General features: G+C 41.7%; 1 long non-coding RNA gene and 1 pseudogene across 1 annotated transcript; one reads left to right on the top strand and one right to left on the bottom strand.

Annotated features, from left to right (window-relative positions):
- Positions 1-16,759: 16,759 nt before the first annotated feature.
- Pafah1b3-ps1 (platelet-activating factor acetylhydrolase 1b, catalytic subunit 3, pseudogene 1) lies at positions 16,760-17,534 on the bottom strand (annotated as a pseudogene).
- A 2,355-nt stretch (positions 17,535-19,889) lies between these two features.
- On the top strand, positions 19,890-34,603 carry LOC148001746 (uncharacterized). The gene is made up of 3 exons (XR_015636365.1): positions 19,890-20,210; positions 20,293-20,417; positions 32,937-34,603. It is a non-coding gene; the product is annotated as an uncharacterized LOC148001746 (long non-coding RNA).
- Positions 34,604-72,089: the final 37,486 nt, after the last annotated feature.

Raw genomic sequence — 72,089 nt, forward strand, 5'->3', positions numbered from 1 at the left:
GATCTCTGATTTTGGGGACACTGTCCATGTGCACAGAAAGACATCTCATTACTCTGGCTTAATCATGTTTATGCTTGCCTCCCCACCCCCCAACATGGAGTCCTGAGGTGTGAGCTTAGGTCTTATGTCAGCGTTCAAGTCTCTTCAGTCCTGTTGTTCTGTTACCCTCAGCTCATTCCCCATCCCCTCTCTTTCCTGATTGGTACTTCAAGCTTGCTCTCTTCCCAGATCTGCATCCTAGGAATTGTGAAGGAACAAGAGAGAAGCACAAAGGACCACACAACCCCTGAGGTATCTGCAGCCCCCACAGTCTATAGAATAAGGAATCACTGGGGTAGCAGGAGAAGAGAGCATGGGAAGACAGAAACACCATCCCAAGCACCTGCTGAAATGGCTGCCCCGGGTGCTCTAGGTGAGTGAAAAACCGACAAGCACACATCAAAGTTGAAGTCAACCGGTCTTGAGCCAGACTTAAAGTGGTGCCCCATTTCTGGTCCCTCAATGTTGTGAAACAGAGCAGGTCTGGAGGACGAGTAAGAAGACCCGGCTCCTGCATAGTTGTTCTGTAACCCGCTCTGCATTGCTGCTCAGAAATTCCAGCATCCTTTCATTTGTTCGTTTGCTCGCTTGGCTCTTTTTGCCCTCCTAAGAGACCCAGTGGTCTCAATCTCAGTTGAACTCTATCATTCCCTGGAGAGATTTTGCAACGTTTAACACCGAGATCACCCAAAGGACCCACTAAATCAATACCTTCAGAGAAGGGGCTCGGGTCTCTGTAGTTTTCTTCTCTCTCTTAGGAACTGCCCCGTGCGGCCAGCTGAGGTTGTGCGCCTGCGCACTTGAGTGATCAGGCCAGGTCCTGGGCATATTTCAAACCTTCTAGGAGCTTTCTGAAAACTCACACCACATTCCTCTTCTAGAGAGTCTGGCTTCGTTGTGTCGTGGTTGGGGGTCGGGGGATAGTTCTTTAGGCTGTCCAGGTATTTCTAAAGTGCAACAAGATTTTATGCACTGACCAAAGCAGGAAGGAAGGGCTTCCTTGCCTCCTCTCCCCAAGCAGTAGCATTTCTAGAGAGCTGTCAGCGGGTTGGTACGTCCAATGCACACCTAGAAGCATGGGTGTCCAGACACCTGGCACTTTAAAGTCTCCTGAGGGAGTTTTGAAGATGTCCATTTGCTGAACCAGGCTCCTGAGGTCGCACTACCATTGTCCAAACTTGGGGCATTGCGGCATTTGCTCCGAAAGCAACTCCAGGGTTCTGATACAAAGCCAAGGCAAAAGCCACCATGCGATAGCAATCGCGGTGGTGACAATGGTTTATAAAAGTCATACCCGTTCCACTTTCAGACTATGTCCTTCCAGGGACAAGGGGAAGGGCTGTTATTTAGTATTCGAAATCACTATTTGAAACCTTTCATTGTGTTATCCCTGGCATCTTCTACCTCCATGGAGGATGCTCATTTAAGAATAAGGCCTGTTCCCCCATCTCCTGCTCTTCAGGCCGTGTCCGGGTTCTCTATTTAAATGAGGCCAGACTTTTCTGCTTGTGATTGTGTGCATACTCTCACCAAACTGCGAGTTTGGGGTTATGTAAACAAAGAAATTACGGCAGTGACAGATGTATGAGGATACAGGTATGCCCTGTGCCACAGGAAATGGAGTTGCCACTCAGCTCGGTTCACCTCACCCTCCTCCAAAGCATCGGCTATCTCTGTCTTCCTCTGCACTAGCCAATCAACATGGGAGGTGTCCCAGTGGAAGGCAAACTGTAAACACCGCCCAGTACGCTCCTGACCCAGGCTGCACAGACTTAAATAGTCCAGTAGTTGCCTCTTGGGTGCCCTAAGCCCATCCCAGCTCATTCCTTCCATCTCATTCAGGCACGGTGGAGCTGCGTAGTACTGCCCCCAAGTGGCTGTGAGCAGAATTACACCCACTCTGTCACGCTCGTCATGGGCTGCTCAACTCTGTGGCCCTTCAAGGCGACAACCTCACATCCATTCCCCATCAGGTGTCTGTCTTCCGTCTTCCACCACCTTTCCTTGTAATTCCAGAAGTATTAATTCATCAAACATTTTAATTAATCAATTAAGAGCGTGTCTCTGTGTGTGTGTGTGTGGGGGGGGAGAATATAAACCATGTTATATTGCATGTGTGGAACTTGCAGGAACAGGTCCTCTCTTCTTACCAGGAGGGACATGGAGATTAGTCAACCCACTGCGACTTTTCTAGCTGAGGCATTTCAGAGTTCTTGGGCCTCTTCCTTACATAGGTTCAGAGTAGTCACACGCTTTTCTGGACAATCCCTTCGCCCCAGAGAGCATCTAGTTAGAGGCCCAGCAGCTGCCCATTTGATATGCCCTACAAGTTCTGGCATAAAAGGAAATGGTTTCCAGGGAAGCAAAGACATGGAAACCATGCCTGTCATCTGCTGTCATAGAACTTCCGCCAGGCCACACACTGAGGAAATCAACAAGACAAAACCAAAACCAAAACATTTCAGGGCTAGAGGAGAATGATGTCTCTTGCACAGTCTTGGGGATAACAGAGTCCCGTTTTGGGTGGAGCTCTTCTAAGGGGCCTTCTTGCCAATATCCCTTGAAGCAGAGACCCTCTGCAGGAAATGTCCCAGAGGAGGAGCTAATCTAATATAACGTGTGTTCAATTTCAGGTACTTCAAAGAAACCTTGATCCCTCAGAATGGTGTGCACAGTCTGCAGCCTAGAGGATCCTGGATGTTCTCATGCCTCCTCATGGTGTAGGAAGAGTGGTCAGGAATGTCTGCTTCGGGGAAGGCCATGGATAAGTGGCCAAGAAAGGCCTGGAAAATCCAAAGGGTGAAAGACGTGGAGGGCAGGAGTCTGCAATCTGATGGCAGAAGCGAACGAACAGAAAGTACACACTCTAGCAGCCGTGATACCACCACAGGCAGAACCTGGAGGCCTGGCACCACCTTCCCACAGGAGCTCAAGGACAAAGGCTTCACAGCGAGAAGACACTGGTGGAGGGAAATCATGAGTGGGGGATACACTGGCAGCTGGAGGAGGCAGCGTGGAGGGGAACCGTGAGTGGGGTACACTGGGCAGAGCATACCTTACATCAGTCCTAGTTGTATTTTTTTTTTTCCAGAACACCAGCTAGGATGAGGTAGACGTGCAGAATTCAGTCGGGGAGGATGGCGTACACTTGTGGCACCCTTATGGCTGTAGCACTGTGTTCCGCTCAGCCTTTCTGACTCTGGGCAACAAAGGACATAATCTCCTCGCGGGTAACTATCTATGGTTTGCCTCTCAAATGAATGCCCTCGTTAAACAATTTCCAGGAGGTAGACTTCCAGTGTGGAAACTATTTGCTGCACCATCCACATGGCACAGCTGGTCCCGAATCACCCTGCTTACTTTTTTTAATAGCACGTTGTCTCAATTGAGTGTTGTTTTGTTTTTATTGGACACAGCGTTCAGAACTGAGAACCAGGGCTTGTGCTTCAGAGAACTACAGGGGAAAAAAATCCCTAAGACTTCTATCCCCCAAGTACCTCTTGCAACTGAAGACACCACAGCCCAGAGAACCCAAAGCGAGGAGCTAAAGGCATCAGCTCTGTGGTCATCATCCCTGGCTTTAAGGTCTATTATCCCTCTTGTGTTGCTGGTGTAAAAACTAAGCCACTGTCCAGAGCTTCATCTCGTACCTCGCCTACCCTACCCTTCTCAAGCTCTGAGAATCCCCCTTTTCCTTTGGCTACCTTTGTTTCTCTGAGACGCCTAATCTGCCACTGTTTCAAGATGTACTACTGTCCTTTGGAAATGACACAATCATTACTGTCTCGAAACCAAAGCAGCTTTGATTAGCTAAACTAGCCTTGGGCCTACCAGCCTTGCCCTGTGAAGGAGAGAAGAGACTACTCACAAGGGGAGAAGTGCTCACTTGACATTCCTCTCTCTGCCTGAAATATGTAAGTGGTTAACAGTCTGTGGCCAATGGGGACATTTCTAGGTAGAGTAGCTGCCCATAAATTTCCCATGATCCTGTAGGTAACTCTAAGAAAATTATTACCACCAAATTGAACTTGGATGAAACGATTTCTTTGGTCTGGCATCGGTGTCCTACATGGAGTGAATGCTTATGTGTTCACATATCCCAGGGAGAGTCACACACTGTCCATGCAGGAGGACAAGAAGTCGCTTCAAGTCGCAGAGTACACCTTGTTAAGAGACTCTTCTATGCTTCCAAGAGGGCCTAGGTCACTGGGATTTACGCCAAGTTCTGTCCTCTGGGCTCTTCGGGAACTTGTGACAACATTTTGTTCTCTGTTAGCTTCTGTGGCTGGGCATCAGGGCTGGCAAGATGTCCTGAGACAAAGAGAAGAGCCCAGGAGACTCAGTTCTGTCTTCCCCCGCCCCTCAGCCACAACTTAGTTCACAGATGCCTTTTTGGGAACCTTCAGCGTTCAAAGAACCTAGAAACAATTCTTTGTTTTACCAGATACTTTTTACTTTTTTCATATTAAAAACATCAGCGTCGTCCCCGTCTTCGTGATTATTATTGTGTGCTGAGCCTGCAGAAGTCGGAGGACGACTCTGTGGAATCAGTTTGGTTTTTAACTTCCGTCTTTGTTTACGTGGATTATAGGGCACACACTCAGATTGGCGGGTTTATGCAGCATGCACCTTTCCCCACTGAGCAGCCTTGCCAGGGTTTACTCATAACAACAAGAACAACAAGAACAACAACAAACGCAGCAGCAGCAGCAGCAGCAGCAGCAGCAGCAGCAGCAAGAAGTGCCCTACAGCAGCAGCAGCAGCAGCAGCAGCAGCAGCAGCAGCAGCAGCAGCAAGAAGTGCCCTACAGCAGCAGCAGCAGCAGCAGCAGCAGCAGCAAGAAGTGCCCTACAGCAGCAGCAGCAGCAGCAGCAGCAGCAGCAGCAGCAAGAAGTGCCCTACAGCAGCAGCAGCAGCAGCAGCAGCAGCAGCAGCAAGAAGTGCCCTACAGCAGCAGCAGCAGCAGCAGCAGCAGCAGCAAGAAGTGCCCTACAGCAGCAGCAGCAGCAGCAGCAGCAGCAGCAGCAGCAGCAAGAAGTGCCCTACAGCAGCAGCAGCAGCAGCAGCAGCAAGAAGTGCCCTACAGCAGCAGCAGCAGCAGCAGCAGCAGCAGCAGCAGCAGCAGCAAGAAGTGCCCTACAGCAGCAGCAGCAGCAGCAGCAGCAGCAGCAGCAGCAGCAAGAAGTGCCCTACAGCAGCAGCAGCAGCAGCAGCAGCAGCAGCAGCAAGAAGTGCCCTACAGCAGCAGCAGCAGCAGCAGCAGCAGCAGCAGCAGCAGCAGCAGCAGCAGCAGCAAGAAGTGCCCTACAGCAGCAGCAGCCAGTACCAGAGCAGTACGGATGATCCTTGACTTATGATGCCTTGATGTAGGAGGATGGAACTTTACAGCATCGTGAAAGTGATGTGCATTCAGCCAAAAACATGCTTCCTTCACATTTCAAAGTTTTGATCTTTTCCTGGGCTAGTGACAGGCGTCATGACCCTGTCTCCAGGTTGGAAAGTGTCAGCCAGCCGCAGCTCCCAGTCAACCAGAGCATCAGTAGCATCGGGAGGAAAAAACAACTGGCAACATTCGCTAAGCTGCGACATTTGGCAGTTAGGGTTAAATGCACTTTGACTTCCTGCGTTCCCATTATGATATATCTATGGGCATGGCCCAACATCAGCCAGCATCTTTGAGTGGTACCAGCCCATCTGGTGCATCAAGTCCTGTCCTATTTCTAGTGTATCTGCCATTAGGGTCAAGGAACTTTATCTTCTGGAATATTCGGAAGATAATTCTATTAATATTCACATACTTACGTACAGATCACCTTGCTTTATCTAATTTATTAATTTACATTTTATTTGGTTTTAAAAATCAGTGCCTTTGTATTTTTGTAATAAGCGCTTTTGTTGATTATTTCATGATTACACGAATAGATACAACATGTTTAATGCAAATAGGACAAAAGAGCAGAATGTAAACAATACAAGGTGGTTGAGAGACAAAATTTAAGGCACAAGCAATTGCTGCAATTCCACAAGATATCCACTGGATGGCGCAAGAATCTCACGCAAATACGTCAGGGATGGCTACCGGAGAATTCCATTTCTCCCACGTTAAATCAAAAGTGATGCGAATTGCTGTAAAAGGTGTGCATCTCCTCGGCATCCTCACAAGGGATTGTATTGTTCTCCTTCTTTACCTGTGTGTTGGCAAGGCACTCGTCTCCTGTATTCACGCTCAGAGCCGGCCTCTGTGTCTGTCTTCCCTGAGATTCAATTTCAAGCCTGCAAACACCGCCAGTTGCATGGGGGGTGGGGTGGGGGGGAACGACTGCTTTAGCTTTGGTAAAAATCTGAGAAGAATTTTGAAGAATCAGAATTAGACCATGTACTCCACACTGTGTTGAAGTTTCCCATACCAGTGTTGCCAGCGCTGGGACAAATAGCACTGTCTTCTACCCAGTGTAAAAGGCAGCATTCATAGTAACATGGAGGAAGGGCCACGCCAGAGAAACTGCCCTGATACTTTTATATGTATTTGTCTATCGGAGCAAAACTGTTTTGTATATGTGTATATTGTTTGGTCATGTATATATGTGTTCGTGTGTGTGTGTGTGTGTGTGTGTGTGTTTGTGTCTGTGTGTGTCTTTGTGTCTGTGTGTGTGTCTGTGTGTGTCTGTGTGTGTGTCTGTGTGTCTTTGTGTCTGTGTGTGTGCGCGCCTGTGTGTGTGCGCCTGTATGTGTGTCTCTGTGTGTGTTTGTGTGTGTATGTGGAGGCCAGGGGTTAATGTCCAGTATCTTCCTCAGTTACTCTTTTTTATGGTTAATATTGTGTACTTAGAATTAATAGCTGTTTGGAGTGTTGCTCAGTCCTGGGTTCAATTCCTAGCACCTCTAACTGCAAGTCTATCGTTGGGGCTGGAAAGAAAGTTCAGTGGTTAAGATTGTATCCTGCTCTTTCAGAGGACCCAAGTCCAGTTCCCAGCAGCTCACTGGGTGGCTAGTTAACAACCACCCGTGACCCTAGCTCCGGGAATCCAGTGCCCTCTTCTGGCCCCTGTGAGCACCTGCGCTAATGTAGACATACTGGCACACATAATTAAACTAATTTTTTTTTTTAAAGAAGGAATTATCAGCAGGATTTCAATGGGGCTGGATTCCATTTAAGTGCGCCCAGATTTGTTGGCAACATCCAAAGGCTCACAATCCGGAGTCAGATGGACCTGTGCCGCCTTCTCCTCCCGGCCTGATTGATTTTGGTCATTCCGTCACAGAATTTCTTCTCAGCTTGTTTGCCCTGGGGCTTCTTGGCCTTGGCTTCTCCGATGAACAGAGTCATTGTTTCTGTCTTCCTCATGGCTGACTTGGTGGTCAGGGGAAACTGGATGATGGCACAGAGGTCGTGTTTGTTTTTCCTGGATGTACTCTTGCCAAGGGCATTTGGACCACATCCAGAGTGGCCCTGCCTTGGGCTGCCCTTCTCTTTTTTTGTGTGGCTGTGGATGTCTCTCTGCACCGCTCTTTTGGCTGGGAAAGACTTTGTGCTTGGGAGCTTTTTGTCTTCACCTTCATTGTTCTATTGGCTTCTACCTCGGTTTTTGAGGCAGGGTCTCCCACTAAGCTTGCCAATTCACCTACACTGGCGAGCTAGCAAGCCCCAGGGCCTCCATGTCTGATGCCTCTGCTTTGCCATGCCTAACTTTGTAAGGTTCTGAGGATCGAACTCTGGTCTTTATGCCTTTATGGAAAGCACTTTAGCAACTGAACCATCTCCCAGCCCGGAAAAGTTTTATTTTATTTTATTTCATTTTATTTGACTTAATTATCCAGGGCATCTTCCAGATCCTAACATGCTGTAAAGACCTCAGCCTCCAGAGGCCCAGCAAGGAGCGGTCTTCAACAGTAGTTGAAATCTGTTTTCTTTGTGTCTCACGCAGCTCCTTGCCTAGGTTTCTACCCGTGTTGATGTGTGAAATGAGTGTGAAGTGTAGTCTCTGAGGTTTATCAGAAGAAACGAAGGCTGCGTAAAAAGCAGAGAGTCAGAGCATGAGGCGAAGTGGGAAGATGAAGCTATGGTCCGAGACCCTGGATTCCTCCAGACTGGGGAGGCAGAGAGGCACAGGGCAGAGACACAATTCTTGGGAGCCTTGGGGTTCTCTATTCAAGACCACGTGGACTACTCATTTTGGCGGAGGCTGTAATATTTTCAGTACAAACACCCAGATTTGCTTCTAACTTATTTTTAAATTTTGTCTGTTGAGAAGCTTCACACTGCACACCTCGCTCAAAGCTGGCGAAGTGCAGTTACAGGTAAATGCAGGAGCGGTGTATTATATATGGCTCAAGCCTCCTTTGTTCAAGGAAGCTGATTTCATAGTCTAAAACCATCAGCTCTCGCTGTTCCCCAACAACTGTACCTGTCTCATTCCAAAGGTTTGCCTGATTTAGGTAAAGAAAGCAGACAAACAGCCCTCACCCACAGAAGCTGGAGGGCAGAGGGTATCAGCAGCTTACACAGACATAGACCACCATCGTCTAATCCCTTTTTCTAGGCTAGGATTGACCCAACCAGCTCATTGTTGAAAGCAGCTTGAAATTGATGAGCTTTTTACCCTTTCTGCACTTTGTCGTAGCTTCAATGTCTTTATCTCTGAGGAGCATTTGACAATGTCTGGGGAAATGCTGCCACACATTTGTTAATAACGGAATGGGTGGGGCACTATTGGCAGTGAGTGGGTCAAGTCATGGGTGTTGCTTTGGAGGCCATATGCAAAACAGCCCTGAAACAGGAAAATATTAAGGGGCTGGAGAGATGGCTCAGCGGTCAAGAGCACTGGCTGCTCTTCCAAAGGTCCTGAGTTCTGTTCCCAGCAGCCACATGGTGGCTCACAACCATCTGTAATGAGATCTGATCCCCAATTCTGGCATGTAGGTGTACATGCAGATAGAGCACTCACACATAAAATGAATAAATACATCACTCTTTAGAAAGGGGTGGGGTGACTGGAGAGATGATGGCTCAGCGGTTAAGAGCACTGACTGCTCTTCCAGAGGTCCCGAGTTTGATTTCCATCAACCACATGGTGGCTCACAACCATCTGTCATGGGATCCAACACCCTCTTCTAGTGTGTCTGAAGACAGTGACAATGTACTGATCAACATAAAATAAATTAAGTCCTTTGAAAAACAAAGAAAAGAAAAACTAGACAGAGATATCAACCGTAAGGAACGTTAAAAGCCCTGGTTTGACTGGAACACGGTCAGGTTTGTTTCTGCACTGTCTCTGGCGTCTACAATATGCCAGGACCATGGTATTAAGCAGCTAAGACCAAAATACTCTGGTTCCCAAATCCTGACACATTTCCTGCCTGCCTCTATCTGACAGAAGTGCTATCTATGGTCCCCGAGTCCTAAAACATTTCTGGCTATGACAGGAAAGTGTTTCTGATTCAAATCTAGAGAATCCTTTAAGAGCTTCACGCAAACAAAGAGACAAACAAACAAAAAAGGGATTATTCTGAAAATGTGTCTCGCTATATCAAATATCGCTCAGCAATTCTTTGTTTTGACCGAGTCTGGTGTGGTATTTTAATTCCACATCTTTCTCATTCCCCCTTCATCATATCTTTTTTATTATAAAGCCTCTTCCAGGCACCGAGCTAAGCCTGCTGCCATTAAAAGGCTGTGTGTCTCCTGCTCCTTGGAGGGCCTGGAACCCAGAGGGGGAGGCGGATATTAATTAAACCATCACCCTAATGAATGTATGATGACAAACCGTGATCAGAACTCAGAGGCGGGGGGCAGCTCTGCTGACAGTTGACTGGGGCTCGGGGCATATGGAAGTTAAGTAGACTAAGACTGTGTGAATCTGTGTGTGTGTGTGTGTGGGGGGTGTGAGCTTAGGGAAGGGGTGGCTCTGTGGGTCTGACAACCCGAAGGAGAGTGGAACACTGGTGGATGGAGGATCCAGCAATGTGCTAGTGGGAAGTTGGTGAGGACCCAACAAAGCCATGTAGGCCAGACGGTGCTCTGAGTCTTATCCTAAGAACTTCAGAGCAGTGAGAAGCCACTGAAGGGTCTGGGAGGAGACTTGATCAGATTTGCATAGGAAGCTCCTACATTGTCAGACGAGGGAGAAAAAGTTGAGCTCATTAAAAACTTGAGCTACTTTTGAAAACAACTAGCTGATTGATTAACTTTTAAGAACCCAGTGAAGCTTCTGAGTCATCGTCCCCCCACCTTTATACCTGACAGAGTCTGTGAAGGGGCTGCATTCAAATACGATCGCCTTCCTTTTCAAAGAAGCAGGCTTCTGAGTGGAGGTGCAGCTGGAATTTACCCTACTGTGATTTCTAAGGTCATATTTCTTTTGAAGATCAGTTGAATATTTATGTGTGTGTGTAGAGGGGATGGTTTTTGATGTTGTAACATTTCCAGTTCTCGCAGTGAGTTCAAACTTCTCTGAGACTTCTAAGATATGCTCACCAAAGAATCGGAATCGATCGCTCACCAAATAAATTCTCTGTGATGTCGAGCATATTTTTCCTGTGCAGATTGTGGGTTTCTTAAAACCAATTTTAATTTTCCTTTTTCTCTCCTCTACATGGCTGATCATAGCTACTGCATTATGTTTTATTACTGTCTGGAACTTGTCTATTATTTATCAGTAAGGGCTTTAGAGATTCAAGCCCCACACCTTTGTGAATAAACTCAACCGAATAGCCCACTATGTGGGTTGTTAATTGGTGTTTGTGGCTTTGAGTTTGTGACCTTCCTTTCTCAAATGAGTATTTCTACCCTAGATCTGGCGTTTTTGAAGCCCAGTGCAAACTGACAACCTGGGTTGTACACAGTGTTGCAGTGGTCCTCAACCTTCCTAGTGCTGTGACCCCCCTTAATGCAGTCAGTCGTGCTGTGGTGGTCACCAACCAAAAAATTATTTTCATTGCTACCTCATAACTGTAATGTTGCTACTTTTATGAATCGCAATGCAAATATCTGATATGCAATGGTTTTAGGCCACCACCCCTGTGAAAGAGTCATTTAATCTCCAGAGGGGTCCTGGCCCGAAGGTTGAGAACTGTTGTTTTAAGGGAACATAGTAATACTTACTTGTGTATATAGTGTCATGATTGTGTCCATACTACAGCGAGGAAAGTGGTCAGTTGCCACAGTGACCAGATAGGTACAAGCCTAAAATATTTACCATACAGCTCTTTATGGGGGAAAACTTGTAAGCCCCATTCTAAAGAAAGTTTGCAAAGTTATTCTCTTATTCCTGCTATGCATCTAGTAGCAGATTTAGCGGTCACTAAGCACAGAGTGAGCGCCCTTGTCTTGCTCCTGAAGAGTCTGCATTTTCCTGCAGGTTAGAGAAGAGTGAGTGGAGGAAGGACCCGCTCTCCTCAGCCACACCCCACTAAGCATTTCAGTCCTCATTGTCTCCCAGAATCCTTATCACAGCCCTGTAAATTAGATCTTATTATCATCACTCTGCAAATGGATACATTTACAAGCTAAATAACTCACAGAACTTACTTGTAGGCAGCAGAAATGCGAGTTCTATCTTTGTCTCTGGGCTCTGAGTGGCACAATAGTGGTGAATTGGTTAACGAAGGGGAAGAAGGGAGGGGGCTTGAGAGGGAGAGAGGGAGAGAGAGAGAGAGAGAGAGAGAGAGAGAGAGAGAGAGAGAGAGAGAGAGAGAGAGAGAGAAAGAGAGAGAGAGACCCTTGTTTCCTGTAATGGATAGAAGGCCATTAGCAGTACAGATGGAGATATGAAATGGGCGCAGAGACTGTTCAGAAGCTACTGATGGCTTCTATAGTAGCAGACCATACATGAGATCATTTTCTGGAGAGGTTTTAGTTGTATCCCGAAGGACACCTAAGACAGAACTGAGTCTAGCAAATCTTTTGACCTGAGTGGAGTTCTAACTTGTGCCATATGCAAGTCCCTTCTTCGCTCGCTGCCACAACATTCCCCAGGAATGCAGAATTATTAAAGAAACACTCCTTCCCAGCCCCATCTGTCAACACCGGAATATTTGCATTTCACAAGCAGCCCGTGAGGACACTGCTGCTGACATCACAGGGCTGCCAGCACAACCACCCAGCCCTGAGATGCTGGGGACTTCTTCCCTGACATTCCATGGCATTGCCTGCAGCAAAGCTAAAGCCTTGATCAGTTAGTCAAGCTGACTTGACTGCTGTAGAACTCGTTGGATGGACCTTTCTGAACCCAAGTTCCACTCGTTCCCAGGTGCACAAACTGATGTGCGCAGACAAATTCATGTCAGCTCTCAGTTGCCCGACTCCAACAGGTTCTTTTCAAAAGAATCTGGTATTTGATGCAATTGAAATTCTTTCTTTTCCCTTGGAGCAATTTGTTTGAAAAAATAATATATTTTTTAAGGCTGTTCAAAAATGGAATAAAATTATTTTTTACTCTGGGGTTTTCTTTGCTCTACGATAAATGAAGTATTAACTGAGATAGCTATTAACATCCCTGGCCTACAGACAGGTCACTACAGTTGACTAAGTTAAAAAAAATAGAAAATTTAGAGTCCCCAACTATAAAACGAATTGCCCAACAGATGCAGCAGGCTCCGAAGGAATCATTGAGAGCTATTTAGCTAAATAATATCCGTGCTAACAAGTCCCACAAAACAGATTTCTGTGACAATGTTCATTCTACAATGGCCCTAAACACACATCACACCATAAGGATTCTATCAGCTAATTAATACAGGGTGAGAGCTTTAAACAGAGAAATTAACTCAACAGGAACCTCATAACTGATAGCACAATACAGCACAGGGAGAGGCCTCAAGTCCCCACTTCGTTTGGTCTCTGAGCACAGGAGCACAGGAAACTCTCTCTCTCTCTCTCTCTCTCTCTCTCTCTCTCTCTCTCTCTCTCTCTCTCTCTTTCTCTGTCTCTGTCTCTCTCTCTCTTTCTCTGTCTCTCTCTGTCTCTCTCTCTGTCTCTCTCTGTGTGTCTCTGTCTATGTCTGTCTCTCTCTCACTCTGTCTCTCTCTCAGTCTCTCTTGGTCTCTCTCTGTCTCTCTCTCTCTGTCTCTCTGTCTCTCTGTCTGTGTCTCTGTGTCTGTCTCTCTCTCTCTGTCCATCTCTGTGTGTCTCTGTCTATGTCTGTCTCTCTCTCAGTCTCTCTCGGTCTCTCTCTGTCTCTCTCTCTGTCTCTCTCTCTCTGTCTCTCTGTCTCTCTGTCTGTGTCTCTGTGTCTGTCTGTCTCTCTCTCTCTGTCTCTCTCTCGGTCTCTCTGTCTCTTGGTCTCTCTCGGTTTCTCTCTGTCTCTCTCTGTCTGTCTCTGTCTCTGTCTCTCTCTCTCCTTTCTCTGCAAATTATGCTCCTGCCTCAGCATGAGCAATGAGGACTACTGACTTCTCAGTCCTAATCTCCTGAGAGGTGCTCCTTTTTGCAACATGTTTTGAATCTCCATTGTGTACCAAGCCATGTGACACACGAAACCCATAGCTCCACTGTCCTCACTCCTTGTGGTGTTGTTCTTAGACATGTTAGGCAGCACTCAGCGGTTAGTACAGATCTGCAGCCCAGATGTCCAACAGTGGATGGACAGACACTGAAAATGTGCTTTGGAAAGCTCTTGAAATGAGCCTTGGGTGCTCATTAACTTTCAATTGCCATCCCGTGGCCAATGAATTCCAAGCTCACAGTGGCCTTTTGCAGCTAAAGGTAAGCAAGGCCAAACTCCCTAGGTCTCGGGAAGTCTAATCAGATGAGATCTGATGAGCGTGTACGTGGACAAGTCCCAATCCATTCTTGCAAACCAGAAACACTCTGCAACAGTCTGGCCTGATTATAAAAGTCTTGCTACGTAAGTTTAAGTTAAAATGATTTTTCTCCTTTTAGCCTTGTGAGGAAGCTGAGTATGTAAGGTGCTTGTAAGCATGAGGGGCTGGCTTCATTCACAAGAACCCGCAGCACCCACATAAACAAGGCAGGAGTCCTGGAACGTACAATCTCAGCACTGGGAAGGTGGGACAGTTGGATCTCTAAGTCAGCCTAGCTTAGTGGGGAAGTTTAACACCAGTCAAAAGACCTTGTTCAACAAATAAGGTGGTAGGATCCTGCCAAGGAAATGACACTTGAGGCTGACCTTTGGCCTCTACATGTGCTCATGTACAACTCCAAGTTGTTGTTCTTAGTGTATGTTCATGATCTCCAAGTACACATACATGATCATGCACACACAGGTACTTAAATATACGTATGCACACACATACATACACATATACACATATATACACATAAAGACCTACACACATACATATATGTGCACACACAGAAATATTTTCCTTTATTTTTAAATCAGTTTTACACACTTGTTCCACAATGTGAAGCAAGTTTCTTCCTTTGTCTTGTCAGCTGAGGAATGCATAATGGATATGTTTGTGGCTGTTGGGAGTTTGGTCTTTATGTACAAACTCAGCATCCAACTGTTTCAGCTATACCTATGGTCCTTACATTTGCTCACAATTTATTGACTCAAATTGCCAGTAAGTAACCGCAATCTAGTCTTTATTGAACTAAGTAAAAAGTCAACTATTTGTACTGTGCATCTGTGTGCCAGCTAGAGGATGGATGTAACTCCCCAGGGAAAGAAATGGAATACTGAGCCCTAAAAAAGCACGTTCACTTGGAGACCAGGTTGAGGATCAAGAGATAGAAGAGTGTGGCATGAGAATGACTGTTTCAGACAGAGGAACCAGCATGGGAAATGTTCCAATGAACCAAGATGCTAAAATCAGATTGTGTTGGCTATTCGTACCACTTGAACATCTGATTAAAGATTAAGATTCCCAGAAGTGGAGTCCAAGGGGGCATGCTGGGACCATGTAGCAAAGAGGAAATCCAGTGTTATCATTTTCAATAAGCTGGTCTCTGAAAGTCAAATTTTGTTCATTAATGTACTACCCATAGCATCAAAGACATACTTGTTCTTATTAGATGAACATTACTTTCCTATTTATCTGTCGAGTGCTGAAAAACCTTTTGCAAACATTTATTGACTTCCTTCTTCTGTCTAGTTGGCTGACTCATCAGTATGGTAAGTGGACTCTGAACATAACGCTGTTCTTCGTGTAGGGGAGCAAGATGCCTTTGAGCAAGATGATGCTCGAAATGAGTTGCCAGCCATTGACTTGTAGGATAACAGATAGAATAGGACAGAATTAGGATGCCGACAGGAGAACTGCATGCTGGGTATTGTAGTATCATTGTTTCCTAAGGAGTAGAAGGCTACAATATAAGAAGGGGATGCGGTGTTTGACTAACTCTTACACCATGGCCGTCCGATGGAAATATGATGCCAGCAATTTACGTAATGTAATAAAGTAGCTGCACAGGAAGTGATGGAGATAATTATATCAACATTCCACTGGGTCCTTTGTAACAATGTTTTTTAAATCTGATGGTTTTTGGAGTCTGATGGATTCATGACCTGACAATTCCATTGTAAGTTAAAAAGCCTTTAATTACCAGCTGTGATAGACACCATAGCTCTTTGACGCAGCACATGGTAGAATATCAGCGCTTTTCCTGTACGATCACTTGGTTGAATATGAAGAGCCATTGTCTGTCAATGTGCAGTTCTGGGAGAGACTGTGTGTAGCACATCACTGGTTTGGGATGGTCTCTCTAAGAAATTCACTCAACGTATTGTTCACTTACTATATGTTATGAATTATTGTGGATTATTGCATTTAATTCCCATAATAACTGTACATCATATATGCTCTTAGTAGTCCCTTTGCTTCTTGTCCTCCATCTTGTTTTCCTCTTTCTCTTCTTCCTCCTCCTTCCGCACCCATGCTTATCACTTTTTTCCTCCTTCCTTTCTCTATTAAAGTAGCCAGATTTTCAAAGGTAAAGAATTGCCTCAATTTATGTGACTGTGAGTGGAAGCAGGGACATGATACAAGTCCAGCCCATGACTGTCTTACATCCTTCCAAGTACAAGAGTTTTCTGTCAGCAGACCGCATCTCTATCGTACATGACATTGGTTCTGCTTCTTCGAATTTAATTCTGGAGACCGTCCCACAAACAAAACATAAGACAAATTCAAACGACAAATATTGAGTGTTCTAGTATGTGATAACAATGGCAGAAACAGTAACGACAGAAACAGACCTGATGAGTTGGGAAACTACTCAATACATCCATGAACAGTGGGGCTGAAGGTCCACCGGAAAGAGAATGTATGGTTATTTCAACCTGAGGAGACCGAGGAAGGCTTGGTAATGAAGGTACCTGGAGTTGCATCTGGAAGATGATTCCCCACCTCCATTAGATGCCAGTGGGTGTCTTCATGCAACTGAACGACGCCTCTACCCAACAGATACACGTGAAGAAATGGAACCTATGAGGCCATCTGTCTTTCTTCATGTAAGTGTCTTCATTCTCTGGTATAGCATTTTGTTTATGTGCAGAAAATTAAATGAATCAAGGCAGAGTTTTTTTTTTTGGTTATTTTTTTCCATTGTTCAGATAAAATGCTCCAACGAAAGCACCTTAAGGGAGAAGGGATTCCCTCTGGCTCAGTTTGAAGCTATAGTCTGTCATGACCAGGAAGCCACTGCAGCAGGAACTTGAGACATCTGATCACGTTTGTTTGTTTGTTTGTTTGTTTGTTTGTTTTTGCTTTGTTAGGAGGAGGAGAATTTAAAGTGAAGGGAAGGAAGGAAAGATGCTTAGGGTGCTGTCCCTGGCAGAGAGATGCCTTGACCCTGATCTCGGGCCAGAAGATGAAGCAGCAAGGAGTGCAAGGCTGGCAGACAGGTGTGTACCCAAAGTGGCTCAGGTGCAGGTAATCATACATGTCATGGTGACTTATGGTACCGTCGGAGTGCACAAAGCCAGGGTCTGCATCTAAGAAGTGGGGATAGCCAGCTAGTGCTGCCCAAACCAGCTTGTTTACCTGTCGATTTTTCTCGCAAAGTGGGTTGGGATGCTGGCCTTTGGCAAGCAGTCCCAGCACAACCACCGGTGCCTGGGGCTGCCACTTATACCATGGCTTTGATGCCACCCTTCACTTCTTCTGCTGTGTGGCTGTGGTTATTGGTGCCCACCAAGACCACCACAATCTTGGGCTGGATGTGTTGCAGCTCCCCATTTTCAAGCTCCCAGAGTGCATGCTATGTGCTGTCACCACCAGTGCCAAAGTTAAGTGCATGCAGAGGTGAGAAGAGCTCCCACGAGATCTCACACTGGTGAATTAGCTGAACCAAGGAGTCCCAGATAAGGATGACTTCGGGTCCCTTGTCTTTGCTGTCCACCACAAATTGATGGTGCAGAGACATCTAGAGCCCCTTGCTCTGCATATCCTGCACAGGTGTGGTCTTGCTGGCCGGGTTCTCCTCTTCCCTGCTCATCCTCAGTGCCGCAGCCCCCTGAAAAGCCGACAGGGAGTAGGGACAATCTAGCGCCCTCCCTCCAGAGGAAATCATTTGCTGCAGGGCCAGAAAACTCTGGAAAGAGCTGGTCACATTGTACCCACAAACAACAAGCATAGAGCAATTAATTATTGTGAGTATCTTGTTTTCTTATGTGGTTTATAATTTCGGCTTAGGGAATGGTGCTGCTCATAGTGGATAAGTCTTCTCACTATAATTAACCTAATCAAAATAATATTCTAATATGCTCCAAAGGCCCATCTCCTGGGTGATTCTAGATCTCATCAAGTTGGCAATTAAGATTACCTAGTCCAGACAGCATTTACTTTAATAAAATAAATAGAAGAAGTAAATACTTTATGTAGGTATCATCTATCTCTGGTCTGAAGGTTCGTGTATTCCTGATTGCCGTTTGTTTGTTTGTTTTTAAGTGCAGTAATACGCAAGTTGTCCAATCTTGATTCTGTATATATTGTACCAAATAAAAATAAGTGCTATTTTACAATATTTTCACTTTGATGTGCATGTGTGATATAAAATGTCTTGAATTCTGTGGGCCTGGTCTTGAAAGTCTGAAGACCGCCTGTGTTTCCTCACGTGTGTGAGGGCTGGAGAGGGGCGTTTGCATCCTACCTGACCCTGGTTGTTATGTCTCTCCTTTCTTGGCACTATCTTAGTTGCTGTGATTAAAAAAATACCCAACACAAACAACTTAATGGGGAAAAGTCTGTTTGGCTTATGGTTCAAAAGTGACAGTCCATGATTTAGATGAAGTCAAAGTGGCAGGGACTTGTAATCACCAACCCCCTCACATCCAGTCAACAGCAGAGAGAAAGGACTTTATGTACGTGTGCCATACATAAAGTTCTAGAGAACTCCTCATTGAGACCTCCTCCCTAAGTTTATACGTGTGCATCACCTAGGGTCAATGGTGCTCAGCTGTAATCCCAGAATTTAGGAGGCAGAGTTCAAGACCAGCCTGGTCTACATAGTGAATTCTAGGGTAGTCAGAGTTATATATGTATTGAGACCTTCTCTCAAAACCAAAACCAAACCAAACCAAACCAAACCAAACCAAACCAAACCAAACCAAACCAAACCAAACCAAACCAAACCAAACCTAATGTAAACAAACAAAACTTCCTGGGCATCATTTTATCAATACCAAACATGTGAAGGCTGTTAGGAACCTGGGAGTGGGGGCGGGGTGGGCATGCTTCCTTCACTGGCCCACCCAGTCTCCCCAGCTCTTTCTCTTAAGACAAGAAAATCCATACCCCTCCCCCCACCCCAGTACTAAGAATTGAGTTTTGCATTATGGCAAGTACTCCACGACCCAGTACATCCCCAACCCTCTTTTGACTTTTTGAGATAGGGTGTCACTAGTTTTTATCAGACTGGCCTTAAACTCACTCATCAAGCCCAAGCAGGCCTTGAACTTCCCATCTTCCTGATTCATCCTCCCAAGAAGCCGGGATTGCATGTTCCGTGAGGGCCAGCTACATTTATCATTGTTGACTGAAGAGTTGAGTACCTTAAAGCTACTTAAAACCTTGACTTTCCCTAGTCCATAAGGAAAGCAGATATTAAAACCTTCACCCTGGTCTCATTTGCTAACTGCTGGTTTCCTTAGTCTTGTTCTACTCTTCTCACACAGACACGTCCTTCTCTAACAGACCCTTAGTCCTGTTCTACTCTTCTCATACAGACACGTCCTTCTCTAACACACTCCACCGCAACTACCATGCCATGTTTCAGGGGCCCCAGGGGAACATACTTGTCTGGAATTCATAGACTTTTCACAGCTGGACCTATTTTGCAAGTCCAAATATCCATCATGGAATCCTACCCAAGATATTAGGCAGGGTAGGCCACCCAGGCACACTCTGTGTGTGTGTGTGTGTGTGTGTGTGTGTGTGTGTGTGTGTGTGTCCCCACACATCATTTGCTTCTGATTTTGACATTCCATACCGTGTGGAGAAACTCAACAGTAACATGCAGAATCAATCCTTTCCATTTTCGGTTGTGAGTTGACCATCTGCCTCTGCACTATTTCCATGAGAAAAGTTACTATTGGAGTTCACAGTGTTATACACACAACACTGAAACACACACACACACACACACATACACACACACACACACACACACCACTTCCCAGAAAATAACATTAACCACCTACATATTATTTATACTGGTGTTTTTTCAAATGATTCATGTAGTAGAAGCATTTCTGGACCTTGGTAAAATTTAAATTCTTGGGCCTTAGTCCAGGGAATTTGATTCTGGAAGCTTGAGCAGGGCCTAGAAATGTGAACTATAATAAACATCCAAGCAATCTCAGAATCCTGTTGCAATCTTACGACTATCCTTTGCAAAACATTGCTGTATTTAACATTGCTTAAGGTATTTTCACAATACCTACCATGACACTTGCAAGGCCATCTCTCCACAGTGGAGACGGAACTTTGTTTTTATGCAGCGTCATCTGCTCTCTCTCTCTCTCTCTCTCTCTCTCTCTCTCTCTCTCTCTCTCTCTCTCTCTCTCCTTCCCTCCCTCCCTCCCTCCCTCCCTTCCTCTTTATCCCTTCCTCTCTTTGTAGCCCATAGTCCTCCCATCACCACAAAGCCCATCTAGAGGAAATCAAATCGATGTCCAAGGACCTATTGCTGAGGCAGTAGGTCCCCAGAAAGTATTTTTATGTGTTCTTGAAGTTGCCACCACTTTGCCTGGGGATGGCAATAAGATGTGTGTATGGGGTGTGTGTTTCTCATTTCTCACCTGTTGTTGTATGTCTTCTTTAACTGACTGGAGCATTTCGTTCTTACAGAGAGATCTCCCATCTTGTGAAGACTCCCAGGATGAGCCTCAGAAAAGTGTGACCAGCATCAGACCTCGTCTGTGTCCAGAGAGGACAATGGATGTCACTAACTCCTGACATATAGTAAGGAACAGGCAAGTACTAGTCTGAAGGGAGATATTAAACTATGGCTGTTCTCCTGCCAGGTGCCTGGCTAGCCTTCTGCTCATTGGAGGATCATTAGCAGTTGATCAGTTTCAGATAAATTAGACTTGAAAATGGTAACGTTCTATCAACTTCTGTTGGGCTGTATTTGTAGGTAGATGTTATCTAAATTTGACTTTATTGTGGAATATCTTATTTTCTCCATTTATTGTGATTGAAAGTTTTACCGGGTATAGTAATCTGGGATGGCATCTGTGGTCTCTTATGGTTTGCAGCCCATCTTTTCAAGCACTTTTGGTCAGGTGTAACTCTAATATGTCTGCCTTTATATGCTACTTGGCCTTTTATCTTTGTAACTTTTAATATTTTTTCTTGGCTCTCTGTGTTTACTGTTTTGATTATTATGTGATTAGGGGATTTTCTTTTCTAGTCCAATTGATTTGGTGTTCTGTTTGCTTCTTGTACCTTTATAGGTATAATTTTCTTTAGGTTAAGGGCATTTTCCTCTACGATCTTGTTGAAAATAATTTCTGTGCCTTTGATCTGGGTTTTCTCCTCTTTCCTCTATTCCTATTATTCATACATTTGGTCTTTTCGACTGTCCCAGATTTCCTGGATGTTTCATGTCAGAAATCATTTAGATTTATTTTTTTTAACCAAATGTATCCATTTCTTCTAGTGTATCTTCAATGCCTGAGATTCTGTCTTCCATCTCTTGTATTCTGTTGGTGAAGCTTACCTTTGAAGTTCCTGCTCAAATTCCTAAACATTTTATTTCCAGAATTCCCTCAGTTTGTGTTTTTCTTTTATTTAAAAGACTTATTGTATTTATATGACTACACTGTAGCTGTCTTCAGACACACCAAAAGAGGAAATAGGATCGCATTACAGAGGGTTGTGAGCCACCATGTGGTTGCTGGGAATTGAACTCAGGACCTCTGGAAGAGCAGTCAGTGCTCTTAACCACTAAGCCATCTCTCCAGCCCTCAGTTTGTGTTTTTCTTGTTGCTTCTATTTCCATTTTCAGGGCTTGAGTGATTTTTATCCGTTTCCTTCCACTGTTTTTTTTTTTTTTTCCTGGCTTTCTTTAAAGGATTTATTCCCTTTCTTCAATTGTTTATTTGTGCTTCCCTGGATTTTGGTAAGAGGTTTATTTATTTCCTCTTTAAGGACCTCTATCATCTTCATATAAGCATTTTTTAAGATCTTTTTCTTAGGCTTCAGCTATGTTGGGATATTCAGGAGCTGCTGTAGTAGGATAACTAGGCTCTTGTGGAGACGCACAACCCTTTGTATTGATTGCTATTGATTGTGTTTCTGTGCTGGCATCTAGGCATCTGGGTTTGATGCGATCATAGGGTCTAGGTCCTGGTTTCTGGGAGGTCAGTAGGGGATGGTCAGTGGGATCCTTAGAAGGCAGGGGGTGGGGTTGGGGGCCTACAGCTGGTGTTCTGTTGCAGCAATAGGGACTAGCATGAGGGGTTGGGTCGGCCAGGAACACAGAGCAGAGAATTCTTTACAGACATAGGAAGGACAATTCTCAACTTCATATGGAAAAACAAAAAGACTAGGGTAGCTAAAACAATCCTGAAGAATAAAAGAACTGTTGCACTATCACCATGCCTGATTTCAAGTTGTACTACAGAGCTGTAGTAGTAAAAACCTCACAGAATTGGCATAAAAACAGATAAACTGGTCAATGGAATAAAATTGAAGACCCAGACATAAATCCACATATTTATGGACATCTGATTTTTCATAAAGAGGCTAAAAATACACACCAAACAAAAGGCAGCATCTTCAACAAAGGGCGCTGGTCAAACTGGATGTCGGAATGTAGGAGAATGCAAATGGACCCACACTTGTCATCCTGAACAAAGCTCAACTCCAAGTGGAGCAAAGACCTCAACATAAAGCCAGAAACACTGAACCTGATAAAAGAGAAGGTGGGGAATAGCCTTGAACACAGGAGGCAACTTTCTCAATAGAACAACTTTTTAATAGCACGTTCTAGCTTTTAAGGTTGCATGGTTGCTCTTTTTTGAGGTTGATTCTAGACTGAATGATTAAACATCATTTTTCTGTAAATGATAACAGGACCTGAAACAGTCACCATGGTTCTATTACATGGGCTTTCCTCTTGTTCCTTGAACATCCTTTGGATACTCTTTCTTCAAGACGTTTGCATGGGCTGGGGCTGGGTGATCCCTTTTCTCTAACAGGTGACCTACCTCACTTCTTAGGATGTCCATCTTCCCCCCCGCCCCCGGTACATCCTTTAAAAGCTTCAATCCCAACCACATATCTATCCCTCTAAGCCACTCACTCAAATTTTATACTCATTACTTTTCAAGATTCCATTTACTGGTCTCCTCCTTGGATAGAATGTAAATTCTTGGGGGGTACAGGGAGTTTGTTCTTCTTTGAACACTAAAGTGTTTTTGGTGAACACATCCCAGCACTTAAAAATAGTTTGTGAATTAATAAAAATGTCCTTGAGGATAAAAATCTCTGTTTACCCAATCTCTGTATCTACTCCAGCATTAAGAGAACACACACGAGGACTTAATAAATTTTCATTAAGCTCTAATTGTATTTTATTACTAGTTTCATAATGACCTACGGTTGTGAGGCAGTATAAATTCATGTTCGTTTTCACACCAAGAGACAGCCTTGCAGGAGGCAGCGCCATAAACCCATGAGCACATGCTGACCGTGGCTTGTCCTCCCCTCAGTTCTGGCTGCGTCGTCTGCCAGCCTTTGCATCTTATCACGAGTCCACGCACTCGTTATTCTGCAGGTGCTTCCTGTTGAGTTAGTGAAGTAAATTGGTAGGATCTCTCTCCTCACTCTCAAAGCTGAGAAGGCTATGCTGTTGTTGTACAACGCAAGAACTGCCTCGATTGAGTTGATCTATACAGAATGCTCCTTGTTCTTCCAGTCGAAGACCTCACTAGTCTGACACAGTTGTGAGGAGAACACAAATGGACAGCATCAGTGTGTTGATCTAGGATCTTGCTTTCTCTCCAGTTGAACCAGAGTGCAGTCAGACCATATGGTATAAGCTTGGAGACACATAGTCTCCCCGGTGTCAGAAAACACTCTTCATTCAGCTGCTGGAGGCTGGACCTCCCTGTAGGCCAGGGTGGGTATCTTGGCAGCCTCTTAGACCATTGATATTAACCATATGACTTAACCCAATGCTGAGTATCATAACTCACATTAAGAGCCTATAAGGAATGGATCATTTTAGCCATGCCCAGGACCTATGGAAATAGATGAATCCTTCCCATCTCTATCCCATGCATCAGTGCAAGAACACAATCCAGACAATGTAGAGTAAAAGATACACAAGGATGCGGCCACTCTCGAATAAGGTACTATGAGACAATGTCTGGGTTTCATAAAACATTAATACAAGGCAGAACATAAATGTTGTGTTCTTGTCACATGAATGGCACATGGCTTGAAGATCCATTTTGAGATATACTGGAAGACAATCAGTGGTCAATGTCTGCCTGGAATTCCATGTGTGTGCCTCATATTCTTTTATTCAAAAAAAGATTTGATGAGAGGGAGCACAGAGTCCCGATTTAGGGTACACACTTTCAAAGCAGGCTGGAGAGACTCCATCTCTGCTGCTTTGTTGGCTAAAACACAGTAGCAGAGTGACTAAAACATCTCTGTGCCTCAGTTTCCTTCTCTGTTAACTGGATGCAGGATCTCGCCTCATAGGTGAGGTATGAGGACTCACTCAATGAACAACAATATTTCTGAAGTGATTCACGTAGAGCTTTACAGATGTTAGCATTGGAGTGCTGGCTGAAAGGGTGGATGTAATGGCTGCAATATGTCTACATCTGCAGATCTCTCAAAGTGCCTGGAACAACTTGATCTAAGGAAATGGCAGGGGCTCCCTGAGTGACATTCTGAATGAGAAAATGATGCGGCCGCATCATCATAACTGCACGGAGAGACTAAATGTACCTCTGTCTGTATCTACAGTTCTCCAGAAAAAAACAGATCATGCAGTGGGGGTGGGCGCAGGCATTACACTGGATGCTTGGTACTGTGCAGCTATGTCCCCCAAAGTGTTACTTAGGCTTAATAGTAAACGCAGTTTAATTAATTGTGACAGCAGGGACATATTCCAAGTCACCCTCATGCAAACAATTACAATAGCTAATTCCCAGCTCTCTAGAAAGGAAGAGGAATTCCTAGCAGAGTAAGTAGTCTGGTTCAAAATAGAGTCCTACCTGTGTACCTATTACCCAAACAGACCCCATTCCACAGAGCAGTGGGGAATATTCCTAAATTAATACTGCCCTTGGCAATAGACATGAAGTGATTTTTGCATTGAGGGTTTCTTCTGCTCTTATTTAAGCATTGGTTAGGAAATAGCATCTTGATCTCAGCAAGCTTTGATGATGTAGGAATTCACAGCTATAAGCAGAGAAAGCTCCATTTTCTCTGACAAATTTGGTAGAGGCAGAAAAACACACAGTAAATTAAACCTGATTTGCATGACATTCAGCATGCGTGCAGTCCTTCCTGTGAGGCAGGGACCATTCTTTGATTGAATTTTTCTATTTCTCTACGTTGTGTGGTATTCTGGGAACAATTGAGGAGCCCTCTGTTGGCTAATTAACACCTGTAAATTCACATCGCCTAGTGTCTTCCTTATATTGCAGAGGTAATGAGTCCAAGTCCTGGTAGGGTTGTATTTTTATTAAAATTTCTTCCTATCTTTTTCTTTTCATGTCAAACAGATTGCTACACATTTAACCCTTTTGTGCTTTTTTGTGATCTGTCTTTATCCTGGGAAATAAAGCAGAAGCAAGAGAGCTACTATTGAGCTGCTAAAAGGAAGAAATCGCATACCCAGGAAGGAGGTGGATGGTGAAATATAGGTTCTAAACCTATACGTTGTGACATACTAATTGGGGACTGAAATCCCAACTAATTTGTCTGTTGTTCAGTCTATATGCTACAGAGGATGATTCATTAACACCCATTTGTTGGTGAGGACTGAGTGGTTTGCAAGAGAAAGGACAGAGCCACCATCCTCTAGGCATGACCTGGTGACAAAGGTAACAGAAAATAAAGGCAAAACTGACTAATACGTGGAAATATGATTGTGGAAGCATGGAAAACAAGAAAGAAGCTAACCCATTGTTAAGGGTCCTAGACTTCTCATAGTAGATGAAACTTGACCTGAGTACTAGAAGGCACAAAGCATCAGTATTCTGGGGAGGGGCATGAACATGCACAAGTGCCCTGTTAATGGATACTACAGGCACTCTAGGGTGACTTTGAAATTCTTGTATGAACTAACCAGCTAGTTTGGTTAATGGGGCTGAAAAGTCCCACTGACTTAGTCATCCCTACCCCACAGGGGAATGGCTTCCATCCATGATGACTTAGTAAACTTTCTATCCACATCCCTTCAGCTCGAACTTACCTTACAGGCATACCTAATTGTGAGGGTGGTATTAACTCAGAAAGAAGAGAAAAGAGTGGATTTTACCTGGCAGCTAGCTGTCTTCACAATCCTCTTCTACCATGCCACCCGCTGGCAATATATATCGCACTTGGATCACTTGGAAATTTTTATGAATATGATTCAGTAGTTGCCCTGAACATTGGGTCCTAAGCTCATCACTACAGTTGCGTGCCAGCCATATGGCCACATGCTCCACACTTAACTGCTGTTAGGGAGAAGTGTTGACCCATGAATGAAGGCCAAGACCATAAAAGTGGAAGTTGGAGAAGCTTTCTCTGTGATCTCATGCCTGGAGGTCCGTGTTGTTTTAAGATGATGGAATCTGAAGTTCTCGTCTGTTCTATTTGTCCATAATTCTGAAGAACATTATAATCAAACAGAGAGTTCTGAATAAACACACGGTTTTGAAAACAGTTGAGCTGGATTTCCAAATTAATGACCTTAGAATTTATTAGGAATTGTTAGCCAGTCATGAAAGATATTTGGAATTCCATCTCAAAGGATAAGAAGTAGATGAATAGAAGCCACAGTTCTAACTGGCTTGAAGCTCTTCAGACTTCCTGGAAATTCTATTTGTGTATTTAAAATTTTTATTTATTTTTCTGGCAATTTCACACAGTGTATTGGTTGGCTTTATGTCAACATGATACAAGTTTGATGGAGACATTTGGGAAGAGGGAACCTCAGTTGAGAAAATGTCCTCACCAGATTAGCCTATGGGCAAGCTACTGGTACATTTTCTTGATTATGATTGGTGTAGGAGAGTTAGCTCTGTGTGGGTGGTGCCACCCCTAGGTTGATGATCTTGGGTGCTATAAGAAAGCAGGCTGAGCAAGCCATGAGGAGAAATTCAGTAGCAGTACTTCTCCATGGTTTCTGCCCTAGTTCCTGCCTCTAGGTTCCTGCTCTGACTTCCCTGGAAGAAGAACATTTAAGTTCTAAACTGAAATACATTCTTTCCTTCCCAAGTTGCTTTTGGTCATTGTGCTTTATCACACTAATAAATGAAGGCATATGGACAAAATTTATTTTGCATATATACTCCCCAGTCTCTACTCCAATTCTTTTTAGACCCTGTTTCTCCTCCCAACTTCATGGTACCCTTCCCATCCACTTCCCACCGCTCCCTTTTTATAAATCTCCAGGGAGTGCTCCTCATATGCACATGGGTGTCGGGCCACCCACTGGAAGTGAGTGGTCTGGGACTTCGTACAGCCCACGGTGATGTCATTTGGCTTCCGCTCAGTGTGAATGCGTCAGCTGCTATTGCCTTCGGTTCTACTCTTCTCTCATTAGTAGGCGCCATTAAAGTAGTGCTGTTTGGTGACCACAAAATTGCTAACAAAGCAAGTGCACTGACTTCTCATGGCATTGCTTAGATATAAAGGAGCCATTTTGATCCGGGGCTATTCCTGTAATAAGGCTTTCATATAGTCAAGAGGTGAAATTGAATTTAAAACTGTGAAAGGTCATTGACTTTCATAGACTTCTTCAGGATGTGTGTAATATGGTGGAAAGAACTTGAGCTTCAAAGAAGGACTATCAGGCTCACATGCTAGCTTTCCCTTTCATGTTTCTCTTCTTAATTTTCGAAGCAAGAATAGCAGTACCAGTCAAACAGAACTTAGATCAGAGATGACATGCACAGATTTTTGAGTGAATGAATAACAATGGTAACAAATGAAGCTGTGTTGTACCATTGTGAGAAATGAGCTCTCTCTTTCTCTCTCTCTCTCTTTCTCTCTCTCTCTCTGTGTGTGTGTGTAACAGAGAGAGTAAGATATCTGTATGTGTGAGAGAGTAAGTTATCTGAATGTGTATGTGTCAGTGAGCTATTTCTATGTGTGTGTGTAAGAGAGCTATCACTGTGTATATATGTGTGTGAGAGAGACAGAGCTCTCTCTCTCTCTCTCTCTCTCTCTCTCTCTCTCTGTGTGGTGTGTGAGATAGAGAGAGTAAAATATCTGTATGTGTGAAAGAGTAAGTTATCTGTGTGTGTATGTGTGAGCTCTCTCTCTCTCGCTCCCTCTCTGTGTATGTGTGTGTGTGTGTGTGTGTGTGTAAGAGAGCTATCACTGTGTATACATGTGTGCGAGAGAGACAGAGCTCTCTCTCTCTCTCTCTCTCTCTCTGTGTGTGTGTGTGTGAGAGAGAGAGAGAGAGAGAGAGAGAGAGAGAGAGAGAGAGAGCGCGAGTGCTTCATCAGACATAAAGGAGAAATCACAAGAAACAATGAGTTTTCCAAATGTGCTTTTGTAGTGTGCCAGCCAAGGTGAGGGCATGGACTAGCATTTGATGGAGCTTGGATCTCTACTCTTCATCAAGCAAAGCAAATTTGTTTCACATACATGCCTTGTGTGGAGAATTTCCACTTAAGATGATATTCTTTTTCAATGGAAACAGTGGTAACGGCCAGTGGTCAAATCTTATATGTTAGACATCATTATCATCCACACTATAACTAGTAAGAACTTAGAAAGATACATTTTGTTTATAGGTACAAGTTTCTGTGTTTGTGTGTGTATGCATGTGCATTCATGCATCCACACATATATACATTTTGCCTGCTCTAGTGCTTTTGAAAGAAAAATATTCTTGTCACTGCCTTAGAATATTCCTCAATTTTGAAGATCTTCATGAACACACCTTCCAGGTCTGAGTTTCAAATCTAATTCTTTAAACCTTAAGTGAAATCATTTTCTCACCTTTTGGAAATACTAACCCATAGCTATGCATAGCCAACAGCTACAGATTCACGCCTCTCACTGCAGTCTCTTAATGAGTCAGCATCCTTCATTGCGTTCCTATTAAAATGAAGAAGCGTGAAACCAGTTTCAGGCAAGTCGAGAAAAAAATAGGACTGCTTCGGAATTTTTTACTGTAATTTCATCCCAGGGGCCCTAGAAATGCAGACACATGCATGGCACGCTCACCAGCCAACACACACACACACACACACACACACACACACACACACACACACACACTCACTCACAGAGAAAGGGCTTACAATTGTTATGCAAATGTATCTGTTAACTAAAGATTAGGATAGCAATTGTCTAAGGAATTTATATAATTGTAAGTCTGGGGAAAAGTGAGTGATGGCAAGAGAGAGAAGACACTAGAAAAATCTCTTAGAAAATGATCTGGGCTCTCTCTGTCCGGCTTTGGAATTTCAGATCTTTCATTGTCAGTTGTCGTCTTGCATATATTTCATTTTACCCAGTGGTGCAAAACTCATTTCACCCTAGAAAATCGTCACTTTTTTTTTTAAAGCAAAGAGTACTTTCCTTGTACACTGCAACAGCCTAGTGTTGATGGTAATATGCAATGTTGTGGTTCAAATTCTCAGGCGTGCAGGAGCATTTTACGCTGTTTTTCTTCCCTCTGGCTCTTGGCATAAGGGGTGTACGTTGCACATTGTGCTTAAAGACTTTCCTTAACGACCACACACGACCTCTAAATTGACTTTTTTTTCTCCTTTCGGGGAATCATTATTTCCTCAATCTTAAACAGTTTAGTTGATTGAATCAACCATATCATTATTTTAATAGGTCATTAAAATAAATGAAAAAATTCAAATAATTATAAAACCTGTGTTTTCTGCAATCCTATCACAGCCAGAAGCCCTACATCTATAAGCTAAGGTTGTGGCCCAACTGCCACGCAGCGCCATTCAAACACCCTCTGAAACCAAGACGCACGTAAATAAATTAGTCCAAAGAGAAATGTCTAGCTGGCGTAGTCCAGGGTTGAGACCACACTGTGAAAGAAAGACATTAAACTAAGATTTTTATTAGTCTCTGCTCCTCAATAGCTCAATGGGTAATTGTAGACGAGAAGCTCAGTCTGAGCCACAGTCTCTTCCTGCGCAGATAGAAAGGGCGTGGCTTTACTTCCGGTAAGTACGTAATGTGCTAATAGGCGTGTCATAGCTTAGTAACAGTATAAAATGTGTTTCTGGTTCTTTCCTCTTTGGTGCATGACAGAGCTGCATTCTACTTGCTTGATAGATAGGACACTGCCATAGCAAGTGCTGTGACCAGTGAATTATGAATAGAGACGTCCTATGTCGCTCTTCAGTAGAAGCTGGAATAAACCTGGACTGGTTTACCATGCGTTCTTCTTCTTGTAGTAGTGGTTGTGGACACTCAAGCTGAGAGAGGTCTTGGGTTTTGTGGCTTGAGTCCCTAAGTCACCACATGCATAAGAGGTTCCCCTGCTAACCTATGATGGCCAGAAAGTATATGCAACGATTTTCATCATGTCAAACTTTGAGACTTTCGGAGATGTTTATCACTACAGCATAACCTAGCATATCCTGACTGAGGCAGTGTATGTAAGCACTTCGAAACGAATTGAGCATTCTTTATATTAAGAATGAAGAAAAGACTAGTTTTGAAAGCTTTAAAACATTTCTGTTCTATTTAGATTATTAAAGCTATCCTTTGCAAAATAATGTCATCTTATCTCTTTAGGGAAAAAACACAGGGACCCCAGTGGTCAGTCCTAAAATCATATACAAACAAGCAACCCTAAGTGGACTTAGCAGGTTGTGTATGTATATGTATATATAATGTAAACAATTTATATGACTATATAATTAATATTATATACCAATTATATAATAAATATATAGCACAATAATACATAAAAAAGAGGCCATGGATTTGGGAAAGGGTCATCAGAGAAGTGGTTGGAGAGATACGTTTTAACTAGTGAGAAATAGGATTGAAGTGAATAGGAGTGACCTCATATAAGGAAGTGCAGAAAAAGTATTCACAGGAAGGCCAGCAGCAATGTGCAACAGTGCCCTTGATGAACAAGAAATAAATGATGATGCCTCCTCCTCGTCCTCCTCCTCCTTCCCCTTCTCCCCCTCCTCCTCCTCTTTCTTTGCTCATTCCTTCTTTTGGTTGGCCTGGACATTTCTTTTAGTATCTGTTTTTAACTGCTGAGGAGAAATGTAGGCCTGAGGTGTAAGAGAAACTCCCATCTAATCCAGCTGTGAGAGAAGACAGGGTCTTCCACACAGACATTGCTTGGTCAGCACAGTTCTTTCTCTTTAATTGTGAGGTTCTCTGCGGAAATGAGCGCTGCTATTCTTCAGAGCACCACACACTCCCTGTACGCCTAGCCCTTCCACGCAGCTGTCGTCTGTCTAAACCAGGTAGTCGTTTAGATTTTGCAATCCTTTCACGGTCACATACAGACTTTAGGGAGAAATGATAGCCGATGGTGGTAGCTAGCAGCCAGCACATCTGTGTGGACGGTTTTAAAAGCACGCGTGTATTCGATGAGAACGCTGATAAGAGCACAGAACTCCAATGGCGCAGGCAATGTAGGGAGAATGGAGAACCCAGGCTCCCTGGAAGCTGCTGTTAACATTTTTATCCAATAATACTGAAGGAACAGTTAAGAGCCTAGCAATGGCAGGAGTTTAAGTTTGTATTGGGTTGGTAGAGAAAGCAAATGACTTAAGGTCCTTTTTAAAAACACTTCCCTTAATTCTTGGCTTTGTCTCCTCTTCTTATGTTTTATAGAATTAGAGATAGATATAAATCAGCAAGAACTAGGTTTCCCCATTTAATAGACTCTCTGTTTTTGATGGTAGCCCTTAGGTTATACTTTGAAAGTCATGCATCATAGATTGTGCTTTATAAGTCTACTTCAGTGAGGGTAGTGATAGGGGCTGAAGCGAAGGCTCACCTGTTAAGAGTGTGGGCTTGTCTTCCATAGGACCTAGGGTTAGACTTCCAGCATCCACATGGTGGCTCACAACATTGTGTGACATCAGTCCCAGAGGATTTGATGCCCTCTTTGAATCTATGAGAACCACAGGTGGTACACAGACATGCGCAGACAGAATGTCCATACACATAAAATACAAATAAAGGAAAAAGTTAACTTAAAGGAGTACTTGCATGCATATATATATATATATGTATATGTATATATATATGTGTGTGTGTGTGTGTGTGTGTGTAGTGTGCATGTATATATGTATATATACATATATTTCTAGACTTAACCAGATCAGGCTGTATAGTGTTACTTGTATGTATGTGTTTCCAGGGATGACCAATTGGTATTGGATAACTAACTGGTTTGCTCTTCCTTGGGGGAAAACTCACCATTCCTTAGTTGCCTGTAGCCTTCTGTGTAAGACTGAGGCTTCGTGGTCTTTCCCGTGTCCACTTTAGCATGCACATTGATGTCATGCTTAACCAGCTCATGCTTAGACAATCAGATTGGTAAGACTTCATGAATATAGCTTCTGATGTACTAGGAGATGCAATCTCACAGCAAACTCCCCCATCCTCTGGTTTGTAAACTTCCCTTTGCAACCCCCTCTTCCCCAGTGTTTCCTGAGCCTGAGGGATGGGAGTTATTCAGTAGACGTAGCCATTGCTGCTGGACTCCACAACTCTGTATTTTGATTGGTTTCAGTTTTCTGTAATGGTCTCCATCTGTTACAAAGAGAAGTTTTGTAACTTTAAGCTTTTCAAAACCTGTTTCTAATGATGGTTCTTAAATGCTTTAACCTCCTTTTTACTCCATCACCCACCAGAGATAGTGGGAGAAATAAAAGATATGGGGAAATGGCTCTGTTTAGAAAGGTTCTTCAGAGCAACTCCCATCTGTATTGTCTGGAAACCCGAAGTTCAGTTCACAGGTCAGCAGGCAGTAGCAGCTTGATCCACTGGCAAACACTTCATGGATACACAGGCAGTCCAGTTCAGTAGAGTCAGGATAGCAAACATTAATTAGCAGTGGTGTCTAGCAGAGAGCCAGGCCTCAGCCTGGGCACAAGTCAGCAAGAGGGACCAACGGGAACACTAGGAGACGTTCTCAGCTGTGTCTCTCTCAAGGAAGCAATGATCAGTGAAGACTCGAGACCCACAAGCATTGTACAGCTAGCTCTGTCAGTAAGCCACGCTCAGCCTCCATCACTGTCCCTCCAGTCATATTTATACTCCCTCCAAAAATCATGTGTCTTCCACAGGTCTTGCCTCAGCACTTGTGTCTGTCTCAGCTGACATCGCTCTGCCAATCAGCCTGAGTCCACGGAAGCAGCAAGGAACTACAGCACATCACCAGAAGTTTTTTTTTTTTTTTTTTTTTTGGTGCTTTTCTGTCATGGAGTCCCAACAAATGCAGCTCAACTATGCAGTGTAAGGTGGACCGATACATGTGTGTTGTTAGCAAAGAATCCTTCATCACGTGACCTCTCACATGCTTTCTTTTTTTTTCTTTTTTTTTTTATTAACTTGAGTATTTCTTATTTACATTTCGAATATTATTCCCTTTCCCGGTTTCCGGGCAAACATCACCGCAATCCCCCTCCCCTTCTTTATGAGTATTCCCCTCTCCACCCTCCCCCCATTGCCGCCCTCCCCCCAACAATCACATTCACTGGGGGTTCAGTCTTAGCAGGACCAAGGGCTTCCCCTTCCACTGGTGATCTTGCTAGGATATTCATTGCTACCTATGAGGTCAGAGTCCAGGGTCAGTCCATGTATAGTCTTTAGGTAGTGGCTTAGTCCCTGGTAACTCTAGTTGCTTGGCATTGTTGTTCATAAGGGGTCACGAGCCCCTTCAAGCTCTTCTAGTTCTTTCTCTGATTCCTTCAACGGGGGTCCTGTTCTCAGTTCAGTGGTTTGCTGCTGGCATTCCCCTCTGTATTTGCTGTATTCTGGCTGTGTCTCTCAGGAGAGATCTACATCCGGCTCCTGCCGGCCTGCACTTCTTTGCTTCATCCATCTTGTCTAATTGGGTGGCTGTATATGTATGGGCCACATGTGGGGCAGGCTCTGAATGGGTGTTCCTTCTGTGTCTGTTTTAATCTTTGCATCTCTATTCCCTGCCAAGGGTATTCTTGTTCCCCCTTTTAAAGAAGGAGTGAAGCATTCACATTTTGATCATCCGTCTTGAGTTTCATGTGTTCTGTGCATCTAGGGTAATTCAAGCATTTGGGCTAATAGCCACTTATCAATGAGTGCAACCGTGTGTGTTTTTCTGTGATTGGGTTACCTCACTCAGGATGATATTTTCCAGTTCCAACCATTTGTCTATGAATTTCATAAAGGCATTGTTTTTGATAGCTGAGTAATATTCCATTGTATAGATGTACCACATTTTCTGTATCCATTCCTCTGTTGAAGGGCATCTGGGTTCTTTCCAGCTTCTGGGTATTATAAATAAGGCTGCTATGAACATAATGGAGCAAAAAGACACATGCTTCACATGCTTTCTTTCTTTCTTTTTTTTTCCGGAGCTGGGGACCGAACCCAGGGCCTTGCGCTTGCTAAGCAAGCACTCTACCACTGAGCCAAATCCCCAACCCCCTTCACATGCTTTCTTTAGCAGAACATCCTCTCTCCTGTGTCTGCTTCAGCGCAACATTCCTTCATGAGTCTGCTTTAGTCTTCCACCTGTGTCCACTTCAGCTAAATGTTCCTTCAAGTGTTTGCCCCAGAAAAACACCATCCAATCAATTTTCCAAAACTACTTCAGAGTTTCCTAGTTGTGCATATAACAAGTTCTTTTTAAAGGGGCCATGAGTTGAAAGAGAGCAAAGTGGGATGTGTCGGAGGGCTTGGATGGAGAAAAGGGGAAGGGGAAATTATGCAAGCATGTTATAATCTCAAAAAATAAAAGAAGTAATTTTTTAAAAAGAGCATTGTAAGGCATTTGGCCAAGTTCTCTGGTTGAGTACCTTCTAGAATCCATATCAGGATAAGCCCTGAGGAAGAGCTCTGTGTTCAGGGGAGAGTTCCTCCATGAACTGACTCGGTCCCAACTGGAGCCACAAGTAAGTTCAAAGTCATTACTATAACAATCCCACTCACAGAACAGACACAGTGCATCAACACATCTTGCAGTCTGGGGTTTCATAACACATCTCAAATGTGGCCTTCTGGATCCTCCTGGGGTTCCTATTACTTCCGTGCTTGCCCGGATCAATTAATGGGGGTTCCTCTATGGTTCGACAACCCTCTACTTTCCACACTAATAGCATGTGACCCTTTACTATCTCAGTCCTAGAGATTTTCTCTGTTCCAAAGCTGCTATGGATTGGTTTTACCTCTTAAAGTCGTACTCTTTTCCATGCCTGGAGGCCCTACAAACTCACTTCTGGCTGCCATTCTAGCCTCCTGCCCTACATACCATGTGCCTTCGGCATTAGCTGATCTGTCCTGAAGCACTCCAGCTCCATACCTTTGCTGTCTTCTGGGGTGCTCTTCCCTCAGACACTACCTAAGGGGACCCCTAGCTGTCCACATCTCTACTCCAATGTCACCTCTTTAAAGGATTCTTGCCATCATACCCCTTCCCCTTAATGATTAATTTTGATTGTCAACTTGATTAGATTGAGGAGTGCCCAGGGCACTAATAAAGCACACTATTGGGTGTGTCTGTGAGAGTGTTGCAGAAAGGGTTAATGGAAGGGGCATCCCTAAGCCATGGGGAAAACTGTCCTTTTGGAGTTTGGTGGGAACATATACTGGTCAAGCCAGCTGTAAATCCCTGGTCTGGTAATTCAAGGACATTCCAAAAGAGAGTAGGACAGAGGATAAAGACACGGTTATTGTGACTACTTCTAGAAGAGAAGCCAGAAGAGGATGCCAGATTCCTTTAAACCAGAATTAGGGACAGTTATGAGCTTTCATATGGGAGCTGGGAACCAAATATGGGACTTCTCAAGTTATTTTAACCGCTGAGCCATCTCTCCAGCCCCTCATGACACATAATTTTTTCTGTACACATCCGTCCTCAGGCTGGGAACATGCAGAGTCCAGCAGATGCAGCAGATGTGGAGTTTATCCTCCCTTTCACAGAAGGCTGTCTTCTATCATTCCTGGGCTCCAGGGAAAGCAAAGGAGGGAGAAACCCTGAGGCAAGACTTTAGTTTTTACTACATTTTATTTTATACAATGTACAAAGGAGACAGACTCCTCCTCCAGCTAAAAATGCAGATAATCTGTGTCTAAGAACTTTGGGAATGCTACTTTGGGAGGTGGTGACAGTAGATGGGGGAAGGGGACGATTGAGAGATGGTGAGAAGACCAACCCTTATAAGTGCAGAGTGTCCCATCACAGAGAGGAGACCTTTCTTTGCATGCCTCTGGCTCTTGGGGTTGGAGCTAGTCAGAAGGGACTTCCCCTGTGAGCAAAAATCTGGGTTTCTATTTCCATGACAGTCTGGATCAGGCATGGAGAGCTGTGTCATGTGTGGACTAAAGACTTGGGAACCATTTTCTTATCTCTGAGAGATATTCCTGGCACCTCTGCAGTATTCTTCAGAGAGAGAAGAGGAGAGAAGAGAGGGGAGAGGGAGAGGGATAGGGAGAGGGAGAGGGACAGGGAGAGGGAGAGGGAACAGGGAGAGGGAGAAGAAGATCTAATAGTTAATGTGATTACACATCTCAGTACTGTAACAAGGGTGGGATCCTACTTAATTTACTTAGAAATATTGTTCTAGGGGCTGGAGAAATGGCTCAGTGGTTAAGAGCATTGACTGCTCTTCTAGAGGCCCTGAGTTCAATTCCCAGCAACCACATGGCAGCTCACAGCCATCTGTAATGGAACCTGATGGCCTCTTCTGTTGTGTCTGAAGACAGTTACAGTGTATTCATATGCATAAATAAATCTTTAAAAGAAGGAAATATTGTTCTAATCTGTCTTGCATTGAATGGCATGGTAGCAGACATATTCACCACTCAAGGGAGTGGGACAACAGGGCTAATCCTGGAGAGTCTGAGAGGAGTTGAGGCCACCTCTAGCTAACTGTTCTATAGCACGTGCTTGTCACTTGAGCAGTGGGCAGGCTCCTTGAGTCCAACTTTGCTGGCAAGAAAATCAAATCATGAAACAGAGCCTGATGTGAGAGGCTGACACAGCCAGGCAGCTGACCAGAGCTGGAGTCCAGACTGACCAGCTGTCTCCAGACCAGCCTTGCATCCCTCCTCTAAGTGTGGAGGCTCTGGAAAAATGTAAAGTTGAACATACAAAAGCTCTCTCTGGAGATTGAATTGATGCCTGCCAGGGGGTAGAAGGGAATAAAAGGGGAATTTACAAATCCATCAGGGAAAAGGGAACATTACTGAGAAAAGAGAGCAAGTTATAAATGAAAAGGGGCGGGAAATTAATGGGGACAAAAATAGATTAGAATTTGATGTGCTCCACGGGGTTTACAACACTTCACATGCAATTAGGAGTAAAATGATGGACTCCCCAAGCCCCTGTTCTCTGGGGGGAAAAGAAGGGAAGTTTTTCATTTGGGAGGGAGGTGAAGATCCAAAGACAGCCTTTGTTACTGAGACGTAGGCCAAGAGGTAGTGGCCAGCTGTCAGGTTTTCTGTTTTACACATGTTCCAGTTTTGCAATGAGAATAGAGGTCAGGTGGCAGAAGGGCAGAGTGAAAGTGAGTTCCTAGGGGCCAGCCTTGTTTTCTTTCCTCATGCAGGTTCCCAGGAAGCACAGTAGGGAACCCTGAGCCTTTTCAGAGTGGACAGACTTTCTTGTGTGAACAATGCTATCTCAAGGACAACTGGTGGATGGCAGGTCCCTGTTATCCACTGGCCATAGTCCTGAAGGTTCTTCACATGGTCTGAGCAAGATCTGAGGCGTTGGGGTTGTCCTACTCTTTTACCTTTGCATTCTTCCTCATTGCCCCGAACCTCTTTACTCCTCAGGCCTCTGACTCACCTCCTCTCTTCACTGTGGAAATCTCAAACAAGGCAGTGCTCCAGAAAATGGTGTGGAAAAGCAGTATCTGCAGCAGTAGGCAAGACAGAGTTCCAGGCTCTTGGAATATCAAGTCTATTGCCTTTTAAGGCAATGATGGAACTCTGTGGGTCCACCTCGCAGAAAGAGCCATGGCAGCATAATCTAAGGACAAGGTATCTATTTAATCACCACGACACCTTACACTGCCTCAAGGGAGTGGGAGAACAAGGCTAATCCTGGAGGGTATGAGAAGGGCTGAGGTCACCTCTAGCTAACTGCTCTATAGCGCATGGTTGTCACTTGAGCAATAGTTAGGCTCACTGTTAATAACCACGCCTCCCTCACCTCAATTCACAGAACTCAGGTCTAGAAATAACGGAACCAGAGCCGAAGGTCTGGTTAGAGGAAGTGAGATAATGTGATAGAAAATTGCTGGGCTGGGTCCATAGGGCAGTGGTACAGCAGTCGCCTGAGGTGCTGTTTACCGTAAGTCCTAGGTTCAATTGCCAGCATAGATAAAAAGAAAAAAAGAGGTGCACAGCTGGGACAATGGCTCAGTTGGGGAAAAAAAAAAAACCCTCCTTCTGCAACCATAAGGTTCAATCCCCAAGATCCCAAATAAAAAAGCCAGGCATGAGAGTGCAATCCTGTAACCCCATGGTTGAGGAGGTGGAGGCAGGAAGAAGAGGGAGGCTAGCTAGCTTGCCATATTAGCTGAATTGGTGGGCTCCAGGGTGACCTTTTCCCAACAAGAAAGCTCAGGTGAGCCATTGAAGAGGACACCCGTCATTGTCCTCTAGCCTCTGCCCACAACCATAAGCAAATGTAAACATACATACAGTCACGTACACACATACCCCAAAACTTAAAAAGGAAGAAAATGAAAGTAAAGTTGCTGGGAACACTTATATTTAATGGGTCCTTAGGAAAGCTTCACCATCAGTGTTGTTTGTTATACACTGTTAAAAATGACTCCAGCATGAGTCTACCACCTTTAATGTAATCATCGAATTTTCTGTGTCTTTGTTGTTGTTCCTTTTGGAGTATGGGTCCCAGTGGTCCCCTCTAGGATATGCACTACATCTTGTGGGAATTAAAATACAACCTGCTCCTGCCAGGAAGAGGGACCTTTCTGCTGTCTCCACTGAGACATCTGCAAGCAAATAGCAGGCGATGTAGCCTCGTCATTGGACTCCACGAAAGTCTTTTTCCATGAAAGCTATACATATAAAAGAATTGTTATAGCTAAAGATATAAGTGTGTTTGAACCAGGATGTGCACTGTAGAGAAATAGAGGTGTCGTGTCATAATGTAGGGCCACAGGGCAGCAGAGGTTTAGTGGCCATTGCTTTAGTAATTTATAAATAAAATAATGATTTGATTTCTGTGTGTTCAAGAAGTGAACGGCAAAAATGAAGACTTGGCACGTTAGTTCGTGAGCACTATCTCGTGATTTTATGAACCGGTGGTTTTGATATTTATCATAAAGGTCCTGTTTTTCTCTCATCAGTGAGTGTGCATTTTAAAATAGAGTTGCTAGACCTTCATCACCTGCCGTTCTTCTGCAAATGAGGAATGTGCCCAATGTCATAGTACGAGTGTCTCAGATCAAATTCACACTGGTTTGTCTGATGCCCAAGTGTATTTTTCCCCAGTCACACTGTATTTCTTTCCGGTGTGCCAGGGAGCGGAGAAGTAGAAGATGTCTGTGCTAACACTGAGGCAACCAGGAGCCAAGACCTACATAAATATGCAACTTAATTACTGCAGTGCAGGTCTTAGAGATGTCTCCTAAATAATTTTCTATTTAACCTCAAAATACTCCTATTAAACAAGAATCAAGTATAATTATGATATTGGCATTTTACAGATGAGGCTTCTGGGGTAAAGTAATATCAATATGTATTAGGTCAAGTGGAGGTCCCATGGCGTCTTAGACTCCAAACTATTATTTTATGATAATACAGTAACACTCCATTTATCTGTCACCATCAGAAGAAAGAGGCAGGTCACAGAAGTTAATTTTCAGTTAAATAAAATTACCCTGTTAAATACCAATTTAAAAAACCTTCTATAAAACTTTCACAAAAAAAGTGACTGAATACATAGTTATCATTTTCTTATTCACTAGAAGCCCTTAAAAAAATGATGAACTGGAGGGGAGAAAAGGGGCTAGGTTTGCATTTATATGCATAAATGAAGTCTGCCAACAATAAAAATATATTCACAAAATTCAGATATAAAACACAACAAATAAGAGAAAAATTTTAATTTAAAGTAATTGTGGGGGGTTGATAGGTAGGGAATTAGTAACCGTCAGAGCAAGACATTTGAAGTTTCAGTGAGTGATGAATTGTGGTCTGTGGATTGGTGGCAGCACAGCATAGTTCTTTAGAACTTACTCGAAAACTAAACTCATGGATGTATTGCCAGACCTCCTGAAGTAGTTTAGGGGAGAGGTCTTCACAGACTCTGGAAGGAGGAGGACTCAGAGTTGATTCATCAGGGATGACTGGAGTAGGTTGATGGAGAGAACAACCAAAAATAATACCATCAAGCCAGGTGCTTGCAACATTACGTATCACAGATGAAGCCCTGTTAAGGCACTCGGCTAAAATTCCTGATAGATTCCTCATGACACAAAAGTTGGAAACTAGCTGTTCTCAGGGGCACATTGGTTTTATTAATATACATAGACATACACATTCATAGACACATCATATACATTATATATATCACATACATACACAATACATACATGTATACACATGTGTATATATGTGTATGTGTATACATATGTGCACATATACATATGTGTATATATACATATGTGCATATATAAGTACACGTGTATATGTGTATATATGTATAGATGAGCATATGCATGTATATGTCTATATGTATATGTATGTGTACATATGTGTATATATGTATGTATATATGTGTATATGTATATATGTGTATGTGTGTATATGTGTATATGTATATGTGTGTGTGTGTGTGTGTGTGGCTTTAGTTGTTAGTTTGTCCATATCATATAGGCAGGGGACTAGCCTGACACAGGAAGACAGTTGAGATAAACATACTTGAGTCGAAGGAAAGGGAGCCTTTGTATTCTCAGAGTCAGCTCTCAAAAGTACAAACATTAAACTACAATTTACCAGTACACTCTGTGTTGTAGAATAATGAAGAAAAATCATGTCTTGGGGTTTGCATGTAATAAATTTTAATATAATATTTTAGAGAAAATTTACTTTTAATGAAGGATTGACGTTTGGCCAACTGATGTCACACAAAAGTGGAGGAAATGCGTGTTTGAAAATGGAACAAATGAAGTATGTGGGTTACACCATTATCCAGCAGATATTTACTTCTCTGCTGTGGAGGAGCAAAAGCCTCTTGATATTAGGACTATTATGTGACTTCCTTCATTCAAGCTGCTGAGTGCACATGACATACAATACTGAGAAGAGACTCTGTGTGTGTGTGTGTGTGTGTGTGTGTGCGTGTGTGTGTGTGTACATTTGTTTTTAACTTTTTAAATAATTTCTGCTTGGCTATTCTGATAGAAAAGAAAACTCTAAAAATGTCAGAGAGCTGGGAAATAAAATGGGGCATCCTCCCCCAAAAGGAAACTGAAAAGAAACATACATAAAAATAAACAACATTGACAAGAAAGAGAATGTAACCACAAAACCGCCTTGCTCTCGCTATTCTCAGTGTCTAGAATTTATAAAGATTTAATTAAAACAATGACAGCAGACTAAGGTTCAGCTCCCTATACCACTCCATCATGGCTGTTATTTTGGCATAATTTACTGTGGTTTTTTTTCTTTCCTTGATGAATTGCTTTGGTATCTTTGTTGAAAATGAATTTATGTATGGAGGCCTCCAGCTGGCTCTGATCTATCAAAATCACGTTTGTTAGATTACTGTAACATAGATATTCATTACCGAGTTGAAACTTCCTCCTATTCCTAGTTTTCCTGATATTTTTATTATCAACATTAATTTTTTATAAATGTGTGTTGAATTTTGACAAGTTTTCCTATATCCACTTAGATGATCAGATAATTTCTGTTTGTATAATAAATTTGTTAATAAATTTTCAAATATTAATTCATCATCACACTTGTATGATAAGTCCCATTTGAGTTTCATGAGAACTATTACCTTTTGTTGTGGATTTTGTGTTTTTCAGGTTTTTCTTTCTTGTGATATCTTATTTTTTCACTTGGGGTCATATTATATTGCCCAGACTATCTGAAAATTCGTAGCTATCCTACTTCAACCTCAGAAATGTTTAAGATTTCAGGTGTACACCACTATGTCTCATTCTCTTTTATGATATTTTGTCAGATTTCATATTACACATGTGAGTCTTTTAACAAAATTAAGGTTTTTTGTTATATCATGAATAGGATCATGATCGTGTCTCCATTTGTGTTGTTAATAGAATTCACCCCTGAAGCAGATGGGTGTTGATTTTATGTGTATGTGTAGCCAGAATATTTTTTCTTAAACCATCAATTTATTTTTGAGTAATGTTTTAATTTAGTCTTTGAGAATTTCAAACAATATATTTTGATCATATTCAATCAATTTAATTTTAATAGATATTGGGCAAGTGTCCACTTGGGAGGAAGAGACAGGAGGATCTCTGTGACTTTAAAGAGCCATAGTGAGACCCTGTCTTTAACAACAACAGTTTAGCCGACATGACTACTTACACTTTCTATATTTTCTTACATCAACTTTTATATGTTGCAATTTTATAAGTAATGTGTCTATTCACCCAAGTTAAATGTCTTGGTATGAAATTTAAAGTTAATACTTTAATTCTGACATACCACATTTTTACATTAATAAAAATATATAATATATTTTATATATTCTAACATTTCATTTTAATAAGAGAACATCTAAATGGAAAAAAATCTATAAGAACTGAAAATATTAAGTTATTCATAACATTGCCAACTACCTTTAGAATACTTTTCCAGCCTTAACAATAGAATATACATTCTTTAAAAAATATAGATTTTTAAAAAAAATCATCAGGTCTTAATAAATTTCAAAAGATTGGCTTTAAGACTTGCTAGAAACCTGCTACTATAGTGCTAAATTTGGAGATTTTGTACGACTACTACTACTACTACTACTACTACTACTACTACTACTACTACTACCAGTACATTTTTCTAATTATAATTTTCTAACCTTCTCATCCTTATGCAAATCCCGAAGATTCTTTCTCAAGCATGTCTCCCACATCCCAGATCTGATCATATACCTGTAAGATTCAAACCTTGTAATTTATTCTGTCTGTCTGTCTGTCTACATATCTCTCTCTCCCTCCCTCTTTCCCTCTCTCCCTCTCTTTGTCTCTCTCCATCTCTCCCTCCCCCTCCCTCCCCCCCTCTGTGGTTTCATAGGTTATTATACATTCTGTGGTGCATGCTGGGACTTGATGTACTAAATGTAATGAGAAAATGTAGGGGAAGATTTTGAGAACAATCAGAACCTCTCAGTAGTTCAGACAACCTTTATAAGTTCTTCAGAGAAGAGAAGACTCCCCTTCTCACCTTGGGTGGGGAGATGTGCATTTGCTAACTGACTGATCTTGGTACAGTTCAGTGTCCTTAGCTTTGCATTGACTCAAGTCTGCTCACTTTAAATACTGACATTCTATGCCTTACCAACTAATAGACTACTAAATTTGACATAAAGAGTTTCTATAAACTTGTAAATTCAACTTGTTTTATAATTCAGTGACCCACGAGATTAAATGTTGGGAGTTTTCTATTTAGAAACCTCAACTGGAACCAAAAGATGATAAACTCCTTTATGTAGCAGTAGTCGTTTTGGACTCTTGTGTTTGGAACTGGGAATGTGATGTCCTGACTCTTTGCTTTATTTCTCCTATTTCTTTCCCAGCTGTAGTTAACAAATTCCAAAAAGTAGTAAAAATTACTCCTTTTTCTAAAATGCTCTGTGCCAACAGTAACCAGTCAGTCTATGTCTTTCCTTCAAGTCTTGGTGGCCGAACAACTAGCTATTTGGTTACTGCAATCCACTGAGACTGCACCTGCCTCATTCTTGCCTTCCATTTGGTACTAAACACAGGCACAGCCAAGAGACTCTCCTACTTAGATTTGCTTACCTGGAGCCATCTTACCAACAAATAATCATGACATTAAGGGTTTAGTTAGAGAAGCATGGAGACTCAGAATTTAATGTGACAAGGTATTTGCCATACAAATGATATTGAAAAATAAAGATTTGATGGGGGTAGGCAGGCAATTATAGATGGCTCTGGCATCCAGTGGACAGGTTAGAATGTTGAGGTGGCTATAAATGCTAACATGGTAGATAACTAAAGATTTAAAATATAGGGAAACATTTAGAGGGGACTGAAAAACTATCGTCTCCACCTGTCCACACGGGCGAGTCTCTGGTGAAAGTAGTCTGGGCAGTTGGGTCAGAAAACAGACAGAAGACTTGGGCATGGAGTAGAGAGTAAGGAGAATCTAGAATATGCTAGGCACCCATTTCTTCTGTTCTTTGGTGTAACAATATGCGAAAAGCTTCAAAGAGTAACATTTCACCTCCACTTTCAAATACCATGAGAAGTTTTATCTTAGCAACTGTGTCTCAGAGTCACGAAGCAGGCACTCTGGAAAATATGGTGCCGCTAGAGAACAAACTGGGATGCAGAACTTGAATACCATTTATTTCCCCATTGCCAAATTATTTCCAAAAATCAGGAGGCATGATACCAATTCTACTCCTACAGATCTTAATGACGAAGCTTTAAATGCTGAGTAATATTTCTGGATGGCTTTCAGGTGAATATTGAAATGATACATGCATGAATCAAGTTGTTTACACAGAAGGGTCTTAAACTCAACTGCCTTAAGGCAGTATCACCTACAAAATATATGCCAATCAAGACAAGGCTGAAAGACTAAATTTCTACAATGGTTATCCTGAACCAGTAGACTGCATATAATTTTTCAGTTGCTTACCATGAATGTGTACTATATTATACCAGAATTTCAAAAATTAAAAGTAAAACATAATTTTATTTTTTATTTATTTGTAGCTAAATGCTCAATGGCATATATATATATACAGAGTCAATATTAGATTTATTCTATCACATTTATGATCTAGGACTTCAAGCTTCCTAGGCATTACCAGCTTTGTTCTCCGTTTTGGAAGTCACAAAAGGATCAATGAACTGACCCCCTCACACTCTTGGTAGTATTATGGATGGGAAAAAGAGCTTATTTATTTTATTCAGCTGAAACTGTCTCTTATTTTGTTTTACATAATAAAAACACAAACTTTCTCATTTAAAGAAAATCATTACTGATACAGATGAGGATGCTTGCAGCTAACCACCAGACTGGGCATGGGGACCCCAATGGAGGAATTAGAGAAAAGACTGAAGGAGCTGAAGGGGTTTGCAACCCCATAGGAAGAACAACAATATCAACCAACTAGACCCCCACCAGAACTCCCAGGGACTAAACTACCAACCAATGAGTACACATGGCGGGACCCATGACTCCAGTCACATATGTAGCAGAGGATGGCATTGTCCAGCATCAATAGGAGGAAAAGCCCTTGGTCCTGTGAAGGCTTTTTCCCCAATATAGAGTTTCCCCAATATAGAGTAATACCAGGGCATTGAGGTTGGAGTGGGTGGGTGGGAGTGGGAGCACCCTCATAGAATGAGGGGGGAAGGGGAGAAGGGAGAGGGGGAAAGGAGATAACATTTGAAATGTAAATACATAAAATATCCAAGATAAATAAAATTTAAAACAAAGAAACAAACAAAAAGAAAAAAAATCATGACTGCAGGCTTTGATGTGGCACAGGCTGCCTTAGGAGACAGGATGCTAGGATTCGCTGCTCCAGACTGGACCTGTATAGTCTAAATCTCCACACACCAGAACCAACTGCCTGGCCTTTTGACATGGTATTTGAATTTGGCTACTGGGAGGGAAGGATAAAAATCGAACAACTATGTGTTGGTTTCATCTTTGGGTTAGAGGCTAGGGATATGGCTCTCTGTGCCCCTCTGGGAACATAAAAGCTGGGCTAGCATTTAATTTCATCCTGGGAATCATCCACTCTGACCATCAGGGGCTGTGCCCGCCAGTCCCATTCTTCTTACTATATTTAGTTCATTATGAATATGGAATAACAGTGAAAATGATTCACATCGACATCCCTCTGTCCAGCCTAATAACATCAATGTCGTTAGCAACAAACGTAAGTTCACCCTGATAGTATAATCTGGAAATCTCAGTTCCCCCCATTGTCCTTCCCTGACTGTGCTGAGGATCTGGACCCAGCAGCTCAACACGCCTGCCCTTTTATCTACCCCCGCGCCCCAACCTCCTCCTCCTAAGGGTAGAAAAAGATAGAGAATCCAGGGAGAGAAAGAGGTGCTGTTGGCTACATGGACTATTGATCGAACAAGAGTCATCGAGAGGGTGAGCATAAGGGTAAAATGAAAACGGAGGCTTCTTCCCGCCCTGGCTCATTACCTCTACAACATCCGCTTAAGCAGAGGACATCCTGCAGCGGCCACCGCTACTCTCTTATCTGCCAGCATTGACGTCATCATCGTTATTTCTACACAGGCCTTTCCCACAGAGGAGTGTCCCACATATTATTTCATCTGTCACACTCTAAGGATTCGAATCATCTATTCCTTGGAATATTTAGCAGGTTCCTTTTTAAAAAAAAAAAGGTAAAAATCTGTTCTCCTGAGAGAAGGCTGGAGGAGATGAGAGATAAAATTGCAGCTGGTCACTTCCTCTTTTTTCCTCCACGTGAGAAGAGCCTCTACGTTTTAGCTGCACTCAAATGTGGAATCCCTTGAGGTGTTCCAGACACATTTATTTATACTTTAACTATGGAAGATATACATGAAATTTACCATTCCAACTATTTTTTTAAGGTTGTTTGGCATTGTAAAATATATTCATGTTATTATGCAACTGGCCTCGAGAACTTCTTTGGAGACAGAAATGATTCAGAATGGCAGGCATTTAAGTCACCAGACCACTGTGAGAAGGAATGTCCTACATGCTCTAAACAGTCCAGGTCCTATGGCAGGTGGTTTGTACAGTGAGTAATAGCATATGCTCAGGACTCATGCCACCGAGTTCAAATCCCTCCACCACAAATATACAATATCATCTCTAAATCACTGAGTCATAAAAAGAATCATTGCAACGTTAAACACCAAGAAGCAAGACAGGCTAACAGCTCATCTTGAATGCAGCTCCTTAATGATGGCTGTCCACAACACAGACATAGTCATTCTAAAATCTTCTTGGTTCAAATCCTTTCCTGTCTTTTTTGGGGGTTGGGGGAAATGTGGACATTATAGCATTTTTCATGGCACAAGATAGTTAATCTTTTTCCTCAGTGGCCATAGCTATTTATGGGATTCATCTTTTCTTGTATATTGTGAGGAAGTCATCTGTTATTTTGTGAGGAAATGGGGAATTGCTACTGTCCTTCCAGGGATAGTTATTTGGTCTATGCTTGTAAAACTTGCAATCTGTCTCTTTATTTTTTATCTTTTTGCATACACACCAACTCTTAATTTTAACAGCAAGTCATAGTCTAGTCTTTTTAAAAACATTTTTAAGCAATGATTAAACTCAATGCTTATAACACGGTTGAAGCAATGACAATAGAATCAGACAGAACCAAGGCTACACATGTGCCCACAGTTGCAATTATGTCAAATTGCTGCATGACTGCCAGCCATTGTGATGCATCTTTGAGTATAAGAGCTATTATGGTTCAGAGGTATTAAGTGTGAGAAAAATGTATGTCTTATTATCCTTGTAATACAGTGCAGCTACGTGTCTCTTGGCAGGATATTTAACTTCCTTGTGCCCTGGGATCTTCATCTATGATATGAGGCTAATAATAATACTTGGTTCATCAGGTGCAAGTGAAGATTAAATAAAATGTTTGTCACAGAAATTGGTGTATAATAAGCATATTTATTACTAATGATTACCTTCACTGTATCCAGGTATCTATGACACTATCTATTGTTACACAACAAATAACTCAATTGGCTTATTGGCTCAAAGCAATCCATATTCATTATTGTGCAATTTCTGTAATATAGGAATTTGGAGTGGCTTGGCGGGCTACCTCTGGCTTGGTTGGGTTCTTCACAGGGGCAGCAATCATCTTCCCTGTCCACTGAGGCTGGAGAATCCTCTTCCCAACTAACTAACTAAAGCACGTGGCTGGTGGTTGATGACTAGGTTGCTTCTTACATATCTTACTCATGCCTTCTCCAGGGTCTGCACAACACATCACTTGACATCTCCTGGAGCCAGTGACCCATGACATAAGGGAGACACTCACAGGGCCATTTCAGACTGCCTCAGAAAATTCATCCTTCCCCTCATCTTTATTCTACACACTAGACGGGTCTCTAAGTTTTGTCTACACTCAAGATGGGATTGAGCTGCAATCTCGGAGGGAAGACTATCGGGCTTTGTAGACAGATTTTCAAAGCACCGCAACACAATAACTACACCAAAATAGCTACCCTCATCTTTTCCATTGAGGGATCTCCCATCTCAGTTGTGGGCCGTGAGTATCTTATCTCTCATCTTCCTTAACAAGTATATTAGGTGAAGTCTCAATAAAAATAAATAGCACATTCAAATTAGGTTTCTTCGACAAGACTCTTGTTGCCAGAATATGGGCAGATGTTGAGTGATATAGGAACCCCGAGACTCCCTTAAAACTGAGGGAATGCAGGCAGAGAATTTACCATGACTGAGAAAGACAGCCTTGCCAAGCACCCTCCTCTGCAGCGAATAGTGAAGGGATATCACCAGCTTGAGGCAACATCACAGGGAAGCCAAAGGCATACGCATCCTGACTCTCCTCTCCTACCTGTTATTTTCTCCTGCATTCTCTGTTCTAGTGCACTTACTTCTTCTCTGTACTTCACATCTGGTACCAGAAGTTTAAGAGTTTCCTCAAACAAATACTTCTGCATTTCCTGTTGCACAGCAGCTGGGTGCCCTGAAACTTTACCTAGTTCTGACACTATTTCCCTATATAATATATAAGGTCCCACAGTCTCGTGAAGTTGATCTCTCTTCAGCTGCCAAATACAAGTCCAGGTTGTTATTAATTCTTCTGACTGACAGCTTTTTACCGGAGGTTCCCACAACCTTCTGGGATACAATCATTTGCTAACACAGCATCCAGAACTTGTAAGCCATTTATTGCTATGTTACTTATTTACTATAAAAGGCCAAATGAAAGAGTTGCATAGGGCAATGGGTGGGTAAGCCATGTGAAGCCGCCATGTTTCTGCTGGGTAAATCATCCTCTCAGCCTTTCTGTGAACCCCAACCTGGTGAAGCCATCACTTTTCATTTTTATAGAGATTTCATTAAATAGACATGATTGCTGAAGTTATTAGCTATTGGCCTTGTAGTTGCTTTCTAGATATCATAAATTTAAGGGTGGTGAGAGATGTTCGTTATGAGTAATTCAAGATGTTCTATTTGCCTTTTCCTCTCTCAATATTCAGGAAACATCCAAAATTTCCTGTGCCAGCAAGATTAAATAGGTAAATGTTGCCAATGATCAAAATTGTAGTCCATTCTGTAGCCCCATTGTGTAGAAGTTATAGACATAAGATCCCCACTGGATATGTTCATAAACATTAGACTGCTGAGGGAGATGGCATGGGAAGAGAAGTGGATGTCGGATCTGGATCAGTTACCAGAGGACAATCAGCAGGTCATTCCCTCTGTCTCTCAGCATCCCAAAGAAAGCATTCGGAAAATCCCATCGGCAATTTGATGATCACTAGGTGATACCAAATTAGTCACACTCCTTTTTAAACTTAAAATCCTTAGCTACCACTAAGTCCTTCATTTCCATTTGTAAGAGAAATGAGAAAATAAAACCTGGGGCTGGAGAGGTGGCTCAGTTGGTAAAGTGCTTGCCTTGAGAGGTCTCTCAGTCTCTAGAACTTGTGTGTGTGTGTGTGTGTGTGTGTGTGTGTGTGTGTGTGTGTGTATGTCTGTTCTGTGTGTGTGTGTGTGTGTGTGTGTGTTAAGTCAGGAACACGTATTTGTAACCCAGAACTGGGGTGGTAGAGACAAGAAGAGACCTGGAATTCATTGGCTAACCTGCAACCTTTAGGGTCAGTGTGAGACCAACATCTCTGCTTAATTGAATTCTTTGCAAGGACGAGTTAGACCAGAATTCTGCAGATTCCAAATGCTGTGGCCAAGTCATTGGTCTTCTGTGGTCTAAATGTTGTCTTTTGTACTGCTTACTTAGATGGCAGTGACCAAATAGCTCTGATACTTGGGAGCCGTCATTCACTTGGTAAAGTGATTCTCTCTCTTACTTGTTGGCTTAGAAGTATGAGGAATTAGGCATGAGCAGAGACTGGCCTAGCTTACAATTCATGTGCAAGATGAGCTTGCTCTGTAGGAGTCACCTTCCTTCACTGGCCCCTAAACACATGTGACTGAAATTCACGAGAATAGGAAGCTTATTAGTTGTCAGAGCAAGAACAGCATCTCCCACTCTCAGGTGTTGAGCCCTGAACCCATGCTTCCTGGTCATAGGGGGAACACTGTTTGAGTTGAACATTGCATCCTGAAGTACAGTGTAGGCTATTGGTCCCTAATTTGGGTTATAGCCGAGCCTTCAGAAGGCTACACACATCAGTCATGTCATTATCAAGCCAGCTGCCTTTGAAAGTGGTGGCATGCCACAAAGCCACTGATTCCTTTTTTTAAAAAATGTACTGTGATTTTAAGGTTTGTTTTTGTATGTATTTAATTGGTTCATTTATGGGTATTTTGTCTGCATGTGTGTCTACACCAATTGCATAACTCGTGCCCAGCAAGGCCAGAAGAGGATGTTGGATTCCCTGGAACTAGAGCTAGGGATGGTTGTGAATCTCTATTCTGGTGCTGGGAAATGAACTTGGGTACTCTGGAAGAGCAGCAAGTACTCTCTTAACCTGTGAGCCATTTCTCCATCCCGCTGCACTGTTCTTTTATAAGGTACATGTACTGTCAGGCACTGTCCTGGAGGGCAAGGCATATTTAAGATTACAAAAATGATATTGACTGAAACTCCTCAGAAATAAAGCCAATATATGTGAGGGTGATGTGGATGATATAATTCAATCAGCATAAAAGCAGACAGCTTCCTCTGAGGAATGATAATATATAGAGGTTCTTCCTGAGTCTCTGCTGTTGGCAGGTTGGTCAGTGCTAGCCACACTTGAATGGGGAAAGACCATGCTTTGGTGGTTACTTTGTACCTGGGACCACTGAGCAAGCACTAGGGTGGTTAGTTGGCAACTTCAAAATGTAGCATCTCATCCACTGGTTCATCTGGAGGTCTCATCAGCTTGGATGTTTAAAGTAGGCACTTGTTGGGATAGATTCTTCATTCTTTCTTCTCAGAGATAAACTCATACGCTATTTGTCATCAATTTTGTCCTTTTCAAACTCCTGAGCAGCTTACCAACCTGTGAATTAGCACAGATCTATTACTCAGAGGAGCCACTCTCCATACATACTGTATAATAAAACACACCACACACAATTTTACCCTGCTATAGACGTCTCCTTCCTATGTATACTCCAGCATCTTCAGATGTGTACTGTATGGTCTATACTACATGCATAAATTAGGTTGGTACTTTTGGTGTTCTAGCAGTTGATCAAACCATACAAGACTATAGGCATGTTTCTGAGAGTGAGGTAATGAAACAGAATGGGCAGGTTCTATCTAACCCAGGTTCTTGGTGTGATTTTTGTGGGTTATTTTTAGCAGTTTGAATTCATTATGTATTGGTTCCCTGTACACCTTCGTGATCCTGAGGCTAACTACCAGTTTGTTATGGGAGCATCTGGTCACATCGTCACTTGGTGATCCATCGTAAGGTCCCTAGGCACAACCAGTTATAAGGTGATCTCCTTTAAAGAGTTACTAGTGCACGTCCATTGTTCAAAGTGATGGGTTCTTTGGAATAATTTTGTTCATGCACATTGTGCTCTTTGACTACATTCATACCTATTACATTGTCCTCTAGTTTGCTTAATTTTCCCAAATCACACATGATAGATGTATAAGAGCTATATGCATCTGACTCATGTTATTTATTATAAGGCTCTTCAGCTCCCTCTATTTTCATGCAGATGGCATAATTTTGTTCTTATTTTGGCAAAATAAAATCCTATCTATCTATCTATCTATCTATCTATCTATCTATCTATCTATCATCTATCTATCTATCTATCATCTATCAATCATCTATCTATCTGTCATGATTTTATGTATAATGATTTTCTTCATCTATTCATTGATTGCTGAACATCTAGACTGATTGAATAACTAGGCAGTTGTCAATATTGTTAGGTTAAACATGGAAAGGCTGTAGAATCTCTGTAACAAATGACTTAGGTTGCTTCTAGCATATTCCCAGGAAAATATAGCTGGATACTATGCTGGCCCTAATTTTAGTTGATGAGGAGCCTCTGTGCTGATTTCCATGGATAATGTACCACTTTAAATTCTCATCAGCAGGGTTCCTTTCTCCTTGTATCCTCACAAGCATTTGTTATTTGTTTCCTTTGGGTTTGTTGTTGTTGTTTGTTTGTTTGTTTGTTTTGTGTTATTGGCTTTAATTTTTCCTTTTATTGAAAAAAATTTCTTCCTTACATAATATATCCTATTATGGTTCCCCCCACCTTCCTCTCATCCAGATCCACCTCCTTTCTGTCTCTAATTAGAAACAAAGAGGCTTAGCGCCATCTTCCTTGAGACTCCTGCGCCATGAGAGCAAAGTGGCAGAAGAAGAGAATGCGCAGGCTGAAGAGCAAGAGAAGAGCGATGAGGCAGAGGTCCAAGTAAACCATCTTGTGCACCCACGAAGCCTGAGAGAGCAGAAGTAAGGGATGCTGAAGCCCGGAACGCCGGAACAAGTAGTTGGACGGTATGCTGCTGTCGGTAATAAGTCTCAGTAGACCCGGAACGTCACCTCGCTGAGATCAGCTGGGAGAATGACTACCTTCCTCACAGCCAAAACAGTCCCGCTGACCCTCTGCCCTGGACCTTTGGCATTCTGGACTAGTTCTGTTCTCTCTTGTGGCCAAGTGTAACGTATGTACAATAAATTCTCTTGCTGTCAGCTGAAGAAAAAATAAAAAAGAAACAAACAGGCTTCTAAGAGATAATAGTGAAATAAAATCTAAGAGAAAACAAAAACTAATATATTGGATTAGGACAAAACAAATAAACAACAAAAGGGAAGGAAACCAAGAGAAGCACTTACAATAGATATCGATGCACTTTCACTCACATGTCTTGTGTGCAAGGACGCCATTGTAGATCGAAGGGTTTGGGGCTGGGTTAGTGTTTAGGTTTCTCCTTTGATAGGTGCAGAGTACCTTCCTATATCAAAATCATTACCATTAAAGGCTTCGTATAGGCACCAGCTCAACTTCTCCATGTTCAGTGAGTTGTGTAGTAGATGTTGTCATCATGAATTGGACCTTGCACATCAGTTTGTGGAAGCAAACCTTAGTCTTGGTAATAGCCTGGGCTATTTGGGATTGCCCAGGGGACCCCTTTAATGAATAACTCAGTTATATATAACCCATTTCCGATACTGGAAATTGACTTTGGTGACAAGAGATGTCCAGTTGGGGGCTCTGTCCATATATATGGATACATCTTTCTTTCTCTCTCTCTCTCTCTCTCTCTCTCTCTCTCTCTCTCTCTTTCTTTCTTCCTATCTATCTATCTATCTATCTATCTATCTATCTATCTATCTATCAAGCAATCATCTATCTAAGCTTCAGCTGTATCAGGTTTTCATACTACCCCTTAAATGGTCATTACTTTTAGCTGTCTCGTCCCCAATCCCTCCCACTCCCAAGTTGATCCTTCCATTCCAACCTTCTTTCATCTATCCATAACTATCTATTCTATTTCTCTTTCCTAGAGAGATATATCTGGTCACCTGTAGTCACTTGCTGTATACCTAACCTCTGTAATTCTACAGACTGTAGCTTGGTTATTATTGACATAACAGCTAATATCCACATATAAGTGAAATGATAGCATATTTGTCTTTTGATCCTGGGCTACCTCACACAGGATGATCTTTTTTTCTAGTTCCATTCATTTATCTGAGAATTTTGTGACTTAAAAAAATTTAATGGCTGAGTAAAGCTTACAAACTCATGGAGACTGAACAACTCACCATTGAATTAAAAATGGATCAAGGAGGAAATTAAGGAATGAAATGCTTTCTAGAACCACATGAAAATGAATACACAGAATACCCAGTAAAGGAGGTTCTGAGACTCAAGCTCATGGCATTAAGTGACTACTTAAAAAAACAGAGAAATCTCATAACCTAACAACATACCTGAACACTATAGAACAAAAAGAAGATAACATCCAAAGGAAATAGACAAGAAATAACCAAACTCAGGACTGAGATCAGTAAAATGCAAGCAAAAATTACAAAGAATCAATGAAGTAAGGTGTTGCTCTTTGAGAAAATCAGTATGACTGACAAACCCTTTCCCAAATTAATGAAATTGAGAGAGAGAGGGAGGGAGGGAGGGAGGGAAGGAGGGAGGGAGGGAGGGAGAGAAAGAGAGAGAGCGCATTAGAACATACTTTAAAACCTGCATGCCACCAAATTGGAAAAATCAAAAGAACTGTATAATTTAATTGATACATACCATTTACCAAAGTTAAATCAAGAGCAGATACACACTTTAAACAGATAACACCTTGTGAAATAAAAAGTCACTAAAATTCTCTTACACCTAAAAAAGCTCTGGATCTGATGGTTTTAGTACAGAATTCTACCAGAATTTCAAAGGAAAGTTAAAGCCTGTATTTCTCAAATTACTTTATAAAAGAGAACCAAATGCTACATTGCCCAATCAGAAGCAACATTGCTCAATGCATTTGATGAGGTCACAGTTGCCCTGATATCAAACCACATAAAGACCCAACAAACAAGAGAGTTACCAATTTTTCTTATGAACACAGATGCATAAATTCTCAGTAAAGTACTTGAGAACAGAATTCAAGAACACATTGAAAAGATCATTTATCATGATCAAGTAGATTTGTCCCAAGAGATTCAAGGATGGATCAACATTTGTAAATTAATAAATGTAATCAGACATATAAACAAACTGAAATACAAAACAAAACAAACAAAGCAAAAACACATAGTCAGCTCATTAGATGCAGAAAAGGCCTTTGACAAAATCCAAAGGTCCTTGACGATAAAAGTCCTGGGAGATTAGGAATACAGGTTTATACCTCAACATAATAAAGGCAGTTTACAGCCAGCCTACATTCAATATTAACTTAAACAGAGAAACTCAAAGCCATTCCACTAAAATCAGGAACAAAACAAAATTGTTTACTCTTTCCAGATTTATTTAATATTGTACTTGAAGTCTTAGCTAGACCAACAAGACAACTGAAAGAGATCAAGGATATACAAATCAGAACGGAAGAAGTCAAAGTATCTTTACTTACAGATCGTGACAGTATACATAAGAGACCCTAAAATTTCCACCAGGGAACTCCTTCCTACATAAGATAAATGCTGTCAGCAATGTTACTTGATATAAAATTAACTCACAAAGATCAGTAGCCTTCCTATATTCAAATGTCAAATAGACTGAGAATGAAATCAGGGAAACAACACCTTTCATAATAGCTTCAAATAATATAAAATATGTTGCTCTAACTAAACAAGTGAAAAACTTGCATGAAAAAACTTTAAGACATTGAAGAAATAAATTGAAGAAGACAATCTGAAAATGGAAAGATCTCCCACGCTTATGGATTTGTAGTACTAATATAGTAAAAATGGTCATCCTACCAAAAGTAATCTACAAATTCAATGTAATCTCCATCAAAAAATCCTACACAATTCTTCACAGATATTGAAAGGGTAATGGAAATACAAAAATCCAGGAAAGCTAAAACAATCCTGAATAATAAAAGAACTGCTGGAAGTATTACCATTCCTGACTTCAAATTATAATACAGAACATAGCAATAAAAACAACACTGTATTGGCACAAAATGAGATGTCAATCAATGGAATAGAATTGAAGACCCAGACATAACTCTACACACCCGTGAACATGGGAATTTTTATAAAGACACTAAATATACACACTGGGAAGAAGACAGCATCTTCAACAAGTGGTGCCTGTCAAACTGGACCATGTGGAAGAATCCAAATAGATCCATGCTTATAATCCTGCACAAAACTCAGCTCAAAGTGGATTAAAGACCTCAACATAAAAACAGATAACTCTGAAAGAAGTGGGGGAATAGTGGAACTCACTGACACAGGAAGAGATTTTCTATCAGAACTCCATTAGCCCAGGCACTACTATCAACAACTAATAAACGAGACCTCATAAAACTAAAAGGATTCTTCATGGCTAAGGACGCCATTATTCTCACTGAAGCTTACAGAATGCGGAGAGATTTTTTTTTTTTACCAAATCCCACATCTGCTAGAGAGCTAATATCCAAATAATAAAAATAATTCAAAAACTATATATCTAGAAAAGAACTGACTCAAAAATGAATAAAGATCTAAACAAAGAATTCTTAAAAGAGGAAACACGAATGGCTCAGGAATACTTAAAAAAATGTTCAACATACTTAGCAATCAGGGAAATGCAAATGAAAACCCCAATGAGTTTCATCTTAAATCCATCAGGATGACAAGATCAATAACACAAGTGACAGTTCATGTGGCATGGATATGGAGTCAAGGGAACACTCCTCCATTGCTGGTGGGACTGCAAATCTTTACAGCCATTATGTAAATCCATGTGGCAGTTCCTTGGGGAGTTGGGAATCCATTTAGCACAAGATCCAGCTATAAAAGTCTTGAGCTCTACCCAAAGGACGCTTCACCCTGCCACAGAGACATTTACTCAACCAAGGTCATTGGCGCTTTCTTCATAAAAGCCAGAAGCTGGAAACAACCTAGATGTCCCTCAATGGTCCTGGCCAATGATGTTCTCTCTCTCTCTCTCTCTCTCTCTCTCTCTCTCTCTCTCTCTCTCTCTCTCTCTGAAGACCCCCTACCCTCTCCCTAAAGGTATAAATATTCTTTGCTCTCCCAATTAAATGAGTTGTCTCACTGAAGCTTACCTCCTGAAAGAGTACGTTCTCCGGTATTAAAAACTTTCTTATTCTTTTATTGTTTATTTGCACTTCATTTTCTATGGACTGCTTGTTACTTTACTTGACCCATTTGTGTTTGGATGGTTTCTTTCTTTGGTGTTAATTTTTGTGACTGTTATGTGTTCTATACATTACATGCTTGTCAGGTGTATAATTGGGGAAGATTCTTTTCCTTTGTTTCTTCATGCAACTGTTTTCTCTGCCATACAAATGTTACTTAATGCAACTCTACTTGTCAATGCTTACAACTATTTCCTGAGCTGATGTAGTCCTTTTCCGGGAGTCTTTTCTTTTGTCTGTGTATTCAAGTGTTTCTTCTAGCAATTTCAGAGTTTTCAGCTCTTACATTAGGTTCTTAGTGTCTTTTTTTTTTCATTTTTTTTTATTAACTTGAGTATTTCTTATATACATTTCGAGTGGTATTCCCTTTCCCGGTATCTGGGCAAACATCCCCCTCCCCCCTCCCCTTCCTTATGGGTGTTCCCCTCCCAACCCTCCCCCCATTGCCGCCCTCCCCCCACCAGTCTAGTTCACTGGGGGTTCAGTCTTAGCAGGACCCAGGGCTTCCCCTTCCACTGGTGCTCTTACTAGGATATGCACTGCTACCTATGAGGTCAGAGTCCAGGGTCAGTCCATGTATAGTCTTTGGGTAGGGGCTTAGTCCCTGGAAGCTCTGGTTGCTTGGCATTGTTGTACATATGGGGTCTCGAGCCCCTTCAAGCTCTTCCAGTTCTTTCTCTGATTCCTTCAACGGGGGTCCTATTCTCAGTTCAGTGGTTTGCTGCTGGCATTCGCCTCTGTATTTGCTGTATTCTGGCTGTGTCTCTCAGGAGCGATCTACATCCGGCTCCTGTCGGTCTGCACTTCTTTGCTTCATCCATCTTGTCTAAATGGGTGACTATATATGTATGGGCCATATGTGGGGCAGACTCTGAATGGGTGTTCCTTCAGTCTCTGTTTTAATCTTTGACTCTCTCTTCCCTGCCAAGGGTATTCTTGTTCCCCTTTTAAAGAAGGAGTGAAGCATTCACATTTTGATCATCCATCTTGAGTTTCATTTGTTCTAGGCATCTAGGGTAATTCAAGCATTTGGGCTAATAGCCACTTAGCAATGAGTGCATACCATGTATGTCTTTCTATGATTGGGTTAGCTCACTCAGGATGATGTTTTCCAGTTCCAACCATTTGCCTACGAATTTCATAAAGTCGTTGTTTTTGATAGCTGAGTAATATTCCATTGTGTAGATGTACCACATTTTCTGTATCCATTCCTCTGTTGAAGGGCATCTGGGTTCTTTCCAGCTTCTGGCTATTATAAATAAGGCTGCAATGAACATAGTGGAGCACGTGTCTTTTTTATATGTTGGGGCATCTTTTGGGTATATGCCCAAGAGAGGTATAGCTGGATCCTCAGGCAGTTCAATGTCCAATTTTCTGAGGATTCTCCAGACTGATTTCCAGAATGGTTGTACCAGTTTGCAATCCCACCAACAATGGAGGAGTGTTCCTCTTCCTCCACATCCTCGCCAGCATCTGTTGTCCCCTGAGTTTTTGATCTTAGCCATTCTCACTGGTGTGAGGTGAAATCTCAGGGTTGTTTTGATTTGCATTTCCCTTATGACTAAAGATGTTGAACATTTCTTTAGGTGTTTCTCAGCCATTCGGCATTCCTCAGCTGTGAATTCTTTGTTTAGCTCTGAACCCCATTTTTTAATAGGGTTATTTGTTTCCCTGCGGTCTAACTTCTTGAGTTCTTTGTATATTTTGGATATAAGGCCTCTATCTGTTGTAGGATTGGTAAAGATCTTTTCCCAATCTGTTGGTTGTCGTTTTGTCCTAACCACAGTGTCCTTTGCCTTACAGAAGCTTTGCAGTTTTATGAGATCCCATTTGTCGATTCTTGATCTTAGAGCGTAAGCCATTGGTGTTTTGTTTAGGAAATTTTTTCCAGTGCCCATGTGTTCCAGATGCTTCCCTAGTTTTTCTTCTATTAGTTTGAGTGTGTCTGGTTTGATGTGGAGGTCCTTGATCCACTTGAACTTAAGCTTTGTACAGGGTGATAAGCATGGATCGATCTGCATTCTTCTACATGTTGACCTCCAGTTGAACCAGCACCATTTGCTGAAAATGCTATCTTTTTTCCATTTGATGGTTTTGGTTCCTTTGTCAAAAATCAAGTGACCATAGGTGTGTGGGTTCATTTCTGGGTCTTCAATTCTATTCCATTGGTCTATCTGTCTGTCTCTGTACCAATACCATGCAGTTTTTATCACTATTGCTCTGTAATACTGCTTGAGTTCAGGGATAGTGATTCCCCCTGAAGTCCTCTTATTGTTGAGGATAGCTTTAGCTATCCTGGGTTTTTTGTTATTCCAGATGAATTTGCAAATTGTTCTGTCTAACTCTTTGAAGAATTGGATTGGTATTTTGATGGGGACTGCATTGAATCTGTAGATTGCTTTTGGTAAAATGGCCATTTTTACTATATTAATCCTGCTAATCCATGAGCATGGGAGATCTTTCCATCTTCTGAGGTCTTCTTCAATTTCCTTCTTCAGTGTCTTGAAGTTCTTATTGTACAGATCTTTTACTTGCTTGGTTAAAGTCACACTGAGGTACTTTATATTATTTGGGTCTATTATGAAGGGTGTCGTTTCCCTAATTTCTTTCTCGGCTTGTTTCTCTTTTGTGTAGAGGAAGGCTACTGATTTATTTGAGTTAATTTTATACCCAGCCACTTTGCTGAAGTTGTTTATCAGCTTTAGTAGTTCTCTGGTGGAACTTTTGGGATCACTTAAATATACTATCATATCATCTGCAAACAGTGATATTTTGACTTCTTCTTTTCCGATCTGTATCCCCTTGACCTCCTTTTGTTGTCTGATTGCTCTGGCTAGAACTTCAAGAACTATATTGAATAAGTAGGGAGAGAGTGGGCAGCCTTGTTTAGTCCCTGATTTTAGTGGGATTGCTTCAAGTTTCTCTCCATTTAGTTTAATGTTAGCAACTGGTTTGCTGTATATGGCTTTTACTATGTTTAGGTATGGGCCTTGAATTCCTATTCTTTCCAGGACTTTTATCATGAAGGGGTGTTGAATTTTGTCAAATGCTTTCTCAGCGTCTAATGAAATGATCATGTGGTTTTGTTCTTTCAGTTTGTTTATATAATGGATCACGTTGATGGTTTTCCATATATTAAACCATCCCTGCATGCCTGGGATGAAGCCTACTTGGTCATGGTGGATGATTGTTTTGATGTGCTCTTGGATTCGGTTTGCCAGAATTTTGTTGAGTATTTTTGCGTCGATATTCATAAGGGAAATTGGTCTGAAGTTCTCTTTCTTTGTTGTGTCTTTGTGTGGTTTAGGTATAAGAGTAATTGTGGCTTCGTAGAAGGTATTCGGTAGTGATCCATCTGTTTCAATTTTGTGGAATAGTTTGGATAATATTGTTATGAGGTCTTCTCTGAAGGTTTGGTAGAATTCTGCACTAAACCCGTCTGGACCTGGGCTCTTTTTGGTTGGGAGACCTTTAATGACTGCTTCTATTTCTTTAGGAGTTATGGGGTTGTTTAACTGGTTTATCTGTTCCTGATTTAACTTCGGTACCTGGTATCTGTCTAGGAAATTGTCCATTTCCTGAAGATTTTCAAGTTTTGTTGAATATAGGTTTTTATAGTAAGATCTGATGATTTTTTGAATTTCCTCTGAATCTGTAGTTATGTCTCCCTTTTCATTTCTGATTTTGTTAATTTGGACGCACTCTCTGTGTCCTCTCGTTAGTCTGGCTAAGGGTTTATCTATCTTGTTGATTTTCTCAAAGAACCAACTTTTGGTTCTGTTGATTCTTTCTATGGTCCTTTTTGTTTCTACTTGGTTGATTTCAACTCTGAGTTTGATTATTTCCTGCCTTCTACTCCTCCTGGGTATATTCGCTTCTTTTTGTTCTAGAGCTTTTAGGTGTGCTGTCAAGCTGCTGACATATGCTCTTTCCTGTTTCTTTCTGCAGGCACTCAGCGCTATGAGTTTTCCTCTTAGCACAGCTTTCATTGTGTCCCATAAGTTTGGGTATGTTGTATCTTCATTTTCATTAAATTCTAAAAAGTTTTTAATTTCTTTCTTTATTTCTTCCTTGACCAGGTTATCATTGAGTAGAGCATTGTTCAATTTCCACGTATATGTGGGCATTCTTCCCTTATTGTTATTGAAGACCAGTTTTAGGCCGTGGTGGTCCGATAGCACGCATGGGATTATTTCTATCTTTCTGTACCTGTTGAGGCCCGTTTTTTGACCAATTATATGGTCAATTTTGGAGAAAGTACCATGAGGAGCTGAGAAGAAGGAATATCCTTTTGCTTTAGGATAGAATGTTCTATAAATATCCGTTAAGTCCATTTGGCTCATGACTTCTCTTAGTCTGTCTACATCTCTGTTCAATTTCTGTTTCCATGATCTGTCCATTGATGAGAGTGGGGTGTTGAAATCTCTCACTATTATTGTGTGAGGTGCAATGTGTGTTTTGAGCTTTAGTAAGGTTTCTTTTACATATGTAGGTGCCCTTGTATTTGGGGCATAGATATTTAGGATTGAGAGTTCATCTTGGTGGATTTTTCCTTTGATGAATATGAAGTGTCCTTCCTTATCTTTTTTGATGACTTTTAGTTGAAAATTGATTTTATTTGATATTAGAATGGCTACTCCAGCTTGCTTCTTCTGACCATTTGCTTGGAAAATTGTTTTCCAGCCTTTCACTCTGAGGTAATGTCTGTCTTTGTCTCTGAGGTGTGTTTCCTGTAGGCAGCAGAATGCTGGGTCCTCGTTGCGTATCCAGTTTGTTAATCTATGTCTTTTTATTGGGGAGTTGAGGCCACTGATGTTGAGAGATATTAAGGAATAGTGATTATTGCTTCCCGTTATATTCATATTTGGATGTGAGGTTATGTTTGTGTGCTTTCATTCTCTTTGTTTTGTTGCCAAGACGATTAGTTTCTTGCTCCTTCTAGGTTATAGCTTGCCTCCTTATGTTGGGCTTTACCATTTATTATCCTTTGTAGTGCTGGATTTGTAGAAAGATATTGTGTAAATTTGGTTTTGTCATGGAATATCTTGGTTTCTCCATCTATGTTAATTGAGAGTCTTGCAGGATACAGTAACCTGGGCTGGCATTTTTGTTCTCTTAGGGTCTGTATGACATCAGTCCAGGATCTTCTGGCCTTCATAGTTTCTGGTGAGAAGTCTGGTGTGATTCTGATAGGTCTGCCTTTATATGTTACTTGACCTTTTTCCCTTACTGCTTTTAATATCCTTTATTTTGTGCGTTTGGTGTTTTGACTATTATGTGACGGGGGGTGTTTCTTTTCTGGTCCAATCTATTTGGAGTTCTGTAGGCTTCTTGTATGCCTATGGGTATCTCTTTTTTTAGGTTAGGGAAGTTTTCTTCTATGATTTTGTTGAAGATATTTACTGGTCCTTTGAGCTGGGAGTCTTCACTGTCTTCTATACCTATTATCCTTAGGTTTGATCTTCTCCTTGAGTCCTGGATTTCCTGTATGTTTTGGACCAGTAGCCTTTTCTGCTTTACATTATCTTTGACAGTTGAGTCAATGATTTCTATGGAATCTTCTGCTCCTGAGATTCTCTCTTCCATCTCTTGTATTCTGTTGGTGAAGCTTGTATCTACAGCTCCTTGTCTCTTCTTTTGGTTTTCTATATCCAGGGTTGTTTCCATGTGTTCTTTCTTGATTGCTTCTATTTCCATTTTTAATTCCTTCAACTGTTTGATTGTGTTTTCCTGGAATTCTTTCAGGGATTTTTGCGATTCCTCTCTGTAGGCTTCTACTTGTTTATTAATGTTTTCCTGTGTTTCCCTAAGGGAGTTCTTCACGTCTTTCTTGAAGTCCTCCAGCATCATGATCAAATATGATTTTGAAACTAGATCTTGCTTTTCTGGTGTGTTTGGATATTCCATGTTTGTTTTGGTGGGAGAATTGGGCTCCGATGATGCCAAGTAGTCTTGGTTTCTGTTGCTTGGGTTCCTGCGCTTGCCTCTTGCCATCAGATTATCTCTAGTTTTACTTTGTTCTGCTATTTCTGACAGTGGCTAGACTGTCCTATAAGCCTGTGTGTCAGGAGTGCTGTAGACCTGTTTTCCTCTCTTTCAGTCAGTTATGGGGACAGAGTGTTCTGCTGTCGGGTGTGTAGTTTTTCCTCTCTACAGGTCTTCAGCTGTTCCTGTGGGCCTGTGTCTTGAGTTCACCAGGCAGCTTTCTTGCAGCAGAAAAGTTGGTCTTACCTGTGGTCCCGAGGGTCAAGTTCGCTCGTGGGGTGTTGCCCACGGGCTCTCTGCAGCGGCAGCAACCAGGAATACCTGTGCCGCCCCTTCCGGGAGCTTCAGTGCACCAGGGTTCCAGATGGCCTTTGGTGTTTTCCTCTGGCGTCCGAGATGTATGTACAGAGAACAGTCTCTTCTGGTTTCCCAGGCTTGTTTGCCTCTCTGAAGGTTTAGCTCTCCCTCCCACGGGATTTGTGTGCAGAGAACTGTTTATCCGGTCTGTTTCCTTCAGGTTCCGGCGGTGTCTCAGGCAGGGGTCCTGCCGCTCCTGGGCCCTCTTAGTGTCTTTTGAGTTGAGGTTTGTACAGGGCGAGAGACAGCGGTTTGATTTTGTTCTTCTACATGTGGCTATCCCATTTTCTTAGCATTTGTTTCAGAGGCTCTCTTTTCTTCAGTGCACATTTTCATCATCATTGTCAAAACCTAGGTGAACATAGAGTGTGGGATTATTTTTGAATCCTGTTTCATTAATTCATGTGTCTGCTTAGTCCTAGTGCCATGATTTATTTTTTACTGTAGCTCTGTAAAATTTTGGAACAAGTATTTATTTTTATATTTATTTAGCATTTCTTTTTATGCCTAGGATTACTTTAGATATTTTGTGCTTGTGCATGAATTTTGATTCTGTTTTCTGGTTCTGTGAAAAATGCAATAAGAGTTTTGATGTATTGATTTCAGTAATATAACCATATTCACAAAATATTCTGCTGGTCCACCAACATGGGAAGTCTTTCTATATTCTAATGTCCTCTTCATTTTTTCATGGTGGTTTTAGTTTCTACTGTAGAAGACTTTCAGTTCCTTGGCTAGGTTTGTCCCTAAGTATTTTAACTTTTGAAGCTATTGTTAATAGTATTTTCCCTGTTTTAAAATCACCATGTTGTTTATTGGTATATTAAAAAAACACTTGTTCATTTTGGCTTGTTTGTATGTGGAATTTTGAATCCCTTGACTTTGTAGGAGGTGTTGATCAGATCTGAAAGTTTTCTGGGAAAGACTTTAGAGTCTTTGATGCGTAAGAGTATATTATCTGCAAAGAGGAATAATTTTATTTCTTCCTTTACTGTGTGAAGCTTTTAATTTTTCCTGCTTTATTACTCTAAGATTTCAAATCCTGCATCAACTAAGGCAGAGGGCACAATTTTTTTCTTTATCCTGATTTTTAGAGGAAATGTTTCCAGTATAATATGGCTTGCCATATATAGCCTTTATTATGCTGAGGTAGGTTCTTTCTATCCCTAGTTTCTTTAGGGTTTTTTATAATGAAGGGATTCTGAATTCCACCAGAGGCTTTTTGTGTACCTACTGAGATGATCACATGATTTCTCTTCTTGAGTCTATGTGCTATATTAAATTTATTGATTTATATACATTGAACCATCCTCTCATCACTGGATTGAAGCCTGGTTGGTCAAAGTATATGTTCTTTTAAAATATTTTGTCTAATTTGTTTCTTAGTATCTTACTAAGACTTTGTTTTGGTTCATGTTCACTGAAGACATTGGTGTAATGTCTACTTTTCATGTTGTATAATCTTTAAATGATTCTTTGTATTGTTCTTTTAGACTCCATTTCAAAAATCTTTGTCCTAGATTTTGTCTTTTCTTATTTTATTTTTTCTTTTTTTAATCTGTGGATTCTGAGTGGCTTTTCTCAGACCTTAAAACATACAGCTCAGTTACTTGAGATCTCTCTCAATTTTTAATGTAGTCCCTCAGAGCTATGAGACTCCCTTTAACAACCCTATTTACTGGGTCCCAAAGGTTATGACAAGTAGTACTCTGGTTTCCTTTGATTCTAGACGTTTTTCATGGCTGCTCTCTTTAATGACACACTGTCACTCAAGAGTGCTTTTCTCAATCTTCATACATGTTTGCTCAGTTCTGTTGCTTCTCTCAGCATTGATGTCTGATTTGATTAGAGACCAGAAGTTACTTTGATTCTCTTGCATTTGTTAAGGCTTTACTTGTCCAGCATTGTCTCTCTGGAAGAAAGTTTCACTGACTTCTAAATAGAACACATATTCTGTAGCTCTTGACTGGAATATTCTGTAGATATCTGTTAAGTCCATTTGTTCTATGATTCTGTTTAGAAGTGAAGTTATATGTGGAAAGGAGTCTAGACAATATCAGTGCATGAAAATGAGATACTGAGGATACCCATAAGTTTTACGTCTAGACATCTAGACCTATCTGTCCCTTTATGTCTAGTAGTGTTTGTTTTATAAAGTTAGGTGCACTAACTCTTGAAGCATGTATTCTTATTGGTGTCATAATGTTCCCATTATTAATATGTTGTAGTTTTATGCCTAGTTTCATCATTATGTCTATTTTGTTAAATATATGAATGGCTACACCTGCATGTTTCCTTATCTACCTACTTAGCATATCATTTTTTTATGCTTTGACTTTTAAGTTTTCATACTTATCAGTAAACTGTGTTTCTTGCAGGCAACAAGTGGTTGGATCCAGTCTATAGATTTTAATACTTGAGATCACTACTACTTAGAGTTCTTATTAAGATATTTGCTAGTTCTCATATGCTTGACAGCTACTTTCTTGGTTAGTTTGAATACTGTTTGTTCTTTGCTTTTCTTCTCATTTATTTTGGACATTTTCTGGTTCACTGAACTGTACATATTTAATTCTTTCCTAATTCATCTATTCATATCACAAGAGTAATTAGTCCTGGGCTCTCCTAATGCATCATTTTTCCTACTCTCTGTTAGGATTCCTTTTCAGATTATTTCATAATTTTGCTGAGGTGGCTAATTTCTTTACTTTGTAAACACACTGCTTTCAAACGCACAGTAGATGTTGGCAGAGAGGAGCTTGCCTTACTGGAGCATATGGCATCTACTAACCATAGGAAAGTTACCTCCTGTTCTCCTATTTGGACTTCTAGATACTCCATCTTTGGTCATGTATCGTGTGCGAACACCTCTTCTATGTTACAAAATAAAAATAAGCAGAAGAGATTTCAATTAGCTTCTATCTGCCACAGAGAATTGTCTCATTTGGGGTTTTGCATAAAATTGGCAAACTTATGTTCCTTGGCAACTGAGTCCGAACAGCATACCAAGATATTTTGGTCTTTATTGCCCTTTGACTTCATTAAGGGTGCTATAAATATAAAAATTTATTGTCCGTTTCTAATGGACATGCCACCATTTTCTGGGTCACCATTGTGTTGCTGGGATACTTCTTTAATGTAAGACCTTAAAATGTTCCAGTTTTTACTCCTATACTCTGACATGCATATGCCTTGTTACGACATTTATGAAGTATCTTATTCTTTGATGGTCAGTTATAAATTGCTTGTTATTAATTATCAGTGTGATTTTACTATAGTAATCACTATTCTGGGGAAATACTGTACCCATGTGTTCTTGATACTGACATGCAAGTACAAATTGCCAATGATTTTTTTCCTACTGAATGCAAAGGAAAATAAAGCTTTTTATACATCATTAGTTTTGTATCTGATCTGAAGGATAGTCTTGATCTGTTCTGGCAACTATACATCATCTAGAGTGACAGCAATAATTATAATAACATAAATAAAATTTCAATCGCCATTTGGTAACGTCTCTGGCATGCAGGCAACTTTATTAAGGATTTAGAAGAAATTTCTACCTCTGACTCAGTTCTTTGATGGAAGTCATATTTTTCCTTGTTTCCTGTGTTGTTTTCACTTTGGTATTTTTGCTGATGTGAAAATAGGTTAGCTTAAGGACTTTTACTTGTCCATTCCTAACACAATAGCCTTCTTTACTGGGGAGCATGTGGTATAAAGAATCTGTCATCTGTTACATACTTTTGTGCTAAAGATCACTGAAATGATTCAAAAATGAGTTTTCATGTGCCCATTGTAAACTTGAGCTAAAACTTTACTTACCGTCTAATCTCCACTATCCTGTGGAAATCTTGAACCCAGACTACCTATCATCTCATCTCCATGGACCTCCACTTGACAGACCATGTGACATTTTGCATCTCTAGAGATCAACTCAAAACTAATATCTATACATGAGATACATAAATGATTACGGTTTGTGATTATTTCTCGCTTTTCACAACCACACTAGATAATTGCTTTGGATCTCTGTGTTAGAAATGTGGTAGAAGCATTATGGTCAATCATCAGTGTAGACTTGTAGCTATGCTGAAAAGTCCAAGTCCTGCAAAAATCTAGCATTCTCTATAGAGAGGTTCTGTGTCCCCAAACAGTCTTAGTTATGGGAGCTTGAATAATGCTTAGGGAATTTGCACATCTGACCTAAAATATTTTCTCTTACCTAAGCCAAGACTTTCAGTAGATGTCAATCTATATTAATGTCTTCATATCCTGTGACTAATTAATCTTCATCGGATATGAAAATAGTCTGATTATCATTCCATCAGTGTGCCCTGTGGTAGGTATTGCCTCTCTGGCGTCTCTGTTTTGCCACCTGGTTTTACTAGCATAGGATTCAATTAGAATGCCCCTTTTTCTGCTTCCTGACTTTGGATACAGAAATCAGAAAACTCAAATATATTAAGTCATCTCCTACTCGTGTCTTCAGCTTACATAGGGCAGGAAACAATGGGAGCCCCCAGGAGTGCTGTGCTTCCTTATCGATAGGTCTCTGAATTTCTTGGGGGGAAACATATACTTCAGACACTTTTTTGAGGAGATACATGTTCCTTGCTTTCTCCATTGGTGGTAAAATACCATAACAAGAGCTACTTGAGGAAAGTAGGATTTCTTTTGGCTCACTGTTCAAAGGAACTGTCCACCATGTCAAGGAAGGCTTGGTCTCAGGAGCTTGAAGGAACTGTTCATATTGTATCCAAAGTCAGGAAGCAGAAAGAGGGGCATTCTAATGTTCAGATCATCTTCTAATTTGTGTTCAGTTGTAGATCCTATCTTCAGTTGTAGATCCTATCCTGTAGAAAGTCACTGTCTACAGTTAATGTGGGTCCTTCACATCAGTTATGATAATCTAGATAATCCCTCACAGACATGCTCAGAGACCAATCTAACTTAGCTTTTCATAGGTGTGCCTGGAGGCTTGTGTCCTTGGTGATTCTAGACCTTGTCGAGTTGACAACTGGCATTAACAATCACGGAATGCCATAATTAGGAAGTGTGTGACCATCATGCACAAAGGATCCATTCCAATATTCTACTTTATTGAGCCTCCAGGCCTATTCCAGGGTAAAATGTTAAATTCTGACATTTTGCTCTTATAAATTCAAGGCCATCATTAACTGTAGGTTTTGATTAAGAAAAATGTTAAACAGTAAGCTTCACATTAATGTGCTTATGTAAATGAAATCAGCTTGGTTAAATCAATATCCTAGACCAACTCGGAGTCAGTTTTAAAATATTGTCCTCTTCCCAAATCCGTGCCAACAGTATCCACTAGATTTTCCCCACAATTGCCAGTGCAGTGGTTCTCCTATCTAAGGCTGAGTGATCCTTAGGAAAGGAATGTGACCCTCTGGTGTTGACATGCCCTTTGATACCAGCCTATCATAATTTAATCTTGGTGAACAGACACACAGGATTGCCTACCTCTCACTTCAGCACATGACAGCACAACCACACAGGTGTTGATAGCCCTTGAACACACAGCTCCTTCTCTTCTTGGGTATTTGCTGCATCTGTTTCCTTCACCTGGGAAGCTCTTCTTTCTGATCTTTGTAAAGCTCTCCTCATGATCCAGACTTCAGAAGAAATGTCTCCTCTTTAGAGAACTCAGCACTGTCCTTTTCACTAGACACTTTTTTGTTAGTTTTTCTTTCTATATATCTCTACATATTGCTTATTCCTTTGACCTTTAGAATATTAGCACAAATTTTATAATGCCATGAGATAGTGTTTTATTTTTAGTAAATGTCTGTCAAATGAGTCAATAAATGCATAAATGGGAGAAATTGCTTTGGCTAATACGATTTCACCACGGAAGGCAAAGATATAAATGATCCATTAACTTAATTATTGGAAGAAACAGAAATTAAAACTGAAAAGACATGAAGTCCAATGAAATAGATTTGTTTTGAAGTGCTCAGCTTATTTGTGATAAAGCAGGTATGTAACTACTGAGGATTGAGTAGTTTGCCACACAAGCATGAAGACCTGAGTTTAGTCTCCCTAATTCATGTAACAAAAAAAAAAAAAAAAAAAACAAAAACAAAAACAAAAAAAAAGCCAGGCCCACACCGGCGGATCCCGGACCGCAGCAGCTCTCTGCTCCCAAACCCCGTGGGAGAGAGACCTCACCGCCTGATCAAGTGGGCACTCCTGAGGCTGCAGAGCGGAGGAGACCACCAACACTGCCCACCCCTGCCCACATCCCTGGCCCAAGAGGCAACTGTATAAGGCCTCTGGGTTCCCGTAGGGGAGGGCCCGGGAGCGGCAGGACCCCTGCGCCTGAGACACTGCCGGAACCTGAAGGAAACAGACCGGATAAACAGTTCTCTGCACCCAAATCCCGTGGGAGGGAGAGCTGAACCTTCAGACAGGCAGACACGCCTGGGAAACCAGAAGAGACTGCACTCTGTGCACATCCAGGCGCCAGAGGAAAACACCAAACGCCATCTGGAACCCTGGTGCACGGAGGCTCCCGGAAGGAGCGGCACAGATTTTCCCGGTTGCTGCCACAGCGGAGAGGACTTAGGCAGTACCCCACGAGCAAACTTGAGCCTTGGAACCGCAGGTAGGACCAACTTTTCCCCTGCAAGAAACCTGCCTGGTGAACTCAAGACACAGGCCCACAGGAACAGCTGAAGACCTGTAGAGAGGAAAAACTACACGCCCGAAAGCAGAACACTCTGTCCCCATAACTGGCTGAAAGAAAACAGGAAAACAGGTCTACAGCACTCCTGACACACAGGTTATAGGACAGTCTAGCCACTGTCAGAAATAGCAGAACAAAGTAACACTAGAGATAATCTGATGGCGAGAGGCAAGCGCAGGAACCCAAGCAACAGAAACCAAGACTACATGGCATCATCGGAGCCCAATTCTCCCACCAAAGCAAACACGGAATATCCAAACACACCAGAAAAGCAAGACCTAGTTTCAAAATCATATTTGATCATGATGCTGGAGGACTTCAAGAAAGACATAAAGAACTCCCTTAGAGAACAAGTAGAAGCCTACAGAGAGGAATCGCAAAAATCCCTGAAAGAATTCCAGGAAAACACAATCAAACAGTTGAAGGAATTAAAAATGGAAATAGAAGCAATCAAGAAAGAACACATGGAAACAACCCTGGACATAGAAAATCAAAAGAAAAGACAAGGAGCTGTAGATACAAGCTTCACCAACAGAATTCAAAAGATGGAAGAGAGAATCTCGGGAGCAGAAGATTCCATAGATATCATTGACTCAACTGTCAAAGATAATGTAAAGCAGAAAAAGCTACTGGTCCAAAACATACAGGAAATCCAGGACTCAATGAGAAGATCAAACCTAAGGATAATAGGTATAGAAGAGAGTGAAGACTCCCAGCTCAAAGGACCAGTAAATATCTTCAACAAAATCATAGAAGAAAACTTCCCTAACCTAAAAAAAGAGATACCCATAGGCATACAAGAAGCCTACAGAACTCCAAATAGATTGGACCAGAAAAGAAACACCTCCCGTCACATAATTGTCAAAACAACAAACGCACAAAATAAAGGATATTAAAAGCAGTAAGGGAAAAAGGTCAAGTAACATATAAAGGCAGACCTATCAGAATCACACCAGACTTTTCGCCAGAAACTATGAAGGCCAGAAGATCCTGGACAGATGTCATACAGACCCTAAGAGAACACAAATGCCAGCCCAGGTTACTGTATCCTGCAAAACTCTCAATTAACATAGATGGAAAACCAAGATATTCCATGACAAAACCAAATTTACACAATATCTTTCTACAAATCCAGCACTACAAAGGATAATAAAGGGTAAAGCCCAACATAAGGAGGCAAGCTATACCCTAGAAGCAAGAAACTAATCAACTTGGCAACAAAACAAAGAGAATGAAAGCACACAAACATAACCTCACTTCCAAATATGAATATAACGGGAAGCAATAATCACTATTCCTTAATATCTCTCAACATCAATGGCCTCAACTCCCCAATAAAAAGACATAGATTAAGAAACTGGATACGCAACGAGGACCCTGCATTCTGCTGCCTACAGGAAACACACCTCAGAGACAAAGACAGACATTACCTCAGAGTGAAAGGCTGGAAAACAATTTTCCAAGCAAATGGTCAGAAGAAGCAAGCTGGAGTAGCCATTCTAATATCAAATAAAATCAATTTTCAACTAAAAGTCATCAAAAAAGATAAGGAAGGACACTTCATATTCATCAAAGGAAAAATCCACCAAGATGAACTCTCAATCCTAAATATCTATGCCCCAAATACAAGGGCACCTACATATGTAAAAGAAACCTTACTAAAGCTCAAAACACACATTGCACCTCACACAATAATAGTGGGAGATTTCAATACCCCACTCTCATCAATGGACAGATCATGGAAACAGAAATTAAACAGAGATGTAGACAGACTAAGAGAAGTCATGAGCCAAATGGACTTAACGGATATTTATAGAACATTCTATCCTAAAGCAAAAGGATATACCTTCTTCTCAGCTCCTCATGGTACTTTCTCCAAAATTGACCATATAATTGGTCAAAAAACGGGCCTCAACAGGTACAGAAAGATAGAAATAATCCCATGCGTGCTATCGGACCACCACGGCCTAAAACTGGTCTTCAATAACAATAAGGGAAGAATGCCCA

The sequence above is a fragment of the Rattus norvegicus genome, chromosome 13 (assembly GCF_021556685.1).
Source record: "Rattus norvegicus strain SHRSP/BbbUtx chromosome 13, alternate assembly SHRSP_T2T, whole genome shotgun sequence".
Taxonomy (NCBI): Eukaryota; Metazoa; Chordata; class Mammalia; order Rodentia; family Muridae; genus Rattus; species Rattus norvegicus.